Source organism: Bos mutus, chromosome 3 (genome assembly GCF_027580195.1).
Source record: "Bos mutus isolate GX-2022 chromosome 3, NWIPB_WYAK_1.1, whole genome shotgun sequence".
NCBI classification, from domain to species: domain Eukaryota; kingdom Metazoa; phylum Chordata; class Mammalia; order Artiodactyla; family Bovidae; genus Bos; species Bos mutus.
The window spans coordinates 55,352,208-55,423,939 of NC_091619.1; the positions used below are offsets into that span (position 1 = coordinate 55,352,208).

Genomic DNA, 71,732 nt, shown 5'->3' on the forward strand with positions numbered 1-71,732 from the left:
AAGTAATGGCTCTACTTTTTAATATGCTGTCTATGTTGGTCATAACTTTCCTTCCAAGGAGTAAGTGTCTTTTTATTTCATGGCTGCAATCACCATCTACAGTGATTTTGGAGCCCCCAAAAATAAAGTCTGATACTGTTTCCCATCTATTTCCCATGAAGTGATGGGACCAAATGCCGTGATCTTTGTTTTCTGAATGTTGAGCTTTAAGCCGACTTTTTCACTCTCCTGTTTCACTTTCATCAAGAGGCTCTTTAGTTCCTCTTCACTTTCTGCCATAAGGGTGGTGTCATCTGCATATCTGAGGCTACCGATATTTCTCCCAGCAATCTTGATTCCAGCTTGTGCTTCCTCCAGCCCAGCATTTCTCATGATGTACTCTGCATATAAGTTAAATAAGCAGGATGACAATATACAGCCTTGATGTACTCCTTTTCCTATTTGGAACCAGTCTGCTGTTCCATGTCCAGTTCTAACTGTTACTTCCTGACCTGCATACACATTTCTCAGGGGGCATCTCTTTCAGAATTTTCTACAGTTTATTGTGATCCACACAGTCAAAGGTTTTGGCATAGTCAATAAAGCAGAAATGGATGTTTTTCTGGAACTCTCTTGCTTTTTCTATGATCCAACGGATGTTGGCAATTTGATCTCTAGTTTCTCTGCCTTTTCTAAATCCAGCTTAAACATCTGGAAGTTCATGGTTCACATATTGTTGAAGCCTGGCTTGGAGAATTTTGAGCATTTCTTTGCTGATGTGTGAGAAGAGTGCAATTGTGCGGTAGTTTGAGCATTCTTTGGTATTGCCTTTCTTAGGGATTGGAATGAAGACTGACCTCTTCCAATTGAACACAAAAGAAGGAGTGCTCTACTCATGCAAGAGGGTGAGGCAGCCAAGAAAGTTTGTAGGGTGGGATTTTAAAAGAAAGACATGATCAGAAGGCAGAAAAAGGAGCCTGAGGATGGTAGAATTAGAAATGCAGAAGGATGAGGGACTATGGTGTTCCTGATGAACACCTAGAGATAAAATCATGTGAAATTTTGGGAAGACTGAAAGTCTGACAGATTAAAAGTGTGAGATCACTGGAATGGTACAATAAGAGATAGGGAAGTGGAGGCAAGAGCCCCATTGGCAGGCCTGGCACTGATCCCTTTGATAAATAATTTGGTGCTTTTGTGCTAGATGTCTTCCTGGCAAAAGTGATATATAGTTGCTGCCTTTGTGGCATGAGACTATTTTAAAGTTAGTTTAAGAGCTATTTTGGTTTTGTGCATTACTTTGGGGGCAACATGGTAGACATATTAGGGAGGGTAGAATGCAGATACAGAGTTTATTTTTGTGTATGGTGTTAAAGGATATTCTAATTTCATTTTTTACATGCAGATGTCTTGTTTTCTCAGCACCATTTATTAAACAGATAGATTGTATTTTTTCTATTAGATAGTTGTTGTTGTTGTTTTTCCAGAGCTTTTGGCCATTTTATTTTATTTTTGGGTTTATTTATTTTTACTTGAAGGACAATTGCTTACAGTTTTGAATTGGTTTCTACCAAACATTGGGCTTCCCTTGTTGCTCAGCTAATAAAGAATCTGCCTGAAATGCTGGAGACCTGGGTTTGATCCCTGGGTTGGGAAGATCCCCCGGAGAAGGGAAAGGCTACCCTTTCAACAGAAAATTGGATTAAAGATTTACACAGTTTCCCCCATAGTCAGTCTCTCCCATCAGGAAGCTTCCATAAGCCTCTTATTCTTATCCATCAGAGGGCAGACAGAATGAAAATCACAATCACAGAAAACTAATCAAACTGATCACACAGACCAAAACCTCGTCTAATTCAATGAAACTATAAGCCATGCTGTGTAGGGCCACTCAAGACAGATGGGTCATGATGGAGAGTTCTGACCAAGTGTGGTCCACTGGAGAAGGGAATGGCAAACCAGTCCATATTCTTGCCTTGAGAACCCCATGAACAGTATGAAGACACAAAAAGATATGACACTGAAAGATTAACTCCCCAGGTCGGTAGGTGCCCAATATGCTACTGGAGAAAAGTAGAGAAAAAAACCTCCAGAAAGAATGAAGACAGAGCCAAAGCAAAAACAACACCCAGTTGTGGATGTGACTGGTGATGGAAGTAAAGTTCAATGCTGTAAAGAACAATATTGCATAGGAACCTGGAATGTTAGGTCCATGAATTAAGGCAAATTGGAAGTGGTCAAACAGGAGATGGCAAGAGTGAACATCAACATTTTAGGAATCAGCGAACTAAAATGGACAGGAATGGGTGAATTTAATTCAGATGACCATTATATCCACTACTTTGGGCAAGAATCCCTTAGAAGAAATGGAGTAGCCCTCATAGTCAATGAAAGAGTCCAAAATGCAGTACTTGGGTGCAATTTCAAAAATGGTAGATGATCTCTGTTTGTTTCCAAGGCAAACCGTTCAATATCACAGTAATCCAAGTCTATGCCCCAACCAGTAATGTGAAGAAGGTGACGTTGAACAGCTCTATGAAGACCCAAAAGAGCTTCTAAAACTAACACCCAAAAAAGATATCCTTTTCATCTTAGGGAACTGGAATGCAAAGTAGGAAGTCAAGAAACACCTGGAGTAACAGGCAAGTATGGCTTTGGAGTACAAGATGAAGCAGGGCAAAGGCTAACAGAGTTTTGCCAAGAGATCAAACTGGTCATAGCAAACACCCTCTTCCTACAACACAAGAGACGACTGTACACATGGACATCACCCAGATGATCAATACCGAAATCAGAATGTTTATATTCTTTGCAGCTGAAGGTGGAGAGGCTCTATCAGCAAAAACAAGACTGGGAGCTGACTGTGGCTCAGATCATAAACTCCTTATTGAAAAATTCAGACTTAAATTGAAAGTAGGGAAAAACACTAGACCATTCAGGTATGACCTAAATCAAATCCCTTATGATTATACAGTGGAAATGACAAATAGATTCAAGGGACTAGATCTGATAGACAGAGTGCCTGAAGAACTATGGACACAGGTTTGTGACGTTTTGCAGGAGACAGTGATCAAGACCATCACCAAGAAAAAGAAGTGCCCAAAACCAAAATAGCTGTTTGAGGAGGCCTTACAAATCACTGTGAAAAGAAAAGAAGCAAAAGGCAAAGGAGAAAAGGAAAGATATACCCATCTGAATGCAGAGTTCCAAAGAATAGAAAGGAGAGATAAGGAAGCCTTCCTCATGATCAGTACATAGAAATGACTCTGATGCTGGGAAAGACTGAAGGCAGGAGAAGGGGATGACAGTGGAAGAGATGGTTGAATGGCATCACTGACTCGATGGACATGAGTTGGAACAAGCTCTGGGCTTTGATGGTGGACAGGGAAGCCTGGTGTGCTGCAGTCCATGGAGTTGCAAAGAGTCGGACATGACTGAGTAACTGAACTAAACTGAACTGAACTACCAAACATTAATCATCCAGAGGTTTACCCATATCCCCTCCCACTTGAACATCTGTCCCACCACACTCCTCTAGGTTGTTATCAAGCCCTAGTTTGAGTTCCCTGAGTCATACAGCAAATTCTTGTTGGTTATCCATTTTATATATGGTAATGTATGTTTTCATGTTCCTTTTTCATACCTCCCAACCTCTCCTTCTCCCTCAACCAGCCATGTCCATAATTCTGTTCTCTATGTGTGTGCCATTGGATAGTCTTAAGATGCCATCTTTGTTGTAGGTTAATTGACCATAGGTAGGTGAGTTTATCTCTGGGCTTTCTTTCCTGTTCCATTGACCTGTATTTCTGTTTTTGGTTAACACCATATACAAAAATAAACTCAAAATGAATTAAAGGGCCGCATGTAGAACTGGATGCTATAAATCTCTTAGAGGAAACACAGAAATAACACTCTTTGGCATAAATGGCAACAATTGATTTTAGGAGCAGTCTCCTCCTGTAATGGAAATAAAAATAGACAAATGAGACCTAATTAAACTCAAAAACTTTTGCACAGTGAAAGAACCATAAACAGATTGAAAAGAAATCCCACAGAAGGGGAGAAAATATTTGCAAATGATGAGACTGACAAGGGTTTAATCTGTAAAATTTACAAATGGATCATGAGGCTCAATACAAAAAAACACAAACAACCCAACTAAAAATACATAGAAGACCTATAGACATTTCTCCAAAGAAGACATAGAGATAGACAAGAGGCACATCTAAAGATTCTTAACATTGCTAATTATTAGAGAAATGCAAGTCAAAGGTAATATCAAATACATTGTCAAATATCAATAAGATATTACCTCACACCAATCAGAGTGCCCATCATCAAAAAATCTACAAACAATAAATTCTGGAGAGGGTGTTCACTTTTGGCGAAATGTGAATTGGTAAGCCACCATGGGGAATCTCCTATGGAGATTCCTTAAAAAACTAAAAATAGAGCTATCATATAATCTAGCAATCTACTCCTTAGAATATATCCAGAGAAAAAGATGGTTCAAAAGATTCCATGTACCCCAGGCTTCATTGTAGTGCTGTTTACAATAGCCAGGACATGGAAGTAACTTACCTACATGTCCCCTGAGAGATGAATGGATAAAGAAGATGTGATACATATGTACAATGGAATATTTCTCAGCCATTAAAAAGAGTGAAATAATGCCATTTACAGCAACACTGGTGGACCTAGAGAGTATCATCCTAAGTGTGGTAAGTACGAGAAAGATAAATATATGATACAGCTTATATGTGAAATCTGAAAATCTGATACAAATGAAATTACTTACAAAACAGAAACACACTCACAGAGTTAAAAAAAGGAATTTTTGATTACCGGGGGTAAGGATAAGTTGAGGAGAGAGATAGACTGGGAGTTTGGGATTGACATGCATACACTACTGTATGTAAAATAGAAAACCAACAAGGACACTGTAAAGCACAGGGAATTCTGCACAATATTCTATAATATTCTAAATGGGAAAAGAATTTGAAAAAGAATGAAAGTGAAAGTGAAGTCGCTCAGTCGTGTCTGACTCTTTGCGACCCCGTGGACTGTAGCCCACCAGGCTTCTCCATCCATGGGATTCTCCAGGCAAGAATACTGGAGTGGGTTACCATTTCTTTCTCCAGGGGATCTTCCCAACCCAGGGATCAAACCCGGGTCTCCCGCATTGGAGGCAGACGCTTTAACCTCTGAGCCACCAGGGAAGCCCAGCTGTATGTAGAATGTGCAACTGAATCATTTTTCTGTACACTTAAAACTAACACAATATTGCAAATCAGTTATGGTCCAGTACAAAATTAAATTAAAAAAGATACAGAGACAAGGTAGGGAGCATCTGTATCTAGGAGGTGATGATGGATGCTGAACTGAGGCAGCATCACTAACAGTGAGATGGGGAGAGACAAAGACGAGATGGGGAGATGTCTGTGACAGGACCTGTTAACTGATGGGAGGCAAAATGTGAGGAAATTGGCAGGTCAAGGTTTGGCTTCCTGGTCTCCAAGGTTTGGCTTCCTAGTCTCCAATATGAATGCCTGGGTGGTGAGATATTTCTTTCTCTGAGAAAAAGAAGTTCAGAAGGAGGTGTGGGTGAAGATAGTATTTAAGTTTTATGGAATTGTTTCATTGCCTTATAAAAATTGACAAACCTTTATCCAAAAAGCTGTCTAAACTATCCACATTTTAAGTGTTGTCTTAAAATGTGTGTTTGTGAGTATGTATGTATGTGTGACATTCATGGTGTGGAGCAAAGGTTGGAGATGGAATTGGCATTCAATAGCAGGATTTCCTCTGATGACCTTATCCCTTGACTTTAGATTCTCTGGAATCTGGAAAGCCCTGTTTTCCTTTCTAGGAAAAAAAGTTTGATTAAGGGTCCAATATATTTGAGAAACTGCTGTGTATGAATTTACATTTGGAGAAAAGCACGGGATTTTTGTTGCTACTTCCAAGTTCAATCAGATATTCAAATTGTGGAATGAGTGATGGCACTACTTGCATATCACAACATTCCTACTTTTCAGTTTCTCATATGCCTCTGTCACAATTTTGTGTAAATTCCCTCCCTTATTTCCTATACTGTGTGAGGACAGATAGCAGGACACATAGTGTTTAGCACTTTGCTTATATTCCCCTTGAGGTCAGACATACCACAAATTAATGTATGGGTCATCACATAGTTTATTAAAGAAAATAGAGCACTGGGATCATAATTCATATAGTTGTTTTGCCAAAAAATGTTACTTGAATTGAGGTATAATGGGCTATTGTAGTACTAAAGCTATAGGACCACTTAATGTTGCATTTACAATCTTTCACAAAGACTACACATTTTTCATGTGTCAGTCCTATGTGGTGAGCAAGGCCACCACACGACAACCCTGAGATTGTGCTTTGCTAAACTCCAGTGATGCCATTAATACATGCTTTAAATGGATCCCTTTGGAGTCATATATGTGATGGCCCTAGATAAGAATTGAGATTATAAGGAAACAGAAGACAGAAATAGAGGGAAATGGAGTCAGTCTAAGGGATGAAGCCATGCTCAGAAGTAGTGGGCAATGGTAGGAAGGCTCAATGGAAATGCAGACAAGGACTTGTCAGGAAATCCAGCATGGAAAATGACTGCAACTATGCCTGCAGAAGGGAGAATGGATGATGATGAGGCAAAAACAAATCTTATCTACAGCGGGGAAGGAAGTGGAAGACAGTAGGAGTCTGGTGTCCAAGAAACTGTCTGTATACCAATTTCTTTGTCACCATAATTTTGTGCAACAATATTGTTGACTGTGATCACTGTGAAATCAATTTATTGAGTGGTATTATCTCTTTACCATCTGAGCCATATCTCTCTGGTATATAAGCATGGAAGAATATTGTTCTTCCATGTCTATAATGAACTGTGCTCCAGAGTTCTCCTATCTGATTGGGTACCAATATCTCTTACTTACTCACAACACACTCCAATTCCACTGTGTGTGTGTGTGTGTGTGTGTGGTGTTAGTCGCTCAGTTGTGTCCAGCTCTTTGCAACCCCATGGACTATCGCCTGCCAGGCTCCTCTGTCCATGAAATTCTCCAGGCAAAAATGCTAGAGTAGGTAGCCATTCCCTTCTCTGGGGGATTTTCCTGACCCAGGGATTGAACCCCGGTCTCCCTCATTGCAGGCAGATTCTCTACTGTCTGAGCCATCAGGGAAGCCCAAATTCCATTAGTATTATCAATTTTGGCTCTCTTGTTTGGTTTGATGGTTAAATCCCAATCCTATTCATTTTAAGATATGCTTATACTTGAGTTGGATTTCCTGGTAGCTCAGACTGTAAAGAATCTGCCTGCAATGCAGGAGACCTGGGTTCGAGCCCTGTGTCAGTAAGATCCCCTGGAGAAGGGAAAGGCTACCCACTCCAGTATTCTTGCCTGGAGAATTCCATGGACAGAGGAGTCTGGCAGGCTACAGTCCATGGGGTCGCAAACAGTCAGACATGACTGAATGACTAGCACTTCATACTTGAATTGCAGCTTTCCTCTTTCTCTTCCTCTAATTCAAGCCAGACTTATGCCAATGACTTAAAGTAGGGGAGGATGGAGTATAATACCTCAGTCTCAATATCTTCTCCCTTTTCCTAGAGGTATTCTGCTTGGGTCTTGGTGAGGATGACTAGGAGAGGCCTCCTCATGAGCCTGTCCTACTATTGTGTAGTTTCAGATGTCACTCAGTAGTTTCTTTGATGGATCCTATAAAGCTCTTCTCTTTATACAGTTTCTTGACATGGGAGATCCCAAGTGAATTAAGCCTAGTCACAATCTACAATTCTACTCAATAAGAAACTCTATACTCCTTGATGTATCAAACATGCACAAAATACTTGATGCCTTCCACCTTCTCTCTCCTGTCCATTTCTTCCATGTCAGAGCATCAGGAACTCTGCCCTTCCAGAGGCTCAGCAATGTTGATGTTAGTGGATTACTCTCCTGACTTATGTGGCTTCCTGAGATTTACACTTCATTCAGGAGTGTCTTTTCAGAACACTGTACTTCTCCAGAAGAACAACCTCTTTCTCTCTTGCCTTATCTTCTTGTACCGGGCAGTGTTTAGAGTAGTAGAATTAGTGGGTGGTTGTCATGTTTGGCTTAGTACCTCTCACTTTCTGTAAGGAGATGTGGCTTGCAGTATTCTAAGCTTGTAAGCTGGTGTACATGATATTTTTTGTTCTCTGTTTTGGGCCTGTATAGTTGATTTTTGGAAACGATAACCTGATGGGCAGCAAATACTCCCTTGTTCTTGTAGTAAAGGTCATATTGAGTGCAAAACTTTGTGCTCCTAGAAATCTGGATATGAATGGAAGGTCAGTGGTGTGTATAGTGAGGATTTTACTTGCTTGTAGGCTTGATAAGTATCATGAGAGATACAGTTACTGAATGAAACCTCAGACCACTTTGAAAACTTATAATTATCTGTGTCTTGTGATTTGTTTAATATCTGTCTTTCTGTGAGACTCTAACTTCCATGAAGACTTAGGGTAGTATTTTCATTCACCATTCTACTCACAGCATTTAGCTGCAAAGTGTTGATAAAAGTAGGAATTTAATATCCTGGCTGACTGACTGATGGGCAATTTGCCCTCAATGCTGAGATACCTGAATTTAGGGTATGGCAGTACAAACCTTCTCAGCATGAGAGCTGCTATGAATTGAACACTAAGTATGTGCAGAAATGAGGCCAAGAACTGCCATTATCTTAAGATATATACAACACTTGCGGGAGACCTGGTTTTGATCTGTGGGTTGGGAAGATCCCTTGGAGAAGGGAACGGCTACTCACTCCAGTATTCTGGCCTGGAGAATTCCATGGACAGATGAGCCTGGCAGGCTATAGTGCATGGGGTTGCAAAGAGCTGGGCATGACTGAGCGACTTTCACTTTCTCTTTTCCAATGGTGGACATTAGTATTTTCACAGATTTTTACAGATGAGAAAATTAAAGCACAGTTTCTGTTGCTTCTATATCAATCTCTAATTACAAATAACTGTTTTAAAGTTTTATTTTTTATCAGTTCATTATGTAGAGAGAGTTTAAACTATAAAATAGCTCTGAAACATTTACAAAAAATTTACAATTGTACTACAGATTAAATCTCTTTGGACCACATATTACTTTTCCCAATTTCTACTCCTTTGCTCTGCTCTACTTCAGAATTAAAATCTTGAAAGAATTGTGTGCACACAGTTTCTGGATTTATTCACTTCCTGTTTTTCTTTAGCAAGAATTCTCTTATTATGGTCACTAATAACTGTATTGTTATATTCATTAGCCACATTTTAGCATTAATCAGAAATGCTTGACTGCTCCTTCCTACTTGAATCATTCTTATCTTTTCTTGATCTCACACACTTGAGTTTCTCATTTGTATTCATAAGCTCTTTCTGTTCCGCGCCCCCCGGCAATTTATGCTTTTCTATTCAGTATCAAAACTATTTGTGTCATTTGGAAATTGATAACATTTCTTAAATTGTTTATTACTGAGTAACAAGGTTTATTCTGAATTTGCAAAGAAGCAATACAAAAGGCTTACAGAATATGGACGTAAATAGATAAGTGGGCTCAGTACAACATACCTTCATGGTTCCTGGGAGTGGGCCAGAGGTTTTGCAGTCCATGAAGCTGCTTTGAAGGGAGTAATCTACCCGGTCACAGGGGCTCAGAGCTTCCTGTTTCCTTCAGTTTTCTTAAGGACACATTAAGGACAGGGTCCACTTACTACCACATAAGGAAATTCCTTGCTGTGCAACAGATCATCATTACATACTTCCCTGTTTGAATTTGCTTTGCTGAGGCAACTTGGAGAAAATAGAAGTACATTTCACAGAATCTGTATGGTTTGGGTAGAGTTGGTGACAAGAGACATTTGCTTGAAAGTTCAAAGATCTAAAAAGAGCTGCTATAACTATTTGAAGCTGAGGTGATAGGAGGCAATAAGAAAGATGGAAATGGGCTGGTGTCCTTACTCTTCCCTACTCCATGTCCAACTCCTCTTCTTTAGTGCTGGCTTTGCCAACCCATTATGATCCCAGACCCACAGTGAGATACTTGGCAAAAGTCTTACACGGGTGGTAGTGGAGCAGAGGCAAAGACTTCTATAGTAAACAGCAAACTTCTACAGTTCCCGGCCTTGCTTAACTTCCAACATCCAACACCAAGAGCTAATTCCAGTGTTTCAGGGAGGTTTGTTACTAGTATTTATATTAAGTTTTTTTTTTTTTTTTTCCGATTCTACAGTTCTTTGTTCAGTTCTTTGGTGTCCCAGTTAACCTCTATAATAAATTCTCAATTCCATAATGTTAATGGTGGTTCTGATACCCAGATGGAACACTGACTAATACTGTTATTGGTTGTTTCAGTAATTTAGATTTATGGACCAAACTAGTTGAAAACTTGGTGGCTAAAACAACTACCTATTTATCTCCTCCATTGCCGGGGTCCAGCCCCAGCAGGATCCAGGGGAACTCTCAGGATGAACGGCGTCAGTGAGAGAGATGACATGGGTCTTATAATGGACTGGGACCTGGTGGTCCAGGGTCAAAAATAAAAATAAAAAATAAAGAGAAAGAATAAGGGAGAGAGAAAGAGGCTGATATTCCTTGGTTTACACAGAAAGCCAATAAAGCCCCTGACACAGGACTTGCTCTGTTCACAGAGACCTCAGGTGCGCTCTCGGTGGGGTGAAGACGCAGAGTGCCTTCCTGATCGGGTCTTAGAAGCCTAGGCAAAAAAGTGAACTCAGAGGGCCTCTGTACTCCAGGGATACAGCCTGAAAAAAGGGAGAGAGAAAGAGAGAGAGAGAGAGAAAGAAAGACACGGAGATCAGAGCTCTGGTGAAGTGGGATCCGCAGCTTTATTTTCAAAAGGAACTTTTATACTCTGAGTTACACATTTCTCAAAGTAAAAGATACAGAGTCAGCTCAACATTCCATCAATTTTAACTTTATTGAAACCAGGACATTTTTCTGTAAATGTCCTGTACACCTTTTCATAAACAAAGGTCTTATGTTATGTCTGGCCCTGTGGCCTGTTAACATTCCATGACTCTTTTCTGATAAAGGTTGATCAGCCAGAAAACTTGTTTTCCCTTAAAGTGTTTTTTCTTTATTTCTCCCAGCCTCAGAAAGTACTAAATAAAGTTACATTCTCACGGAGCAGAAGTGCAGTGGGTCACAACAAAGAAAGAACTTATTAGCTCAAAGGTCTGATGTGGTTAATACCAAGGCTACTACTTGTTTTTCTTACATTCCAACTACATTAACTAATGCACTCCCATGTGCACAGTGGATAAGGGATATGGGAACTTGGCAGTAAGCGTTGGCCCAATAATGAAGCCCTTTATCAGTACTATTCTAATAATTTTTCATCCCTCAAAGGGCTCTATGCTCATTAGGACTTTTAGAATGCTTAGGCTTCCCGTGCCTTTCATGGTTGGGGAGTTGTGAGCAATTATGTGCGTTAGTTGCAAGGGTGTGGATAAACCTGCCAAGCAAGCTAAAATGCTAACAGAGGGGTTAGAATTGAAATATTCCTTTCAAGCCCAGGAGACTTATAACTAGAGCCCTAAGTTGATTTTTTTCAGAGAAAAGTGGTCGGGGATAGCCCCCTGTTAATGTCAGAAGAGTTGGTGAAAGGCACAATATAGTAAACAGTAGACAGACAGACTTTGGTTTCAGGGTAGATGCTCGAGCAGGTCCAAGGAGTCCCTTGAGTCCTGATCTGCCTTGCCTGTCAGGTCTCTTCCGCATGACCTTGTTATGGGTGGGATCTCCTGTGCTGGCTCCCGGCACTCCATAATTGTGTTGGCTTACTGGTCTTAAAGGGGAAGTTCTTTTGCTAGTTATGCTTGAAGTCTAATGACTGCAAATAGAATAATCTTGAGGTATGACTGGGAATCAGGGATAGTTAGGCCTCTTTCATTCTCTGTATAGTCTTGGAACCTCTGCAGTGATCTCTGTCACTATAACTGAATTTTGTAAATGACAGAGTTATCAAGAACACAAAAAATGTAGTGTCCATCATTTCTGCTGCTTTCTAATTTTTAAATAAGTCATTGGGACCATCCTATATCCTAATGTGGGAGGCAACTATATAAGGCTATGGACAATAGGAGCTGTGGCTCTTTGGAAAATCCTTTTGGAGACTAGCAACCATACTTTACTGTTAAATCTTTCAGCAGTCCCGACTCACTTCATAGTTCCTTTGAGCTGTGCTTTTCTGAGTTCCATTTTATGGTAGTGTCATCAGACACTATGGTTTGGGTCTCACCATTTACCCATGCTGTATTAGGTCACTCTGACCTGTAACATCAGCCAGCACCAAGTAGCATGCATTATAACATGGGAAAGTGGTTCTCTCAGTTCTGGCTGAGCAGCTGAGGTGGTAAATGGATACCATCTCTTGGTCCTACAAGCTTGGACCGACCTCTCCAGGTGGGTCGTTAGCCTGTGATACTGCCAACTGCCCATGTGTAGCGGCAGCAGCCAGTTTGATGGCTGCTGTGGTGGGTTTTCTCTTCAGGAATCCTGTAGTCATTTGAACCTTTGTGGTTGATAATGGGCTACTCTTCCCCACTTAGGGCTGTCTCTCTTCCTTTACTGGGGTAGCTTAGAATTTTTTCCTGTAGCTAAATTTCCTACCAGATGATGATGGCCCCAAGATTTCATTTCTATACCTGGTACATTTTATAAATAAACTATTAGATCATAACAATGCTATGGGAATGTAATGGAAATCCCATGTAGAGCCTTTATACTGCAGATTTTCTCACTAGGTTATCCTGTACCATAGTCAGGGCTAGCTTTGTGGGGTGAGACTTGTACATTTGCATGGTGTCTCATGCTTAGAAGGTCCAAGTACTTGGTTTAATGCTTTGCTGTTACCATCTTAAAATCCTTATAAATTATTGAGCAGCAGCTCTTCATTTTCATTTTTTTACTGAGTCTATACATTTTGTAGCTTATTCAGAATACAAAAATGGTAATCATTCTGTTGTTTTTCTGATTCTTACCAATTCATAATCAGTTACTGACGTAGTTCTGGAAATAGATCTAAATCAAAGCATGACCTGTAAGTGGAGAGCCTTCAACTAAGACCCATCAGAGCAAAGCTGTTGCCCCAGAGAATCAGGGAGAGTACTAACCAGGCTGGTAGGCTTTGTCTCCAGGGCTATTGGGTTGATAGGTTGGAAGGACATAGGGAAAGTCTGGCTGTTTTACATTATTTCTGTCCACTATTAGAGAATTTCAGGCTTTTATTCCCCTCCCGGTAAAAAGTCAGTTGTCTTACTCTAGCCCCTTTGGAGAAGAAAAAGGCAACTCACTCCAGTAATTTTGTCTGGAATAATCCTATGGACAGAGGAGCCTGGCAGACTACTATAGTCCATGGGGTTGCAAAGAGTCGGATATGACTGAGCAACCAACACTTCCACTTTCAACCCCTTTCCTACATTTCCTCCATGTTTACCTCTATGTATATAGCTTTCAGCAATGCTTGAGTAGGTGCCAGCCCACCAGAGGAATTAATTGTGCTAATAGACCTTCTATCTTAATAGCACAGTCCCCAAATGCCCTACTACACAGCTTATTTTCCAATGAATGCTATAAGAGTAAAACCAACATTTTCAGATATCAGGCATCCCCCCCTTATTTCCTTTCCTTTAGCTTCTTTAATACTATCTTCCATATCAATGAAGTACAGTAAACATGTCCTTATTTATATTGTATATATTGTTGGAGAAGACTCATGAGAGTCCCTTGGACTGCAAGGAGATCCAACCAGTCCATCCTAAAGGAAATCAGTCCTGAATATTCATTGGAAGGACTGATGCTGAGACTCCAGTACTTTGGCCACTGATGGGAAGGACTGATTCATTTGAAAAGACCCTGATGCTGGGAAAGATTGAAGGCAGGAGGAGAAGGGGACGACAGAGGATGAGATGGTTGAATGGCATCACCGATTGAATGGACCTGAGTTTGAGTAAAAGCCAGAAGTTGGTGATGGACAGGGAGGCCTGGTGTGCCGCAGTCCATGGGGTCGCAAAGAGCTGGACACAACTGAGCAACTGAACTGAACTGATACAAGTATATAATTAAAGACCTTCAGTGAATACAAAAAATCAGTTTATACCAAAAAATACTGAGAACAAATTCATTTCTCAAAAATATTGTTTATTTGCCTTCTTACATTTGCATTTTGACCACTCCAATAGACAGTTTTAACTTCTTGATGAAATTTGAATTTTATAGAGAACTTTTGTGTCAGATAATATGTAACCAGGTATGAATATGAAAAGATCTTTATAACCTTTTGGTAAATTAATAAATACAAATTGTTTAATTTAATATTGATTTACAATTTTTCAAATATCTCTTTATGTTTATATTTAATCAAAGGGTTCCTTGTAAAACTCTTAAAATTATTTTCACACATGATAAATTTAAAAATTCTGAAACATCCTTTAATTTTGTTGTTGATATATTCTTAAAACCCTGTTCTAGGTCTTCTAGGATTTCTTCTCTTGTTTACGATACAAATGGTGATGCTTAAAATCAGACTAACAATTACCACAGAGCCAACCACTAACAACACCAAGGCATAAATGCTGAGTCCGGACTTAGGGGGATTTTTATCAGGACTAGTATCTGGATGAATTTCATCAGGAATGTAATCTTCTTGAACAAACAAAGCTACTTGCACAATGTTGGATACTTTTGATGTCAAATTGCTTTTATCCACACTTTGAATGGCAATGAATATGTGGGTTTCATTTTCTTCTGAGATGTTTCCTGGTTTGAATGTGAAGGTTTCCTTGGAGTTGGCCTCTTTTGGTAACAGAGCAGTAGTGTTTACTTGCAGAGCATCATCAAAATTATCCCTTAGATCCAGGATGCTTTCACTTATTCTTATGATATACTCTTGAACTAAGAAAAAAAGTTATATGTAGTTTAGAAACTAGAGCATATTATATGAAATCTTTTTTCATTCTCCTCCAAAATGCTGTTAGTCATGCCAAAGTTATGCTCACATCCAGAGCCTTATTTATTTTTCCATAAAAGCTGAATTCTGATTTTTAAACTCTGCAAATGATACATGGCAGGTTATAATGTGCCACACGATGATTCATAACACGAGATTATAAAATTAATACTTTGTTGAGCTATTAATTGTAAATTATTTTCCTCTCACACACCCTTAGACACTTGCTTTTGCAACAAGCAACTTTCACTTAATCAACAAGTGCATGACACATAGTCCTTACCTTTTCCAACATCAAAATCATCTCCTGGTGCTGTCCATGTTAGATTGATCTCATCCTCATTTGATGTGGCTTCAAGATCTGTGATTTGACTTGGCGGGAAGAGGTCAAGGAATGAGGGAGACTGTGGAACATTGGAAACCACAAATGCACCTCCTGTTGCTACTCGGGTGAAACTCTCCACATTTGTCTGAGTGTCCTCATCATTTTCTGGTCTTGGTGGATTCCCTTCAATGTTGCCTGCATTACAAATTCCTGGTATTTAATGGACAAATCTACACTAATATTTTCAGAACTCAATGAATTGTATTTTTTTATCCTAAATTTCCCCCTCCTTTTTTTTTCCATATACACAGTTGCCTTTTATTAGTTTTGGTGACAAGATCATAAGGATTCAGTTGGTAGAAGAATTCTTGCTTTAGCATCCTGACCAGAGTATTGTAGGGTAGAACTGGATAATAAATTGCTTTGGAATTAAGACTGTCCTGAATGGGAATATTGTTATATAGTTAATATGTGCTTAAAAAATAGAGGAGTTGCTTTATTTCTTAAATTACCCTAAAGATGGGAATAAATCTGGGGGAATTTATACTGGTTCCCTTTCAGTCACTTGTGTCAGGTTTCACACTTCCTCCCTGTTGCAAGTGCTAACGAATAATATTCAGATTATATTGCAACAGAAAGCCCCTATAAGGGTGACATAAGGGACAAAACAAAGGAAAGCCAATTAAAATGGATTCTTAATATTTTTCATTGCTTTTCTCTACACATTTTTCCCTTTGACTAAATAAAAACTTTGCAAATAAAGGTATTTGTAATCAGATGGATAAATTCTACCATTGGTTTCTAGTTAAGTACATAACATATTAGCCTCTTTACTTCATCCTGAGCTGAAAATGGGGCAAATTTTTGTTGATATAGGTCATTTGCTCCAAACAAATGTAATAATGGCTGGCTTTCATAGAAATGTCTATACCAAAGACACTGTACCAAAGCTTAGGTTAATATGGAGGCAAACTGTCATATGACTGAGAATTCATTCCAGAAATGGGAGAAGCTATACTCTGAAGTTATAAAACATTTGTAGCCTTAATCATACCAACTCACAATTATTCAAGCCACCATTGACTTCAGATATTATGAAGTACTCACCATCTACTACCCAGCCTGGTATGTATGCAGCTCTATTCAGTGGATGCCTTAAGTTCCATGTGACAGCATTTTCTCCTCCATGAGCCCGTACTTTTAAGTTATATGGGCCATTTTCTTTATAAGTTGTAAAGTATCTAGAGTACACTCCATCATTCTTGAAAGAATCAGCACCTTGTTATGGAAGTGAAGGAATAAATTACTAATGTAAAGAAAAATAAAAACTTAAGTATTTTCTAAGTCAAGCATATGGGCTTTATAAGCATATTGCTTTTATTCATCTCCCTATTTTGTGATTGACCCCTTGGGGAATATTTCCATTTTGCTCTGCCAACCAGTATCTTGTGGGATGTATATCCTAGTGGTACTGTGTTTGTGTGTGTACATATGCATGCATACTAAGTCGCTTCAGTCCTGTCAGACTCTGCAACCCTGCAGACTGTAGCCCACCAATGTCCTCTGTCTGTGGGATTCTTCAGGCAAGAGTACTGGAGTGGGTTGTCATGCCCTCTTCCAGGAGATCTTCCTGACCCAGGAATCAAACCTGAGCCTCTTATGTCTCCTGCATTGGCAGGTGGCCTCTTTACCACTGGTGCCATCTGGGAAGCCCGAGTGTGTGTGTGTGTGTGTGTGTATGTGTGTGTGTGTATTATTTTTGTCGTGATTGTTGTTCAGTCACTAAGTTGTGTCTGACTTTTTGTGACCCCATGAACTGCAGCACGCCAAGCTTCCTTGTCCTTTGCTATCTCCCAGAGTTTGCTGAAATTCATGTCCATTGAGTCAATGGTGCTATCTAACTATTGGAGAAGACTCTTGAGAGTGCCTTGGACTGCAAGGAGATCCAACCAGTCCATTCTGAAGGAGATCAGCCCTGGGATTTCTTTGGAAGGAATGATGCTAAAGCTGAAACTCCAATACTTTGGCCACCTCATGCGAAGAGTTGACTCATTGGAAAAGACTCTGATGCTGGGAGGGATTGGGGGCAGGAGGAGAAGGGGACGACAGAGGATGAGATGGCTGGATGGCATCACTGACTCAATGGACGTGAGTCTGAGTGAACTCCCGGAGTTGGTGATGGACAGGGAGGCCTGGCGTGCTGTGATTCATGGGGTCGCAAAGAGTTGGACATGACTGAGTGACTGAACTGAACTGAACCGAACCATCTAATCCTCAGCCCTCTTCTCCTTTTGCCTTCAGTCTTTCCTAGCATCAGGGTCTTTTCCAATGAATCAGCTCTTTGCATCACGTGACCAAAGTATTAGAGCTTCAGCAACAGTCCTTCCAATGAATATCCAGTGTTTATTTCCTTTAGGATTGAATGGTTTAATATTCTCCCAAGAGTCTTCTCCAGCACCACAGTGCAAAAGCATCAATTCTTTGGCGCTCAGCCTTCTTTATGGTCCAACTTTTACATCTGTACATGACTACTGGAAAAACCATAGCTTTGACTATTCAGACCTTTGTCAGCAAAGTGATGTCTCTGCTTTTTAATATGCTATCTAGTTTTGTCATAGCTTTTCTTCCAAGAAGCAAGAGTCTTTTAATTTCATGGCTGCTATCACTGCAGTGATTTTGGAGACCAAGAAAATAAAATCTTTCACTGCTTCCATTTTTTCCCTTTCTATTTGTAATAATATATTATTACATAGACATAGACATACTGGTATATATACTCATATATACTGTTTGCAGCTCATGCTTTAAGCACAATTATGTTGTCTCTCTCTCTCCAAATCAAAGGATCCCCACTAAAGAAATATTATCTTTGCATAAGATTTAATTCTCATTGCTATAACCTACAAATTACGTATTATAACTTATCTTCAATGTCTAATTTTTCATTTTAATCGTAACCTCTTACACTATGATCGATTAATTTTCTGGTCTAACAGTGGAAAATCCCATCTGTTTTTAGAATAAACGTTTAGGAGAGCTCAGGAATACTGTATCATGAGGATATTTCTTCATATCACCAGTACTAGAGAGTTTTGTTAACTTGCAAACACATTTCTCAGGAGGGTTAAGACTCTGAGAGAGATTCTTAAAATGAAATCCTTAGACCAACAGCATCTGCGTTTCTCTGGATCATATAAGGAATGAAAGTTTTTCTGGTGTTCCCATTCTGTGTTATAAAACAAGCTCTTTAGGAGTTTCACTTCAGGAGTTAAAATTTGAGAACCCCTGCTCCAAGTCATTGTTAATTACCAATGCTTTCTTAGGTAAAGTCATTCTTAAGCACCTATGCTTTCTTAGGTAAAGGTGTCCCAAATTATTTGAGTTTTATTTGAGAAATTTTATTTCTCCTTGAGAAATGAAACAAGATACAGGAGTTTTAACGTAGCATGGAAGGGGTTGGGAGAAAGAGAGTCACGGGATAATTTAAGAAAATATTGTCATATTAGATAAAGGCATTGATAAACCAAAGACTTTTGCCTTCTAAACTTCTCACAGGGCCAACTCTAGTTGATGATAGGTTATAAGCTGGCTGATTTAACTACATTGAAAAGAAGCTAATTGAAAATTCTGACAACTTAGACGTTTACTGAGATAGTAATTTCTTTACTAAATGACCTCTCTAAAGAAGTGTTAGTTCCCAGAACAATTCAGAGTTGGGAAAAGGTTTTAAAGTACAGTACCACTCACCCATACAGACCAAGGAGATAGAGAGCAGTCAATACTCTATTTTGATACCTCCCAGTCAGATCTGGTATCTGATGATGACCCAGTAATGTCCCCTTCTCTCTGATGGCAGATCCAGCTTCCTTTGGTCTCAGTCCCTAAGATTATATGTGAACTTTTTATCCAGCTGTTGGGAATTTCTCACGGCTGGCATCCCCTCCCTGCCAGGGACCCAAATTGTACTGCTTCATTCCATACTACTACTTGTGTTTCACTGTCTCTGGCCAGACTTTCTTGGTTATATACCTCTAAGAAATACTTATTCAGAATTCTTGATGCTGTCCTCAATCTCAGCAATGATACTTTCCTATTTATTGGAAGACATTGGTTGTCTAAATGAAAGAAAGAACAGTAATGACAGTAAATAAAGTTCATTGAGTGCTCTACCATGTGTAAGACACTTGCAAATCACTTTGGAGTTGTTACCTGGATAGAATTTCACCCTGGTCCAGTTGTTCATCCATAATCTGCATCAATTTTCTGATGCCTGTCCCTCTGCCCCACACTTCCTCAGGGACTCATAACATATCCTAAGTTATGAACATTTAGACTTGTTCAGAGAAACCTGTGATTTACCTGCACCATTATCCAAAAGTTCCAAAACTTCTGTTTCTCCAAATTTCGATTCAATGAAAGCAGTCACGTTGGCTCCAAGAATGGGTAAATACCCTTGTAGAATTTCTGCATAAACAATCAGTGGGCTGGGATAGCTGTTTGTATCTTTATTCATTTTAGCATTCACTGTGATTGGAGGCACAGAAGAGTTTGCTGCCCGAGAATTTACTGTTATAGTCAATGTTTCTGAGCTTGCTTTTGCTTGAATATTGTAAGTCCACACACCCACCTAAAAATTCAATAAAATTGGAATAAGTATCCAACAGCAAGCTATTTTCTGTTTTTACACTAACTCTAAACTATTAAGTATGTTACTGAATAAACATTTAGAGTTTATAGAGCTTTAAGAGTTTTGAGGGTAAAGAGGTAAGAGTTGAGGTAGTTTGGAAAGAATATCCTATTATCATGCCTGGTATTCAAAGTTTATGAAATCTCCACTGATAAAAATAAGTTTTGGAAAGTTTGCCTTGATCTTGGACTTATCCTTAGACCTCAGAGTCTACAGACTCTATAACCTGGTGAAAAATGAAAGTGAAAGTCGCTCAGTCATGTCCAACTCTTTGCGACCCCATGGACAATAGTCCGTGGAATTCTCTAGGCCACAATATTGGAGTGGGTAGCCTTTCCCTTCTCTAGGGAATCTTCCCAACCCAGGGATCGAACCCAGGTCTCCTGCATTGCAGGCAGATTCTTTACCAGTTGAGCCACAAGAGAAGACTAAGAACATTGGAGTGGGTAGCCTATGCCTTCTCCAGCAGATCTTCCTGAGCCAGGAATCAAACTGGGGTCTCCTGCATTGTAGGCATATTCTTTACCAACTGAGTTATCAGGGAAGCTCCCCTATGATCTGGTATAAGAAATAGCTTTGTAGCTATCTACACAGCAAGCTGCACAGACTTACTACATTGTCCCCTCAAAGTTATCCTTAGCCATCTTAATTTTTTCCTTTCTCTTCCTTTCTTCTAATGCTTAACTTCTTTTTTTTTCCCCTCTGTCACCAAAATTTTCAGGACCATACAGTCATATCAAGTACATTCTACTTTATCTTAATTTTGAAATGATGTATTGGCATCCATATTTATGATATCAAATGATGTATTTTCACCTGTAAAATTTGCAAGGAGGTCTAAAAATTAATTGCTTACCTTTGTAGCTCCTTTAATACTGAGATAGGCCATTTTGGAAGCTGAATCCACTATGAAAGTCCCCATTGGTATTCCATTGGGATCAAAGAGGTAAATAGAGGGAAGTTGTTGGTTCCATGTGATGAGAAAGAACGTGTCCTTTCCCACAGTGCTATCAATTATTACAGTGCCATTCATCCAGTCATTACTGTTGAGTTTTAATCCCTTACTTTCAAGCTGTTTAAATATATAAAAAATTAATAACTGTAGAAGAGAGTAATTTTATGCTTTTCTTCTGTTTTACATATTTTAAAATTTCTGTCTTGAGAACAAACTTAAATATGGCATACCACTTTAGGCTTGCGATCTCTTTGAAAGCTAATTGGGATGACAGTTGTCAGTCAGAAAGTGTGGAAATATAGCTACTGAGGAGAGAACAGGGTATAATAAAAGCATTAGAGCAGGACAGTAGGATTTACAGCTGGAGATATGGCCCTGTTATTATTTTCCCAGCTGTCTTGGTGAGCACCTACACTAGGATTTAGCATTGAAGTGCTAAACTACCTCTGAGAAAATTAGTTCTGTGTGTGTATGTGTGTGTATTGCCCTCTGTTTACCATTTTTCTTGACTTAAAATAAAGTGCTCAGTCACTCAGTTGTTTCTGACTCTTTGTGACCCCATGGACTATAGCCCTACAGGCTCCTAGTCCATGGAATTCTCTGGATAAGAATACTGGAATGGATTGCCCTTTCCTCCTCCAGGGGATCTTCCCCACCCAGGGATCCACCCAGCATCTCCTAAATTGGCAGGCAGATTATTTACCACTGAGCCACCTGGTGATGATATAGAACTCAAAACTTGTAACAACCAGATGATTTTTCTTGGTTAGGTCTAAATCCAAACATTAACACTCAAGGACTAGGAACTCTGACCTGAAGAGATTGCTGGGAGGCATCGATGTTCTCTGATGCAAGGGCTGCAAAAGCATCAATAAGGCCGTTGTTCTGGCCTTCATCTGAAGCATAAATATATTTTCCTCCTAAAATATAAATACATTAACTAGGTTGCTTTTCAGAAAATAAGTGCTTTTCACATTTTAGTGATTAAGGCAATATCAGGGTAAACAAAACCATAGTTTCAGTATGTATTATAAAAATAAACCCAAATCAGATAGGTATAAAGATTATCTCTGAAATGTTACCTAAAAAATGTCATAACTGGGAGGTAAGCTACCTTTAAACTCCACTAATAGAAATCTTTCTGGTTTAAATGCATCAACTAACTAAAGAATGTGAAAGGAGATGTTATAATTTCATGAACTAAAGCTCACAGGATCACATAACCTTTAGGAGAATTATTCACTTTAATGATTATTTAAGATACAGTTCTAACCACATCAGCTTTCAAGTTTTCCTGCCAGAGTGGGTCAGAATCAGAAAGGTTAAGGAGATTTCATATTGAAGCAAAGAGATTTCATATTGAAGCATCCTGACAAAATTTGGCAATGAGCAGATAAAAAAATGATAAGCAATAGAGACAAGTTTAAAAACAATATTTTTGGAGGGATATTTAGGACAGAAATACTTTACAATGGCTATAAAATTACTTGGAAATGATGGGAGTTTGTACAATTAAGCATTAAAAAGCAAGTGTTTGTATGGTAACATTAGAGGTCAATTCAATACAATAATTGATTTTTATAATGTTATAAATTATGTATTCTCTACTATGTTTAAGAAGGCACTGAACACATGTAGTCCATTTTCTTCACATGTCTCTGTCTGTAAGATAGTAGTTATTTTACGTTTAATCTAGAAAACTTGTTATTACTATATTTATAGCCTGAGCTTCTGTTAAACCCACCCCTTAACTTCCAGTCTATTCTCTAGTCTCATGTATTTCTCACTATCCTTCAATGTGGCTTGCATTGTCACCCCAATATGCTTTATATTCTCTGTCATTCTTTTTTCTTCCAGAGAAAGCAAACAAATTGATAAACGTCTAGCTCCTCATCTCTCATGCCTTGTTTCCCTGACTTTATTCAAAGCTGAGAGAATCAATGACTCCATCTGCTCACATGGTGTTTGGCACCTATGTATGTCTCTTGTTATGGAGGAGTGTTATCTGACTATGCTTTTCTGATTAGCAGTGTTTTTTGTCTCTCGGGACTGTTGGCACCTTGAGATCATTTCTGGTTTAACTCTGATCCCGAGCTCCTGGCACAGCACCTGCAGAGTAGGAGCTTAAGAGAACTTGTTGAATTGTCAGCCTCTACATTTATATATTGCTATCAAAGGATGTATGTCATATTTTACCTGTTGCAATGCTCATCTCTTTGACTGCTTGAGCAGCATCTGGTCCAAGAGCAATAAAATGAATGATGGCTCCACTTTGTTTCACTTTCTCAATACAAGACTTTGCAGTGCTATCCTCCCCATCAGTCAGCAGCACTATTTCAGATCCATCTATTCGGAAGTCAGCGTTTCTAATTGCCTACAAATATAATCAGAGCATTATTACAGGTGATCTTAGGTCAACTAGGCCTGGGAGAGATTAGGATAAAAATGGACATAGAAAATAGTGTGCAGAAAAGAGGAGACAGCTTCATTTTTAAATCAAAGGATCTGTAATCACAACGCTAGGGGAATTTAAACAGGACTTTTTATTTTCTCTCCACCCACTGTAGGAAATGTTTGCTCAGATGAAGTTGTGTGGGAGTAGGGGTATGGAAAATCCTACTTGAGTACAATGACTATGATATCCCATTCTGTGGCACTCAGGAAAATCAGACACCAAGCATATAATGGCATTAAATATTTTTCTGCTTCTTTGGTTCTGTATGCAGCTAGATGCATTAAGAGTTCACCTCAACATTTTTAAAGAAGCTGTTGGTTCCAAATTAGGGTATCCTCAGTATGCTAATAAACAAAAGATATGGAAAGTTCTACACAGGTTAAAAATCTTGTTATATAATTTTTAATTAATCTCTAATAGTCACAAGCACATAACTAAGCATATTAATGGTGCTAAGAGAATATATGACTTACTGAGAATGTGTCCTATTTATGATTTGAACCATTTCCTATAAAGCTAAACAGTTTGAAACACAGAGTTTTGAATCTAGGCACCCATAAGAAAGGATAAAGAGAATTTATCTCAGGAAGGAAACTGTATTTCATCTTCTTTGACAGCTTTATTGGAAGTGGCTTCTTGATACATCATTTTGAGAAACCGAGTCCAGTCCAAGAGGAAAAAAAATGATAGGCTATCAGTGGCTTTCCTGAACTTGTAGTGGAGATGTGTATATGTTTACAAAGAAGGGTTTACAATGTAAAAAATCTTACTAATGCTGGTGTCAGGATACAATGTGACCAGTCTTGTTTCAATTTTTGCAGGTTTTGAGGCAAAGAATGACTGTTATATATAATTTTCAGTTCAGTCAGTTCAGTCGCTCAGTTGTGTCCGACTCTTTGTGATCCCATGGACTACAGCACACCAGGCTTCCCTGTCCATCACTAACTCTCGGAGCTTGCTCAATTCATGTCCATCGAGTCGGTGATATCATCCAACCATCTCATCCTCTGTAGACCACTTCTCTTCCCGCCTTCAATCTTTCCCAGCATCAGGGTCTTTTCAGTTCTTCACATCAGGTGGCCTAAGTGTTGGAGCTTCAGCGTCAGCATCAGTCCTTTCAATTAATATTCAGGACAGATTTCCTTTAGGATTGACTGGTTTCATCTTCTTGCAGTCCAAGGGACTTCAAAGCATCAATTCTTCAGTACTCAACTTTCTTTATAGTCCAACTCTCCCATCCATACATGACTACTGGAAAACCATAGCTTTGACTAGATGGACCTTCTTTGGGAAAGTAATGTTTCTGCTTTTTAATATGCTGTCTAGGTTGGTTATAGCTTTTCTTTCAAGGAGCAAGTGTCTTTTAATTTCATGGCTGTAGTCACCATCTGCAGTGATTTTCAGTTCAGTCAATTCAGTTCAGTCGCTCAGTCGTGTCCAACTCTTTGCGACCCCATGAATTCAGCACGCCAGGCCTCCCTATCCATCGCCATCTCCCGGAGTTCACTCAAACTGACATCCATCGAGTTGGTGATGCCGTCCAGCCATCTCATCCTCTGTCATCTCCTTCTTCTCCTGCCCCCAATCCCTCCCATCATCAGAGTCTTTTCCAATGAGCCAACTCTTCGCATGAGGTGGCCAAAGTACTGGAGTCTCAGCTTTAGCATCAATCCTTCCAAAGAACACCCAGGGCTGATCTCCTTTAGAATGGACTGGTTGGATCTCCTTGCAGTTCAAGGGACTCTCAAGAGTCTTCTCCAACACCACAGTTCAAAAGCATCAATTCTTCAGTGCTCAGCTTTCTTCACAGTCCAACTCGCAGTTATTTTGGAGCCCCCCCAAATAAAGTCTCTCACTGTTTCCATTGTTCCTCTATCTATTTGCCATGCAGCGATGGGACCAGATGCCATGATCTTAGTTTTCTGAATGTACTTTTTTAATATATGTGAAATATGGCTCAATGTATACTAGAACTAAATTAAAATTTAGGAAATGTTTTCATGCATTATAGCATTTATACAGCATCCCAATCACATCCCCCCCTACACATTTGGGAACAAATGAAGATTTAAAGATGAAGCAGGGTTCTCTGTCCTTCATGTCTCCCTTGTATTATTTTATTCACTGAACACTTGCAGTGTGTTATTCACTGTACTGACTGCTGGAGATTCAGCAGGAACTACATGGATTTTGTATTCATGGAAATAATTACATTTAAAGATATTTATTGGGAGTTGGGTGAGAGACTGAGGAAACATAGAGATGATTGGCAAAGGCAAAACTAATATAATCAATAAAGAGAAACTATAATATTAAACTGCTACCATTTACTGAAATTTGCTGTGAGTTAAATGTGTTTTACACATTTTGTAATTTAATCCAACTCCAAACTGTCAACCTGTCCCTAGATTACTACTCTACTACCAGTCTTAATCCTTACATTTTATTTGATACAGGGTAACCAGAGTCATCTTCCCAAAATATGAATTAATTATGTCTTTTGTGCTTAAAGCCCTTCTGTTGTGTTTAAAATACAAACCTCATCGTATTTTTTGAGGGTTTGAAGAATATAGCCATTTTCTACCTGGCAATTACATTTCATTCCCCCTACTTACCAAATCCCAGTGTCACTGGCTTCTATCATTTCTTAAATAATTCAGTTTTTGTTCACCTCATTCCCAAGGGACTTTGCCCTTTTCTTTCTACCTGAATGGCTGGCTCCTTCTCATCCTTCAAATCTTAGCTTAACCATCACCCTTCAGATAGATCCTCTCTTCTAAAGTAGGCTTTGTCCCTCTTTTCCCTCTTACTTAATCACATCACATTTATTTGGTCACTTCACAAGATTATCTCTACAACCTTCAGTTAAAAAAAATAATTGATAGATTTATCTGTATGTTATCTGTTCCCAATAAATTAACATGTGAGATTTGCTTCTTACATAAATACGTGTTAATAAATTAAAATATATTATGGTTACTCCCTACAATAAATATGTATTGAATAAATTAAACACGAACAACCCTACAGGCTAACATTCATACTCAATTTTATTGATGAGGTAATTAAAAGCTAGTGAGGTGAAGAATGCTTAGGGTAAGAAATCTGGTAAGTGATTATTGGAGTATGAACCCAGACTTCATGTTAGAAAACTATACTAAAATGCCATTAATTCATAAAACAGGAACATTTGATAGGAGCAAGGATTTTGAAGAATGAATAGAATTTTGGCATGCAAAGACAGAAAAGAAGCATTTTAGACAGGGGAATTACATGTATGGAGGCTGTTAGTACATAGGGGCTTGGAGAACAATGTGTGCAGTAAATTGGTTGACGCATAGAGTATTGGTAAGGGAGAACTGAAAAAAAAAGGCTGGCAAGAGAGGTGAGGGCAAGCTTATCATAGAATGAGAAGCTGTTAAATAACATCACACTGAGGAATTCAGACTTTATCTTATGGACTGTGAAGGGACATGTTTTCTATGCAGGAAAATGATGCAATTGATATTAATTTTGAGCTCAAGATGACCATTTGGATAAAAATAAGATTTGTAATAATAATTAGTATGAATTATATGTTTACTATGTAGTATAATGACTATTGTCCTAAGTACAAACGTATCATTTTCTTAAGTCTCATAATAATCCTATAAGTGAAGCATTCTTATTTTCCTATATTTTATACGTAAGGCATTGGAGACTAATTTCCAAGGAGGCTGATGACTGTGCCTAGATCACATGGCTAGTAAGTAGCATAGCCAGTACTCTGATGATGTCACAACTCATGTTATGACCAGTATTCCTTACCCTAAGTATGATTAACAGTTCTTGCTACATCTGGAACTGTGACAGATAAACATTAGTTTCCCTAACTGAATATAACAGAAGCTAAAATGAGGATTGCTCTGAAGGAGAATCATACCATATAACTTGCTTCATTGCTTAAAATTGGATGACTCTTGCTGCTCAAGCCCTCTTATTTAATTAACATTCCTTGAGCACTGACTGCTGCATGGTAATAAGACAAAGTCTCTGACCTCATTGGGCTTATACTCCAGTGAAACTGTAATAGTCATTTATTTACCCATTACTTTGCTCATCGATTTCTTTTAATGAAAAGATGGGCAAGTGAATTTCTCTATGTGATTAGTTCTCTACTTTTTAGAATTACTTATGTTAAAATTAGGGAGCAAGTATGAGGAGCATCACTTAACATAAAAATGTTCTAGTAATAAACAAAGTATATTTGAAGTATGGTTTTCACCTGAAATCCTGATTCAATTCCACTGCAGATGGAAGTTCCTCCACTAGCAGCTGTAGGTAAACTTTCCAAGAGCTTTCTTCGTTCACTGCTGCTTATGATTTGGATTAGATTACTTTTGATGGAGGCAGAACTGTCAAAGTGCACCATCCCCACCCAAGATCCATTTTCGACAGTCTGCAGCAGGAAATGTTGGGCCGCTTGGTTCATTCGATTTAGACGATTAGAAGCCTGAATAAAAACGGGTAATAAAAACAAGTAATTTTTGACCAGAAAGTAATAGAAGATCACATAAAATGAGTGAACAGACTTTGTTGTTAAAGGTTTTCTATCAATAGTAATTGATGTTATTTAAGAAAGCAAATTTTTTCAATTGATACAATTAAAAATACAGTTCTGTTTATTATGTAATACAAGGTGGTTTGATTGCTAAGTTGTGTCCGACTCTTTTGCAACTCCATGAACTGTAGCCTGCCAGGCTCTTCTGCCCATGGGATTCTCCAGGAAAGAATACTGTAGTGGTTTGCCATTTCCTTCTCGAGGGGATCTTCCTAACCCAGGGACTGAACCCGCATCTTTTGTATTGCAGGTGGTCTCCTGCATTACAGGTGGATTCTTTACCCACTGAGCCACCTGGGAAGCCTTATGTAATACATATGTATAGTATATTAAGGAACACAGGTTTTTAACTAGAGCTGATTCTTGGCTTCTAAGCACCTAAATTAGAGGTATAGAGGATGGTGGAGGTTGGGTTGGAATTGGGGGGTCTGCTTTATTGACTATGCCAAAGCCTTTGACTGTGTGGATCACAATAAACTGTGGAAAATTCTGAAAGAGATGGGAATACCAGACCACCTGATCTGCCTCTTGAGAAATCTGTATGCAGGTCAGGAAGCAACAGTTAGAACTGGACATGGAACAACAGACTGGTTCCAAATAGGAAAAGGAGTTCGTCAAGGCTGTATATTGTCACCCTGTTTATTTAATTTATATGCAGAGTACATCATGAGAAATGCTGGACTGGAAGAAGCACAAGCTGGAATCAAGATTGCTGGGAAAAATATCAATAACCTCAGATAGGCAGATGACACCACCCTATGGCAGAAAGTGAAGAGGAACTCAACAGCCTCTTGATGAAAGTGAAAGAGGAGAGTGAAAAAGTTGGCTTAAAGCTCAACATTCAGAAAACGAAGGTCATGGCATCCAGTCCCACCACTTCATGGGAATTAGATGGAGAAACAGTGGAAACAGTGTCAGACTTTATTTTTCTGGGCTCCAAAATCACTGCAGATGGTGACTGCAGCCATGAAATTAAAAGACGCTTGCTCCTTGGAAGGAAAGTTACGACCAACCTAGATAGCATATTCAAAAGCAGAGACATTACTTTGCCAACAAAGGTTCGTCTAGTCAAGGCTATGGTTTTTCCAGTGGTCATGTATGGATGTGAGAGTTGGACTGTGAAGAAGGCTGAGCACCAAAGAATTGATGCTTTTGAACTGTGGTGTTGGAGAAGACTCTTGAGAGTCCCTTGGACTGTAAGGAGATCCAACCAGTCCATTCTGAAGGAGATCAGCCCTGGGATTTCTTTGGAAGGAATGATGCTAAAGCTGAAACTCCAGTACTTTGGCCACCTCATGCGAAGAGTTGACTCATCGGAAAAGACTCTGATGCTGGGAGGGATTGGGGGCAGAAGGAGAAGGGGACGCCAGAGGATGAGATGGCTGGATGGCATCACTGACTCGACGGACATGAGTTTGAGTGAACTCTGGGAATTGGTGATGGACAGGGAGGCCTGGGGTGCTGCGATTCACGGGCTTGCAAACAGTTGGACATGACTGAGTGACTGATCTGATCAGATCTGACTCAAATGTTAGAGACTGCTTGAGTACTCCTGGGATCCTCTGTTCCAGTTGTATCAAGATGAAACTACTCCCCAGGTCCCATAATATCAATATCAAACCAGACCATCATGGACTCCAACTAGAGACTGAAATCTCTCCATTCCCTGGCCACCTGACTAACCAAAAGATGAAATTTACTCTAAATTTCACCTCGCCCGTTTCTGCTTCTACACCTAACCACATCCCACCACATTTCCACTAATGGATTAACCGTAATTGGTTCTCTGGTAACCCACTAGGATTCAAGTCCTTATTTTCTAGGTGAATACCCTAGGATGTACACCTTTTCATGCACTGGTCTTTTCCAGTCCCTCAATACCAATTGACCTGTGGCACCTGTTCCCAACACATGCCCAAGTTTCCCTCTGAACTGCTTAGAAACAAATCACAGTGAGGAACTTCTTCTATAATACATCTCCATCTTAGCGGGTTGTGTCGACCATTTTGCTTTACCTTTAAACTTGACTATGCCTGCACCCTGTCTAGGGAAAACTGCTCATCTTCTCTCCCAATTAAGAATCTCATCTCTCCCCAGGGACTCTTCCTAAAACATTGTTATGTGGTGAGGTCTAGCACTCTGATGTTCTTTCTGAAACCCTGTAGTACTGTGGATTATTTCAGCCAGCTGTATCATCCTCTGCCATTTCCACTAACTCATCAACCCCCATTTGTTGAATACATTATTCCTGATCTTCAGCATGCTTTATTCTGCCTCAGATGTGCCATCCTTTTGACACATTCCATCTGCTCATTTATAGTCCATTCATTTCAACAATTATTTATTGAATGCCTACATGTGATAAACCATATTCTAGACAAAAGGACACAAAGATGAGACAGACTACTTCAAGTCCTAGGAGACCTGGTTCCTAGATAAGATGGTTTCAAGTCCGAGAGGTATTCATAGAATAGTGGGAGAAAAATGTGTAATTTCAATATAATATATAGTAATAAGGGGAACCCTGATGACTCAACAGGTAAAGAATTTGCCTGAAATGCATGAGACACAGGAGACATGGGTTCAATCCCTGGATCAAGAAGATCCCCTGGAGGAGAAAATGGCACCCCAGTATTCTTGCCTGGAAAAGCCCATGGACAGAGGAGCCTACAGTTCATGGGGTCACAAAGAGTTGGACATGACTGAGTGACTAAACACACACCCAGGTCACTGTGAAAGAACTACAGAAATGCCCTTAGCCCATCCTGGAAAACCAGCCCATGTCCTGGACAAAGTGGATACCTACGCCAAATATTGAAATATAATTAAGTATTAATTCATGATGGGGAAGAGAGTGAAATCTTTCTTTATTCATCTATGAACTTTTCAAGGATATGGATCTCTATTCCTAAAGCCTAGTACAAGCCTAGTACCATTCTCTTAATGTGGTAGAAGGAATGAATGACTGAATCTGGCCATCTCTTCTTGATAGTGATGCTTTTTGTCTATGTATTTGAGCATAAGGAGGTCATTCCTATAGAGAGTATAAATAAGAGAAACATGTTAAGAATCCTCCTGGTTGATCTTGTTCCTTGATTTGGAATGTAGTTTGGAAGCTCTGAATTCACTCTTTCTTCATGCCTGTCAAGTATTTTCAATAGATAAAGGGAGTAAGATTAGGAAATAATTACACATTTCAATCTCCAGTTCTGATCCTGCAACAAAAGCTTTACTAAAGACTTAAAAGTTCTCCTCAATAAACTCTCCATTTTCTGGGAAAGAAAATTCTTGGATTAGGTCCTTCTAACTCTTATTACCATCCTTCTTTCATTATAATGTTCATTGCCCCTCTTGAGGTCAAGATCACAGGAGGTGACAGTACTTAGGCCACCATGCATTTTAGAAGAACCCAGGTGCAGGTAGCAGTCAGAATCTTCTTAGACATTCAATCACTGCCCTGTCCCTACTTCCAGGAAAAATGGGCCCGTGAACTCACCGCCATGCTTCCAGACTTATCGAGAACTAAGCACACAATTCTTTCACTGAACTTTAGCAAGGAGAAGACAGGTGGAGGGGGTGGTGCCAACATAGCCGTTGTGTTTTTAAAATCCTCAGAGTTGCTGATCACCTCCCATGTGCTTCTATAATTGCACATTTTGTTTTGTAGAGTCGGAGCTTCTTGGTTATGGCTTTTTTCATTACAGAATTCAGTGACCTAAAAGGTTAATATTATAAAATGAAAAAAAAATTGTATGGGGTGCATTTAAAAACTCACCAACAGATCTGAAAACATTAAAAACCTTTTCTTTAAAAATGCTTATTGAATGAAATATGATTTAAGGGAGGAAACGTCTTAGTAAGGCAGATTTTCAATAATAATAGGTAACACTACTTGAGTGCTTACTGTCTGCCAGTCAATGTTAAAGAATTCAATAAAAATACATGTAATCCCTCAGGTCACCTGCATAGATAATTTATAAACATGATAGCAAGTCCTTTGATTATAAATGTATCAACACAAACTGAAGTAATGATTGGTTGGTATACTTACAGAATCAATACCTTGCATAAACATTATGGATGTCTTTTCAGTTTGATCTTTATCAGGGAAGAATTGACAATTTTTTTCATACAGTTTTGTCTTGGAATCAATTCTGCATTCCCTATTTGTTACACAGCTACCTCCTTCACACATATACACTCTATTCAAGCCAGTGATACTCGTGGAACACCTGAAAATATGTGACAGTTAGTCTTTGAGCCAGTCTAATCATTAAAATTTTTATAAAATATTAAGTGGTCTTCTTGTCAAGGTTGTTAATAATGGTCTTTATCAAGATTTTTATTCTTATTTGTATACCACACACATCCTATTTTGACAGCAAAGTTTAAGTGTTCCCACCAGGTAGCTTATTTGTTTTACAAGAAATTTTTGAGGGAAATTTGAAGTAGAATCTCCTGTCTATGCAAAGGGTGAGTCCACTGGAATTAAATCTTCTGTTGTCCCACTTATACTAGTGACTGTAGGCTCCCCTTTTCCAAACATCTCTCCCAGTAACCTTGTGATGGTAAATACATTGCAGGAATCTGGAAAAGGCATCTCGTGAAATCATTTACTCTTGGTACCACTTTAGCCTAAGACTTTTTGTGTATTCCTCACTCAAAGAAATTTTCTTCAAAAGAATGAAATGTTGCATAGCTACAAGTGTTTGGATTATTCAAGGAGCATTTTTATGCAAAGTGAAATGTGGCTAGAAGGAAAGACTGGGGTTCTGCCAAGGCCAGTAAACAATAGTAGAGGAATTTTAGACATGTATCTCATTGCATGGAATTTGCAGCAGGTGACAGTGATTGCACCAAATATGTTGTAATGTTAGTGTAGCTTATCTTTTCAATGTGTTCCAGTCCAAATTAAAGAAACAGAGACTAGATTTTAGTCAGTAATTTTGTAAGTCTTCTAAATATGTCTATGCCTCTATTGCCCCAAACTCAGTAAACTTAATAGCGTTACCTATGTTAACAACTTATAACTCAGTTGGTAAAGAATCCGCCTGCAATGCAGGAAACCCTGGTTCAATTCCTGGATTGGGAAGATCCACTGGAGAAGGGATAGCCTACCCACTATAGTCTTCTTGGGCTTCCCCTGTGGCTCAGCTGATAAAGAATCCGCCTGCAATGCGGGAGATCTGGGTTAGGTCCCTGGGTCGGAAAGATCCCCTGGAGAAGGGAAAGGCTACCCACTCCAGTATTCTGGACTGGAGAATTCCATGGACAAGTCAGACATGACTGAGCAACTTTCACTTTCACATGTTAACAACCATGATGAATATTCTGTAGCAGAGACTAGGCTTTTAGGAGAGTATGACCTAAACAAAGAGCTTCCCAGGTGGCACTAGTGGTAAAGAACCCACCTGCCAAAGCAGGAGACATAAGAGACATGGATTCGATCCCTGGATTGGGATGATCCCCTAGAGAAAGAAGGGCACAACACATTCCAGCATTCTTCCCTGGAGAATCCCATGGACAGAGGAGCCTGGCAAGCCACCGTCCATAGTTTGGCAAAGGGTCAGACACGACTGAAGTGACTTAGCATGCATGCATAATCTAAACAAATGTTATCAAAATAATAATCTTTGAAATATGCATCCTAAAGCTTGGTGCTCTGGTGCTGAGGAAGAATCGTCACTGAAATTTGTGAAAATTTCAAATTTCATTTGAAATTTCACATTTTTTAATAAGTCCCCATCCCCAGCAGGGCATCTAAGATTGATTAAGCAGCTGGCATCCAATTTTACATTTAGTACCCCACATATTCTGTTCTCTTGATCTCATAATCAGGAGGATTATCTATGTTAAGTGTGATGCTTCACAGGTATTGTAACATAAACCTTATTAATCTCAAGAAATTTCTCCTTGGCTCTTTGAAGCTGGTTGATTTCCTACTCAGCTGGCATTCTCCACTACTTGTTTTTTTCATTCTTTTGTAGTGTAAATAATTTTTACCTCCTAGAACATAGTACAATCCTTCACATAGAGCATTTACTTAGCACAAATGAGTTCTGGCAGCTATGGTAGAGAGGTATAAAAATAAATCAACTTGACTGCCAGATGCTCTTGAATCTATGTGTATTTTAAATGGACAAGCAGTTTCTTTCAGGTACATTTTCTTAAAAAACCAAAAAGCTCTGTTTTGTGATATGGCATTCATTACCTGTGTTGGGACAAAAATGAAAGAAAGGTTTTTAAAGGAATCAGTCTAAGGAAAATAAGTTACTGCCAGCAGTAATTTAAAAATGTAAATAGTCATGCCTTGTTGCTTCAATTTTCCTTGACTTTGCTCTGTAGAAAGGCTCATCATCATTGTACTCATCAAATACTCCCCAGCGGAGATGGGCCCACTCATGAACAAGCAGTCTACCTGTAGGAAAATATTTCAAATCCATGATTATATTTTAAGTGACATAACTTGTCCCTCATATTTTAATAAAAAATTTTAAATCCAGAATATTTAAATAGTTGCTAGCATTTGTATTTTGTTTATAAAACACATATTATATTACATTTCATTGGATTAATTATATCATTTCAGCATATTATTTTTTATTCCACATCTGTTAAGTCAACAAACCATTTACTATGTATATGCTAAGGGCAGAACAGTTTGAACTCTGAGTTTTGGTTCTTAGGGGTCAAAAAGTCTTAGATATTACCGTGGTTTTTTAGTCCTACAAAAGTTACTTCTACCACAGAATAAACATATATAAAACACGTCTATGGTATTGAAATTTCATGAAGGTGCAACTTTCAACTGCATAATTGCATATAAAACTGCGTAATTTAAAAATGTCTACATATGCTTGTTAAGGGTTGATAATGAAAAAAAGGTTGAAAAACACTGCTGTAGACAAAATATAATTTGAGGATGTCTAAAAGGCAACGCCAAAGAATGCTCAAACTACCGCATAATTGCACTCATCTCACACATCAGCAAAGTAATGCTCAAAATTCTCTAAGCCAGGCTTCAGCAATATGTGAAGCATGAACTTCCGGATGTTCAAGCTGGTTTTAGAAAAGGCAGAGGAACCAGAGATCAAATTGCCAACATCTGCTGGATCATGGAAAAAGCAAGAGAGTTCCAGAAAAACATCTATTTCTGCTTTATTGACTATGCCAAAGCCTTTGACTGTGTGGATCACATTAAACTGTTGAAAATTCTGAAAGAGATGGGAATACCAGACCACCTCACCTGCCTCTTGAGAAATTTGTATGCAGGCCAGGAAGCAACAGTTAGAACTGGACATGGAACAACAGACTGGTTCCAAATGGGAAAAGGAGTACGTAAGGCTGTGTATTGTCACCCTGTTTATTTAACTTATATGCAGAGTACATCATGAGAAACGATGGACAGGAAGAAACACAAGCTGGAATCAAGATTGCCGGGAGAAATATCAATAACCTCAGATATGCAGATGACACCACCCTTATGGCAGAATGTGAAGAGGAACTAAAAAGCCTCTTGATGAAGGTGAAAGTGGACAGTGAATAAGTTGCCTTAAAGCTCAACATTCAGAAAACTAAGATCATGGCATCCGGTCCCATCATTTCATGGGAAATAGATGGGGAAACAGTGGAAACAGTGTCAGACTTTATTTTGGGGGGCTCCAAAATCACTGCAGATGGTGACTGCAGCCATGAAACTAAAAGACACTTACTCCTTGGAAGGAAAGTTATGACCAACCTAGATAACATATTAAAAAGCAGAGACATTACTTTGCCAGCAAAGGTCCATCTAGTCAAGGCTATGGTTTTTCAGTAGTCATGTATGGATATGAGAGTTGGACTATAAAGAAAGCTGAGCGCTGAAGAATTGATGCTTTTGAACTGTGGTGTTGGAGAAGACTCTTAAGAGTCCCTTGGACTGCAAGGAGATCCAACCAGTCCATCCTAAAGGAGATCAGTCCTGGGTGTTCATTGGAAGGACTGATGTTGAAGCTGAAACTCCAATATTTTGGCCACCTGATGCAAAGAACTGACTGATTTGTAAAGACCCTGATGCTGGGAAATATTGAAGGCAGGAGGAGAAGGGGACGACAGAGGATGAGATGGTTGGATGGCATCATTGACTCAATTGACATGAATTTGAATAAACCAGGAGTTGGTGATGGACAGGGAGGCCTGGCGTGCTGCAGTCCATGGGGTCGCAAAGAATCGGACATGACCGAGTGACTGAACTGAACTGAATGAGGTGATTAATTTACAGTACTTAGCACATATAAGCATTAATTAAATGAAACCAATTATTTTTAATTATATATATTCAGCACTGTCCTAGATACTAAGAAATACAGATATGAGTAAGATAGAGTCCTTGAGTAGGATAATGTTCTAGAGAGTGAGTCAGAACTAAACTTTTTTTCCCTAAGAGTTTCAGGATTAATAGAAGCATAAAGGTTAAATCCAAGCTTGAAATGCACAAAGAAAAATAAGTACATTTTTGTTTTAGCAATATTAGGAAAAACTTTAGTGGAAATTGAAATGGAGAAGTAGAATTTGAAAATGTAGTCTGGTCCACTATAATATGTGTTTCTCCAACTATAATGACCTCATGAGACATGAAAATAGGGGGAAAATACCACCATTATGAAGAAGTCATGTTTCTTCTTTAAACCTTTGCTAATCATATGTGTTCCTCGTACCAGCAGTGTCAGCATCACTTGGGAGCTGACAAGACACATAGAATGTTGTGCCTACTCTAGACCTAATGACTCAGAATTTGGTTATTATTAATAACAAGACCCCTAAATTACTACTCTACACATTAAAGTTTAAAAACACTGTTTTTAGGTTTCTTAGCCAAATGGTGCTAATGAGTGAGCATGAATTATTTATATTCTTCAGCGTGGGAAGAAAAAGGTCTCATATCGACTGTGATAGAAATATGGTGAATTTTAAGAAAATTCATATCTGCCTGCATCTGTGGTTCCTTTTTTAGGAACAGTCCACGTCAGATTGACTTTCTTTTCAGCTCATGGCTGGTTGCCTGGCTCCCATGGTTTCCTCAATTTATTGAAAGATTAGAATTCAGGTACTCTGACCACACATGTGCTATGGTGTGCTGTTCTTAGTGGCTCAGTTGTATCTGACTCTTTGTGACCCCATGGACTGTAGCCTGCCAGGCTCCTCTGTCCATGGGGATTCTCCAGACAAGAATACTGGAGTGAGTTGCCATGTCCTCCTCCAGGGGATCTTCCCAACCCAGGGACTGAACCCAGGTCTCCCACATTGCAGGTGGATTCTTTACTGTCTGAATCACCAGGGAACCCCAAGAATACTGGAGTGGGTAGCCTATCCCTTCTCCAGGGCACCACATATACAAAAGGGTAATTATGTGAGGCGATGATATGTTAATTAGCTCAACCATGGTAATCATTTTACTATGTATGTGAAATCATTGTGTTATACATCTTAATTGTATATAATTGTTATTAAAAGCAGTTCCTCTGACTTAGAATTCCATTCCTATCTCAATTATTGGCTCAGCTCCTACTAGCCCTGTTCTTACTCCAATAGTATTTCACTGTGTGTGTGTGTGTGTGTGTGTGTGTGTGTGTGTGTGTACTTCTAATGTCTGCTTTGGAGGCAGCTTCCAGACACACTGAACTGCTGCTTGAGGGTCCAAAAACTCTTTCCAGGGAACTATTGTTTTGCTGTTATCATTTTTATTACAAATTGCATAGATTTTGAAGAGTTTCTTCATCTTATTTCCTCCCAAAGCCCTGTTGTTTTTAAGGCATTGTTTTCCAGAACTTGAGTTTTCCCACAAACATATGTATCACTTTATGGGAGAAATATTTGTCTAAGAAAGAGGGGGAAACTCAGTTATGGGATGGGGCAAGCTGAGGAGTGTGGGAAAAGAATAAGAGCTCCAGTGGGGGCATTATTTTTAAAAACTGAAGAAAATCTTCCTCTTCTAAGACAGGTGGAGATGGAAGGAGATGTACATGGACATGAGTTTGGAAGTAGAAAGGTAGAAGGTAGGGGTTTCTACTTTCTCAATCAAGGCATTCATTAACTTATAAGGTGGAAAAGATTGGTTATTGGTCTTAAGAAAAGTGATAGATATTTAGAACAACTGTTAGGGGGAATGAGCGAGATGAGAGGAAGCAAGTCCAATCATTGTTGAGTAGATTTGAGAGCTTCAGTGACCTTGTGAAACGTGTTTTTAAAAACAGTACCAATTAATTTTATAATTTTCTGTCAAAATCTTGGAAACATACTACAGGAGTCAAAAGAAACTGCCTAGAAATTCAGTATGGAGAAATGGCAAGTTGAATACAACATAAGGATAAAAGTGGTAAGGGAGTTGTGCTATTTACACTAGTAGGTGGCATGACTGACTTTGCTGGACACGCCAAGTAGAAAAGAAACTGTATCTAGACAGGCACCAGGGACTAAGGGTGCCAAGCACAACAAGCATGGTCAGACCAAATTAAGGGGGAGAGGCAAGGCTGGGATGGGGTGGATGGGCTTTAGGACAGAGGTGGAGAACAAGTCCAGAAAATGTTGAGGACAAGGATTGACTTGTTTGACAGATAAAAGACTAAATAATGTTCATTGAAGGGGCAGTGCAAGAGGAAAAGGTGGTTCTGGGGAGTGTGAATTTAACAAGTGTTTTATTGATTAGTGAGGAGTTGGACACTGCTTTGACAGTGATTTTCATTTTCATCTGAAATATAATGTGCTTTAGTTCATTTCAAACAGTGATCTTAACGCTTAGATTGAACTAGAGGAAATTGTCATTTTCATAGGTAAAAATGATCACTTATAAACAAGTTCATCTGGTTCAAAGAATGGGTTGAATAATAATATCAGCAGCTACCAGCCTATTAGTGTTTTCTCTTGGCCAGGAACTGTCATCTTGGCCCTTTTGATTTTGCCTTGCATCTGCCTTTCATGGAGGTGGCATGTGATTAATATCCAGCAATGGAGAACTGAAAAATTAAAATCTAAAATGTGTTCCTAAAGCAAAAAATTTGTCATGGCTGTCCCATATTCAAATTTCTGTAGAAACCATACTGAGTACACTTAACAAGAATTAACTAGTTTAATGTTTCCAACAATTCTATAAGGCAGGAGCAGCTCCTCTATTCATCATTTTTAAAGGAAATAAGTACAGAAAGTCTTGGTCATTTGTCCAAGGTCACACACAGAGGAGTGACCTTGGAGTTGGGATTTAAGCCTACGAGGCTTGTATACTGAACATGGATATAAATCTACATGTTGGAATCATTGCAAAATATTTGTTTTAACCAAAATTCTTACCTGATGGTCCAAATTCATTTTGCTTATTTCCAAGTACAAAGTCAGGAGTGAAATGAATATATTCTCCTTTTTCTTCACAGGCTGTGAATTGCTTAGTATATGGTTCATCCCTACCTGGGAGTGTAGGTGGAGCAACTCTAACATCAGCCTGAGAATGTTTAAAAAGGTGTTTAAAAGATCAGAATAGAAATTATAACATTTGTCTGAAAAATTCTGAAATTATTAATTAACATCAAATTTGAGAAGCAGCAGAGAAAATATTTTTAAGAAACGCCTTTTGATTCTTACATGTTTGTAGCTTTCATGTTTTGGCCTCTTGTATTGAGTGATGCTCTTCCAGTTCTCTGGAATTAATATTGATACATTTTTGAAAAAAAATCTCTTTTCCGTAGCTTCAAACAGGTAAGTAGATGCATCAATCACCATGTTCTGTTATTATAGGAAAAAAAGAGAAGTTAGGCTGGCCAAGGGACAGTAGACTAAATGAACAGGCATGCATCACAGGCATTTCTCACCTTTAGTCATTAAAAAAAAAAGCAACTGACTGGTGAGTAGGGTTTCTGATTCAAAAATCAAAATCTGTCATCGTCAGTTCAAAATTATGACTTAATTTGCACATTTAACAGCTTTCAGTCTTCTATAATCCTACATCAAAAGGCAAATACTTATGTTTACATTATGAGGAATTGATTAATATGATAAAGGGCATGGACTTTGGAAGCAGCTAGACTTGGTTTTAATGCCAGCTTAAGCCTCTTGCTATTAAAATTTGACTGGTTTATGTGACTGCTTTGAATCTCAGCCTTCTTATTTATTTACTATACTCTTAAAACATATCTTTAAGGATGACATAAACATGAAATGAGTTATAAATAAGTATTCTACACAAGGTAGTCATAAAACTCATTGATATCATCACTATTATAATTACTAGTAAGGAACAGCCTTACCTGATGCAAATTGAGAAAAACAGTTTATATGGATGGGTCATAGAAGTTTTCACTACCTCCCAGAAGAGGCAGTTGGGTTGGGAGCACAGGGAGTGGAGGAATGGAAAAGTTCATAGGAGAGGCAGAGCTTTTTTAGGCAGAGCTTCTAGCTCTGCCATCAAGGTGAAAATAATATATATTATATTATTCGTATCCTTATATTATTAGTATCCCAAACCCAAAAATGTTAGGATTAATAAGATAAATAGTTCCTCAAAAGAGCTTATTATCTAGTGGAGGAAATAGATGGTTGAAAGGTTCTTTGGTGATTTATTCTACATGATCAAATCCACTGAAAAATTGAGGAATACTGGGTTCTGGATGATGATGTTACCCTATTCATGTTGCTGGCAAACAGCACAGTCTACAGTATTTTTTATTTGAAAATATATCCTCCTTTTCAATTCTTTCTGACCTAAGACCAGAATATAACTCTTCTTCAGAAATTCCAAGGATTTCTTCCTTTTTCTCTGGAAGATGGTCTAGTGTGCTCTTAGTGTACTGAAGAGATCATTAAAGTGATTAGGCTTACTTAGAGCAGGGATCAGCCAGAAGCCAGAGTACAGAACTGAAGACCAGAGGACTGGCTGGTGGTGTGACAAGGTCTTTATAGAGCTCCCAAAGTAGGTTGGAGGTTACTTTTCAATTGATTATAATTATATTTTTCCAAGTATTCAAGCAAAAACCCATGAAGTTTCTGACTTCTACTTTCCCTCAACCCTTCTCTATCCCACACATCTAAACCATCAGCAAATTTCTCCATAATACTCTCAGAAAATGTCCAGGATCACAGCACATTAATGATCTCTCCCACAATATCTCCATTCCTATTCACCATCACTTTTCATCTGCTGCAGCTTCCTACTAATGTCCCTTGACACCTCTATGCTCACAACTTATACGGGATGGGTGATAAGTGGAAGCCCTGTAGAGAGTATCCTCAACGCTGCCATCAGAGTGATCTCAGAATAAGCAAGCTAGAGCACACCCGACCTCTGCTCAGATCCTTCTGTGGATTTCATCTCACTCGAAATAAAAGCCCAAATCTTTCCAGTGGTCTGGGCCCTGCGACCTCTCCAACTTCAGCTCTCCTCAGTCTTCTTCCTGCTCATTCATAGTTGTTTCCTTGGTCACATCAAACATGCTGTCACCTCCATGCCACTGCAACTGCTGTCCCCTCCCCAGATTTTCAATGAGTCTTCCCTCACAAATCTCAGGCCTCTGCCCAGATATCACATCTAGTGAGACATTTTCTGACCACCCTGCATGAAACAGTAACCCACATTCTCTCCCTACCCCAGCTCTACAAAGACTGCCTGTCTCCCTTTGCTGATTTATTTTACTACATAGCAACTTACTACTACAGACTTGTTTATATTGATTTTTTATTATTATCTGTATCATCTGAAGAGAGTATATACTGAAAGAGATCAGGAGCTTTAAGAAAATTCACTACTTTCTCACCTGGAATACCATAAGCAAGCATTTAATAAATCATTGTTTAAAGAACAGACAAGTCCAATCGCTAATTTACAGATAGGAAAGAGAGGAGGATCACATGTGCTGATGACCAGCAAGCAAACTGGGTTCTGAGCCAGGAATCAGTCAGAAGCTAGGGTACAGAAAACTGAAGATCCAGAGGACCGGCTAGGAGTTTGGAAGAGGACTTCAGAGATCTCCTAAATTAGACTGAAGATTACTTCATCACTGGCCTAAAGCAGATGAAATAATTTTCTACCTAAGTATGTTCCCTAAGAATGTCTCTCCTCTCTCTTTGTTTTGGATCTTAATTTAGATCTCAATCAGTTGTTTTCTGCTTAAAGTGATGACTCTCTCTGTCCCTTTGAGTGTATCTGGCATATAGTAAATTGAATTGCAGTACAGTTTGGGAAAATAAGATCACTGCATACAGTTTAGTGGGCTGCGAATTGTACAAGTCCATGGGATTCAGTTTATTTTGTAGTCTTGTAATGCTATATAGCTGTCTTGGGTAGTGGTGTGTTTATAAAGTCATGGAGGGATTTCAAATACCCTATATCAGGTGACTTTGATACCTTGGGGCCTGCTGGGGTGGCTAATAATGGTTCTCAGAGGCTTCCATGCAGAATTTTATAATATTCCATCTAAATTCCTTCTCAGAATTCCTATAATATCCTAGTTTGATCAAAGAAGATTAAGATATTAATGTTTCAAAAAAAAAAGTACTCTTAAACCCAGAAGACACATGAATAAAAGGAATAAGGAAAAGTTGACAATTGAAACTCAGGTCATAAATTATGAATCAATTCAACATATCTTACTATGGTCAGATAGTATCCCAAGAATAAGAGTCTGTTCACTGTTCACCCTTTACAAAAAGAGTGATTTTTGTTATCTTGTATAAAGTGGATCTCAAATCCAGATCTATCAGCCTTCAAAACCCATGTGCAGGATCTCAGCTCTGATTGTACTATTTAACTTGACCTTGGGAAAATTATTTCCTTTTCCAAATCCCAGTTTTCCCTTCTATATAGTGTGGATGAGAGTATTTCACAAGGTTGTCTGAAAATATCAACGTAAGGACTTTGTAGAAGACTCAGAGAATGCCAGAAAACATTCTTCTAATCTAGGAATGTCTGCTAAACATTGAACTTTTACATTCAATAGAGAACCATTTTAACAAATGTTTTGCCCCTACAAACAATTCTTCCAAATGCTGTTTCCTGAGCTTCAGTTAGTTTTGATATTGATCAACTAGATACTAAAAAGCTATCATTCACAATCAATTATAGTAACTGCTACTCAAGCCTGTGTTCATCAGTAAATTAATCTTTGTATTTTCCTGGAATTAAAAATGTACCAGTAAGTAAATACTGCTGTGCTTAAGATTATACAGAATGAATGATAAATGGCAGCCACAATATCACCTGCTCACGATTCAGGTCAAGCTCATCAGCTTCTGATGGATAAAAACACCCATGGGGAAAGCAGAAAGTGAGAATTTAAGGAAACAATAGTTAAGGAGTTAAATATAAGGAGTTAGTAAATGTTGAGGTGAGGGACAGGGAGAATTAATTTACATGGCTGTAACACCAGTCTCTCTATTACATGGAACGTTAAAGTTGGATGAAACAATAGATATAAGAGTCTTTGGTTCAGTCCTGGAAACTTTCTCTTGTCTACCCACTCTTCCGAGTGAACTCAGTCACTCTCATGGCTTGAAATCTCATCTACACACTGATGACTCCCAAGTTTTTATCTCTCCCTAGATTTCCTCCTTGAATTCAGATTCATATCACCATCCATATGGATATCTAATGGGTTTCCCAGGTGGCTCTAGTGGTAAAGAACCCATCTGTCAATACAGGAGACATAAAAGACTCAGGTTAGATCCCTGGGTGGGGAAGACCCATAGAGAAACAAATGGCAAAAGCATCTCAAATTCAAAATTTTGCAAACTAACTTCTGATCTCCCAGCCACGAAATTTTCTCCACTTAAGTCTTTCCCTTCTCAATCAATAATAATACCACCCTTCCAAGTGGTATTGAAGTCTTCTGTGACTTTTATTTTTCCCTCTTCCCTTCCCCTACCCCACACATCTAAATCATTAGCAAACTTGTCTATGATAAGCTCATGGCAAAGAACACGTTCAGGATCACACCACATTAATGATGTCTACCACAATATCCCCGTTCATAGTCACTGTCATTTCTCACTCCCAGCAGCTCCGTACACAGTGTCCCTCAATACTTCTGTGTTCTAACAGAGCTTATACAAGATGAATGACATGGGAAAACCCTCTACAGTGTTTCCTCAACACTGCAGACAGAATGACTCCAGAACAAGCACAAGCGAGCACACCTCTCCTCGTCCACGGATTCTGATTTCTCTCAGAGTGAAAGTCCAGATCTTTCCAATGGCCTGGGCCCTGCTACCTCTCCACCTGCAGCTCTCCCCCGCTCTTCCTCCTGCTCATTCCCAGTTGTTTCCTTGGTCACATCAAGCATACTGTCATCTCCATGCTGCTGCACCTAGTGTCCACTCCCAAGGTTTTCAGTGGGCTCTCCCCTCACTCATCTCAGGTCTCCACCCAGACGTTACATCTAGTGAGACATTCCCTGACTACCCTGCATGAAACAGTAACCTGCATTCTCCCCTTACCCTAGCCCCACCATCACTGCCTATCCCCTCTGCCAGTTTATTTTACTGCATAGCAACTTACTACCATGAACCTGCTGTACATTGACATGTTTTTATTATCTGTATCATCTGAAGAAAATATATACTTCATGAGATCAAGAGTTTTTAAAAAATCCACTGCGCTCTCTCCTGTCATGCCATAGCAAGCATTCAGTAAATCATTATTTAAAGAACATACAAGTCTAGTTGCTAACTTACAGATGGAGAAACGGAGGATGAGGGAGGCCCCATGCCATGTCTTTGATCTTATGGTGGGACAGGGTAGAACCTTGTCTGGAACCTTCAATTTCCACTGCCTATTCCAGCGTTATTTTATTTTCTTTTTTTACTGCACCTTGGTGCTTTTAAACTTCCTGGAGTACTGAGAAGTTTCTGTTGTAGTTATTAACTACTATATATATATTTTTTTCTCATCAATTCAAACAGAAGAAATCCCATTACTTTCTTACCTGTATCTTTTCAATTAGTGTTTCATCTTCTGGCACAGCGGGGTCTATAGCAATGATAATGCCCTCGTAGCCATTGTTATTCAGCCGAACAAGGGAAGTATTGGACCCCTGCAGCAGGTATAGCATTAAGAGGAAGACAAAACTTCTGAATAACCCCATTGTTCTTCTTGAGTTGGTCCAGGCCCCAGTGTTGTTCAAGGGGCATTTCTTTCACCTTTAATCCCTCCACATATATATACACATACTCCTGAACATTATCAATGTTGGCTAGTTACGGGACTTTGACTGTATAAAGGTCAAAGTTACATATTTTTAGAAAATACTTGACTTCAGATTACACAATTGTTTTATTGTATGTTACTGTAAAATGACCTGAATCATAGATGAGTTCAGAACTTTTTATAAAATACATTGCACATATTCCTTTTGGGACATATTTTCTATGCTTTCTAATTCTGGCTAATTTCCTCAGTATAGACATATACTTTGTATTTTCTGAAGAGTGCAATGTGAAAATAAATAAAATTTCATCATGATATTATTAGAAACAAAAATGCTAATTTTGTTAATCAGTTTTACAGTGATTTAACTATTATTTAGATTATTTACTAACAGTAAAAATAAGAGAATGTTGATTACTAAATGTAAATAATGTCAAATTAGGTAAGATGGCTTTGAAAATTAAATTAAGTATTTTAAAGACTGATAAGTTAAGGGAAATTTAATAAAGTTATTAGAGTAAATTTTTTAAAACCCTATCCAGTAAAGAATGAATAGAATTTGTTTTTAATCAGTTATATAAAAAAAAAGAATGGTATGTGTTGGTTATTATTGAGACAGAGTGAATCATCTTAACAGTTAATATTTATTCAGTACTTACCAGGGCAGAGATTCTTTCACTTACTCCTTACTGCAACTCTGTAACATAAGTATGAATATTATTTTCATTTTATACTTGGGGAAACCGAGGCACACACTTTTAGTACCTTGCCAAGATCACATAGCTAGTGAATGGCAAAGTCAGTATTTGAACCCAATATGCTTACTCCAGAGTTTTATCATACTCCACAATAAGGCAATATTGTCTTATAAGGCAAATAATATAATAAGTTTTTTTAATGGAAAAAGGGGGTCAGGATAGGAATTATAATGATGAGTTAAGTATATCTAGTCCTAAAGAAAAGGAACCAGGACTCATCAGAAATCCAGAAGAGAACTAAAAATAAAATAATAAAAAATATCTTTAAATTAAGAGCTTAAGTAGGAGGATACCTGTGTCACATTCTGAACAAGCAAAAGATTTTTATCAAGATAGAAGTTTTATCATATGTGTTCAGATTCTGACCTCTTAGGTAGCATCTCACACCCTCCTTCCATTCATTCAGGAATATTATGGAATAACTTTACATTCATAGAATTAATATTTTATGCAAGATACAGGGTGGAGCTGCTATATTAGCCACTGCAGGTGAATTGTGATTACCTGGAGGGATTAGACTGCTGCTGCTAAGTCGCTTCAGTCGTGTCCGACTCTGCGAGACCCCATAGATGGCAGCCCACCAGGCTCCGCAGTCCCTGGGATTCTCCAGGCAAGAACACTGGAGTGGGATGCCATTTCCTTCTCCAATGCAGGAGAGTGAAAAGAGAAAGGGAAGTCGCTCAGTTGTGTCCGACTCTTCCCTACCCCATTGACTGCAGCCTACCAGGCTCCTCCATCCACGGGATTTTCCAGCCAAGAGTACTGGAGTGGGATGCCATTGCCTTGACAAATATATACTAGGCAGTCTTTCTTGGTTTCCTCACTGACCTCACTTCCTACTTCCCCCTGCCTCTCCCTGAACTCCAGCTTAGGGGCTTCAAGCACACTGAGCAAGGTCTCATCCCATAGAATGCTCAAGAAATTGTTTTTAACTGATGGACTGACTGGACTAGTGAAGGACTACCATTTTAACCCCAAATAAAAACATATCACGGTGCATAAACAGAAACTTGTTTGAGGTCTCTGAAATGTTGGAGAAACATGGGAGCTCAAATCTTCCCTAACGTTTGGGGGATATATAGGTTATTTTCAGGAGAGGCCCTTGCTCCCTCAATAAAATCAGGAAACTCTTGGCTAGAATGTTGGAAAAGAGATCCTTCATCTTTGCCAGAGGTGTTAGGAAAAGCTCCCTTCAAGTACTAGATACATGATGCCCCATGAAAATAGACAAATATTTATCACATTCTCCTTTTACTTGTTCCTGGAAGCCCAGAAAGGAGTGATGCTTTGTAGAGCTTGAAAAGGGACCACCATGGAAAGGAAGATGATTGTATGCCCTGACTTATTTTTCCATATATTTCCTTTGCTGAATTTCTAATGCTAGTTGTAAAGAGGGAATGATAATTGTAAAGACGGTATCTCAGAGCTATCCCCTTCTATAACTAGTCCGCCTCTTCCAGATTCCTAGTTGGTTGGTCCAGCTTCAAAGGTCTCCATCAACTCAACCTCATGTGGGCCTTAGGGGCAGAGACTGGCTGGTCAAAAATCAGAAAAGGGTCTAAATAAATAAATAAATGGGTCTAAATCAAATCATGCTTAGGGAAAGAGGCTAACTTACAGGGCACTTCGAAGGGTTGGATTTCCTTGTCTATTACTGAACCAAGGAGCTTAGAAAAAATTTAGTTGTTACCCAACATAACAAAGAGTTGGACACAACTTAGCCACTGAGCAACAACAACAACAGATCAAAACTTATGATTTCACAGCTATTACTGTTACAGTGATACCAAGTACTGTTTGTTTTTTTTTTTTTAAGTGAGTTGATTTAAAGCTATATTAAGAAAATAGTAGAATGGGTACATGAACATGGTAACAAAGAGTCTGGCATGACTAAGTGACTTCACTTTTCACTTTCAGGTTGATATATGCAATATTAAAAATTGTTAAAAATTTTCAAATATAGTTACTATGAATTGTTTTTATATAATACTTTTATTATGCATGAAAAACCTTATTCAGCTTCAAAATACAGGGTTTTATTAAGTTTAGTTTTCACATGATAACCCAAAGAGAAAATTGTTGGTAGAATTTGATTAATAATAGATTCCAATGGGTAACAGTATCTATTATATAGTATCAACGTTTGAGTGAGCATTTAGAAAACTTACATTTACTGTGTTAATAATTCCCTATTCTATTCTCTTTCTGTCCCAAGTAGGCATTTTATTGGCTGCCATAAATCATGGTGAATTCACATTTGAATGAGTAACACTGTTTTCCAAGAGCCATAAAGCAAGCAAACAAACATGTTTCTCCTTGCTATTTTACATTTATCAAAAATAGCAGAAGTCTCTTACACTCTTCAAGGGGGAATCAATATGCCAAGTTAAGAAAATGAGACATTAATTTTATGTTCTTTTTTTCTTTTTAACATTCCATCCCAGATTCTCCTCTTTTTTGGGAATTTAGGTGAGTAACACTGAATTCTCCAGGGAGAGTCAGATTTCTGATTGCCATAGTCACACAGGATCTCTTGTCAAGGGATTTTTAAATCATGAGTCAGTCACACGGTACGACAGTAACAGCCAGTTTCTTTCCTTATGAAAAGAGGATTTGGATTGGCATTATTGAGGCAGGAATACAGTCTATGATTTCACTTTTGATTTCCTTGAAGGAATGATGTTTGTAATATCTTCATTTTCAAAAAATGAAAAGAGTTTCTTTCTGAATTGTAAAACTGAGTTACTCCCCCTTAAGAAATTTCCTGAAGGTAATGAGTTCTCCACTAATAACACAGAATTTAGGGTATAAATAGGTTGGAATTCCTCCTTTGATATTGTTTCTTCCTCCTCCTTTTGTGGATCTTCCTATCCGCACTGTGTATATTCTGTTCTAGATTACTTGTGCTAAGCACACATTGGTCAGAATCCTTTCCTGCCTTCTAGAGCCAGGTCTGGAAATCAATCTCTCTTTCTCTACCACTAGCACACAATTTATGAGAGGTTGTGGTTCCCTCCATACCTAATTAGATAAGTACCTGCTTTTCAAACTACGTTTTGGAGATAGTAGAGGGAGTATGTTTCTGAGTTCTAGACCTGGAGAGAAGCATTAGAAATCCCAACTGTTTCTTCAGGTCAGATCATATTTCTTAGTCCAGGTTTGCCATTGATCTAGCCAATATTTTGATTTTCTAACTCCTACACCCGTTTCCAAATTAGTTCCAACTTCTGAAAAGGAAATGGCTGGGGGTTTTGTGTATGTATCTGTGATTTAAAAGCCCAAAGTATTAGTTAAATAGGAAACAGTATAAAATCAAATATTTATAGTTTCTTGGAACATCCCACCAGTAAGGGTTTCCTATTGGCCCTTCTTCCTACTTAGTGACCAGCTTTCCCCTTTCTTTTCTCATTCTCTGCTTATTCTCACTTATTCCTTTCACGACTGTTAAATTCCTGGAACTGCAAATACTTTTCTCTTTTTTACAAAGTAGTACTTTAGCTCTCTCCTGCTGCTGCTCTGAAACTTGCACATTTAAGCCTGTTAAAGATGAATGAGTGAGTGATAGTCACTCACTCAGTCATGTCCGACTCTTTGCAACCCAATGGACTGTAGCTTGCTAGGCTCCTCTGTCCATGGGATTCTCCAGGTAAGAATACTGGAGTGGGTTGCCATGTAAGAGCTATATAGTCTTATGTAAACAAAACGAAGTCTACTTTCCAACAGGTCCTTCGTGTGGGGATAGACAGCCAGAAAGTGAAAGTGAAGCTGCTCAGTCCTGTCCAACTCTTTTCAACACCATGGACTGTAGCTTGCCAGGCTCCTCTGTCCATGGAATTTTCCAGGCAAGAGTACTGGAGTGGTTTGCCAGTTCCTTCTCCAGGGGATCTTCCTGACCCAGCGATCGAACCCTCTCCCACATTTCAGGCAGACGCTTTACCATCTGAGTTACCGGGGAAGCCCTTAGACAGTCAGAGGTGGTTTCATTTTCTCTCATTGTTAGAGGAACTAGACCTTGTTCAACTAGCCTCTATAGTGCTAGCCATATGTTATAAAACCCTATTTTCAAAGATTTTAAATTTCATAATCAAGCAGTTAGGCAGCCTTCTTACCAAATCCTTAGTCACCAGATTTTCTGGCTCCAGTTCCTCTTGCACACCAGTTGTCTCACGTACAATGTCATCTTTCCCTTCTCTAATTCTTCAAGAGAATATCGTTACCTTCAGATTGGCACAAGGCTTGACTTGCTATTTAGAATATATCAGAATCTGGTCAATTTACAGTTTCAATTTTATCTTTTAATACCACCAGTAATAAATATTTCTCTCGCATACTTTGTGAAAAATCACCTTTACTTTCCACTCTGGTATCCTTGACCACATTCATTTTTCTAATTATTCAATATCTAGCTTAAATTCTGCTTCCTATGAAGGTTTCCCTGACCAATACCTCCTGTCATTTCCCTTCTCTGAATTTCTGTACCCTTTGATTAATAACACGGTTTTCTACACAGAGAATCCTCTCAATTTCAGGATTTAGGGGTTGAGGTTTTGAATAGCTTCATAATACAATTTTAGTGCTGGAAGACCTGAGACCTGAGAGACCATCTAGTTCAACCACTGATATTATGGATGACAACACATGTCCTAGGAAGATTAGTGACTTAGTAGCAAAGCTCCAACCAGAACATCTGACTTTTGCCCAGTGTGACCTCTTCTCATGGCTTCCTGCTCCCAGCACTGAGCCAGTGCCTCCTTATTCCCCCTGGCTGCTGCTGCTATCGCTATTTGTTATACCAGCTGTACCCTGAACTCAAGGTACCTGTTTCTTTTTAGGAGTTGTAAGCCACAGAAATTTTGTAACATATGATTCCTAAGTTAAATAATTTCTCATTGTGAAATCAGAATTGGAAGAGCCACAAGGAGAAAAAAAAAAATCCTTTGAGTAAAATTGCTTTAAATAGAAAGTTTGTCCAAAGAATTTTATGCCAGGAGCAAGTACTCACAGATTCATCTATTCATAGTGATCTCTGTAATCCATTCTTTTATATATATGGGATCCTGTAAGGATCAGGGAGAACTAATATTTATTGAGCATCCATGTCAGATACTCTTATTGTTACTTTACATTAACTCATTTAGTTTTCATAATCACTAACTTTAAATTTTTATTTTTTTAAAAAATATGTTGTAGTATAGTTGATTTAAAATGTTGTGTTAGTTTCTGCTGTATAGCAAATTGAGTCATGAGACAGGCATCCTATTATCTTCCTCCTCCTACACATGGTGAAACAGAGACCAGAGATGTTAAGTAAATTTTCTGAATAATAAGCCCATAGAAGGAAGAACATGGGATTTGAACTTATATCTCTTGTCTCTACATCATGTTATGGGTAGCTATATTTTGCCTGTTTGGTTACACATTGGACTATGGTGGTGGACACTGTTAGTGCTCTGCCCCATCTCCTCTTGCCTTTTTACTGTTCCTGTATACCTCTTCTCTCTGTGTCAGGGGACTTTTCTCTCAGTGGCTCACACTGGTAACTCTTCTCTGGAGGACGGTCCTCAGGCTATGGGAGCTGCTTAATCTGTTTATGCAGAGAGCCAGTGGTAGGGTCCATCCTCTCAGGTGGTCCTTAGCCAGTGACTGACAAGCGCAGGGGATGTGAAATCTTAGCGCCTTTGCTTCAAGTTGGGACAAGTTCTAAGATGTAACTTAGATATTAGAGTTCCCTGTGGAAACAACCTTAAAAAATCTCCACAGGACTGTAACCAACATCCTACTTGACTTAATCTTTCCTTGTTTTGTTTTCTTTCCACCTTTGCCATTGTTTTCTTTGAGAACTTCCTTAATAAATTGCTTGTATGTAAAGTCTTGTCTCAGGGTTTAATTTTGGTGAATCCATTCTAAGATAGAGTATCATGTCTTAATTTCTCAAATATTATTTATTAAGCACTTCCTATATGCCAAGCACTATGTGATATTCTTTAAATCTATTAACTCATTGAATCCTCACAAGAACCCCATGAGTAGATACCATTTCTCATTTTACAAATGAGAAAGCTGAGCCTTAATATCGTCCTCAAGGTCACGCAGCCAGTAGGTTGTCAGAACCAAGCTGAAACCCTGGTCTGATTCCCAAGGCATATTCATAACCCCTATGTTGTACTCCTCAAGGATACATAATTTCCCCTGGTAAGGAAGCCAACGCATAGTCAGCCCCTCCATCTGTGGGAGAATACAAAAACAAATGATACAAATTCTAGTGTAAAACACAAATTATCATATATTTTATAGTTTTCTTCTCCTAATCCAGAAGATCTACATTTCTGTGACTGGGGAGAGAGAGAAATCTTATCCGGGCAAAACATATTATATGACACTTCATATAGTCTTTAGACTAGTGCCTTGAATATTTGTGGAGTATTTGCTTTCTGATAAGCTCAGAAGATAAAAAAAAGTGCTTACTCTTAAGTAATCTACAATTCATCCTAGAGATAAAGTTAGGGAATGACTCATGAGTCATAAAGAATGGACAGGATTTTAGTGTTTTATTTTATCTCATTTTAATTTAATTGTACTTTATTATTTTACAATGGAAGACAAATACCAGAACTGTGTTTGAAATAGAGGCCAGGATCACAGAGGTAGAAAATGGCCTGTATCTGTGATTCTTATTAGAAATCTAATACAAAGACCTAGCTAGACCTCATTTACTTGCTCTGGTGGAAAGAATAGTAGTGCTTTCCTCTGATTGATAGATTTTCTTCAAAAGGACTCAGAATTACTTTATACTTAGAATATTCACTTTCAAGCAGTTATCACTTATATTCATAGCTATATAAAAGTGGGACTCTGAGGTTTCAAATGTTTCTGATATGGAGATGTGAACTTGAACATATTAATGGCCATGCTAGGTAAAGGAGAGTGATTTCCAAATCAAAGGAGAGTGATTTCCAACCTGTGGATTAAGACTCCAAGGGGACTCAAGTTTAATGAGATGGGTATTCAAATCCATATGCATATATATTCCTTTTCCAAGCTATAGATACTAGAGCTCTTATCTTGTGGGGCAGCCATAAGCAAAGCAGTTAAGAATATAAGGGTTTGGAACTGTATTGTTCAAGTTTAAACCCTAGCTTTACCATTATGTGAATGAATTTGGTTAAACTCCTTGATCCTTCTGTACCTCAATTTCTCAATATATTTTTTTAACTATTCCAAAATTATTTACATGTAAAATAAAACGTAAGAAAGGTAGGAAATTTGTAACAAGTAATGAAAAAGACAAAATCAGTTGGCCCTGAATGATTTTATTTTACCTCATTATAACTTTGTACAATAATTTACTAGTTCAGAGACGCAATCTCTGTCCTAACAGAACCCCTTGTCTTTACACTAATTCCTCCCAATGTATTCTGCACACAGTCTTTCTCAATAAAACATGATCATATCCGCCTGCAGTTGTTGTTTTTTTCTATCATCATTTCCCCATTGGCTATAGGTTAAAGTCCAAGATCTTTGGCATTTTATTCAAAGCCTTCCTCTGTGACTTAGCTACTTTTTCATTACCTTCTTAGTCCTCAATTTCTTGCCCTCTCGTCTTCCAGCTTAGAATACACAGAAATGTTTACATTTTCTCCTTTATACTCCTATAGTTATGCGACACTGTATCACATCACCTGAAATTGCTTTGTCTCCTTAACTAAATCGTAAACCTCTGGAACAGCAGGAACCGTGTAGTTCCAGACTAAAGCACAGTGACTATTATACAGTACAAATTGTGCTCAATGAATAAATGAATTCAAGTCAACAAATATTATGTGCTAGGTTTTAGACATTGTTAGAGCAATAGTTAAGAAACAAAAATTTAGTAAGTAGGTTCTTGTACAAAGGTTACAATGAATTTTTTTTAAGCTCTAAAAAGATTATGTTCTGAAGTGTTAATTATATTATATGAGTATTTTAAACAGGACTCTATGGTTGCATGTGATAGAAAACCAACTCACATAAGTTAGTTAAATCTATTTATATGTTTGTTCGTTTGAAAGATATTGGGTACATCTCAAATAGCACTACGAAGGAGTAGCCCGAAGAGAACTCAAAACCAGCCCCATTGTACATTATCCAGGAACCAATACAGAATTAGTTTTGCTGACAACTTTGTATACCTAGGTCAGATTCTGAAAATATCTGGGGGATGATTTCCTAAAGTCTGAGATGGTCCCAAGGTGAAAAAATCCTGGTTGGCCAATGCATTAGGCTGCTATATAGGCTGTTCTGGAAGAACTAGGCTCAGTTCATCTGATATTCTGTGATACTACTTGATATGGGTGTCTGAAAGCCTTGAGTATCTGGCATCAATCAGGAATATATACTGTCATCGAACTTCCCAGATAACCAGAGCCTAATTCATTTAGTTTGAAAACGGCTGGTGCACTGGGACGGCCCAGAGGGATGGTATGGGGAGGGAGGAGGGAGGAGGGTTCGGGATGGGGAACACATGTATACCTGTGGCGGATTCATTTTGATATTTGGCAAAACTAATACAATTATGTAAAGTTTAAAAATAAAATAAAATTGGAAGAATAAAAAAAATAAATAAATAAATAAAAAAAAAAAAAAAAAAAAAAAGAAAACTTAATTTTAACTCTTTTCAGGCCTTTCTTTCTAAAAGAGAATATATTGAATAGAATATATTGAAGATAACTTGGGTAATGTAATGGGGCACAAGAATGAGTGCAGGTCTCCAGGAGTCTTTAATGAATGTCTTCCAGTGGACACCAGGTTCATATATTCCAGTCTTTATCCACAGGACAAATTTTTATTGAGGCACACAAATACTTCCACAGAAGGGAAGTGCCAGATTTAAAATTTTTTTAGAAATCAATTTCAGATAAATTAATATGGTAATCTGTTATGGGAAAAGAGAGAGAAGAAAGCCCATTTGCTGTGTGTGTGCTTAGTTGCTCAGTCATGTCTGACTCTGCCACCCCATGGACTATAGCCCACCAGGCTCCTCTGTCCATGGGGATTCTTCAGGCAAGAATACTGGAGTGGGTTGCCATGCCCTCCTCCAGGGGATCTTCCCAACTCAGGGTTCGAACCCACCCCACACTGCAAGCGGATTCTTTACCGTCTGAGCCACCAGGGATAGAAGAAAGCTCATTTGCTTTTCCTCTTTGAGTGTGTTTGAGCTTACCTTTCTGTGACATCTCCTATGTCATATCAGAATTAGTTTAGTTGCACACTCAGGACCATCATTCTGTAGATCAACTTTGGGTACCACTCTGGAGACCAATACAAGGTTCTTGGAAATTTGCTAATCTCTGTAGAACTGTGTGTGCAGTGGCCAGAAGTGAAAATGCTGCTAAGATGTTGTCCATATACAGCAGAACTGTATGTTCTCCATTTTCCTCATTTCATATATATATGTTTTCAATTTTGTAAACCTTTAAAAAATAGACATATTATGAGCATTCTACCAAAAGACTGTTTTGGAAAGAGAATGAAGATGACGACGTAGCTGATGAGATAACGAATATTGACTTAGTGATTCTTCTGTGTTGGACCCTGTTCTAACCACTCATCTTATACTCATTCAGTTAATCTTCACATCAGTCCTATGATGTTTTCATTTTATACCACATATAAAAAAGCTTTAGTACAGAGAGATAACTTGGCCAATGTTTGGTTACTAGTCAGAGGATATGTATTTTTAAAGCATTTTTATATCAATATTTCATTAACCAAAATGAATAAAATTTCATCACATGAATACAATAACATTTACAATTACATTGATATTATTTCCAATTTCGGTATCTTTCAGAGAATGCTGCTGTGAATAACTTTGTTGGTGAGTTTATTTATTTCATTATGATAGATACTGTTTGTAAACTAATGTGTCAAGTGGAGATTTTTATGGCTTTTGACATTGCCAATTGCTTTCTAGAAAATCAGTGCCTATTTATAGTTCATGAAATGGTATATCAGTGTATACATGTCATTACACTTTACAAATAATATGTATATATAAATACTATATATGTATATTTAATTTGGTAACAATTATTTTATTATTTTTGTCGTTGCTAAGCAATGGGGTTGCTCACAGCACTTCTCTAACCTCATTCTCAGATGAGGAAATTGAGTGAACCTAGTACTTAGGAGCTTCTGTTCTTGGTTACCTTTGTCACTGTTTATTAATCAGGACTGCTGATTCACTACCAGGTATGCATATCTGATACCTGTTTCCACATAGATACTATACTATCTCATAACAAAATAGAAAGCTAACTAGACAACTAGGTCATGCTATATTAGCAAATTTGATCCACATACTGCTGCTGCTGCTGCTGCTAAGTCACTTCAGTCGTGTCCAACTCTGTGTGACCCCATAGACAGCAGCCCACCAGGCTCCCCCATCTCTGGGATTCTCCAGGCAAGAACACTGGAGTGGGTTGCCATTGCCTTCTCCACATACTATCCATTATTAAAACAGAAAAACTAAAACAAACAAGGAAGCTAGGCAATAAACTCTGTACATTGATAGCAAATTTGACTGATGCTCAATTCTGAAGTTAATAGCCATGTTGAGAATAGTACCTCCTAACAATTTTGTGAGTCATCAGGATTTTCCCCTTATTTCCTGGTTCCTAGCCTTACTGTCAGTGTAGATAAGGAAAGTATATAGGAAATTGAATTAAATACAAAGTGTTTCCTGAATATGAAACCTTGCCTACATGATGAAAAATACTAGATCTAAAGTGGAAACTTAAAAAAATTTTTTTCTGAAAAGTAAAAAGGAAAAATAGTTAATGTAGGATTTTAATTATGCCTGATAAATGAAAATGCTATTAACATTCCCTGTACTGTTATTCTAAAAATATTTATTGACCACCTTGTCTGGGTCAGTTGGCTTAGTTCTACCTGTCTGCAAGTAGACTTCACTAATATAGGGATGGATATGTTTGTGTGTGTGTGTGTGTGTGTGTGTGTATATATATATATATAGAGAGAGAATGGCTATCAATGTCTACAAACAGTAAATACTGGAGAAAGTATGGAGAAGAAGAAACCCTATTACACTGTTGATGGGAATGTAAATTGGTACAGTCACTATGGAGAATAGTATGCAGGTTCCTTAAGAAACTAAAAATAGCCTTACCATATGATCCTGCAGTCCCACTGCTGTGCATATATCTGGAGGAAAGCATAATTCAAAAAGATACTTGCACCTCAATGCTCATAGCAGCGCTGTTTACAATAGCCAAGACATGGAAGTCACATAAATGTCCATTGAGAAAAGACTGAATAAAGAAGATACAGTGTATATATGCAATGGGGGTGGGTGCAGGAGGGCCAAGAGGAGCTACTCCACGTTCAAGGTCAGGAGGGGCAGCCATGAGGAGATACCCCTCATCCAAGGTAAGGAGCAGCGGCTGTGCTTTGCTGGAGCAACCGTGAAGAGATACCCCATGTCCAAGGTAAGAGAAACCCAAGTAAGACGGTAGGTGTTGCAAGACGGCATCAGAGGGCAGACACACTGAAACCATACTCACAGAACACTAGTCAATCTGATCATGTGGACCACAGACTGTCTAACTCAATGAAACTAAGCCATGCCATGTGGGGACACCCAAAATGGGCAGGTCATGGTGAAGAGGTGTGACAGAAAGTGTTCCACTGGAGAAGGGAATGGCAAACCACTTCGTATTCTTGCCTGGAGATCCCCATGAACAGTATGAAAAAGCAAAATGATAAGATACTGAAGGAGGAACTCCCCAGGCCGGTAGGTGCCCAACATGCTACTGGAGATCAATGGAGAAATAACTGCAGAAAAAATGAAGGGATGGAGCCAAAGCAAAAACAATACCCAGTTGTGGATGTGACTGGTGATAGAAGCAAGGTCCAATGATATAAAAAGCAATATTGCAAAGGAACCTGGAATGTTAGGTCCATGAATCAAGGCAAGTTGGAAGTGGTCAAACAGGAGATGGCAAGAGTGAACGTCGACATTCTAGGAATCAGCGAACTCAAATGGACTGGAATGGGTGAATTTAACTCAGATGACCATTATAACTACTACTGTGGGAAGGAATCCCTTAGAAGAAATGGAGTAGCCATCATGGTCAACAAAAGAGTCCGAAATGCAGTACTTGCATGAAATCTCAAAAACAACAGAATGATCTCTGTTCATTTCCAAGGCAAACCATTCAATATCACGGTAATCCAAGCCTATGCCCCAACCAGTAATGCTGAAGAAGCTAAAGTTGAATGGTTCTATAAAGACCTACAAGGCCTTCTAGAACTAACACCCAAAAAAGATGTCCTTTTCATTAAAGGGGACTGGAATGCAAAAGTAGGAAGTCAAGAAACACCTGGCTGCTGCTGCTGCTGCTAAGTCACTCAGTCGTGTCCGACTCTTAGTGACTCCATGGACTGCAGCCCACCAGGCTCCTCCACCCATGGAATTTTCCAGGCAAGAGTACTGGAGTGGGGTGCCATTGCCTTCTCTGAGAAACACCTGGGGTAACAGGCAAATTTGGCCTTGGAATATGGAATGAAGCAGGGCAAAGGCTAATAGAGTTTTGCCAAGAGATCAAACTGGTCATAGCAAACACCCTCTTCCAACAACACAAGAGAAGACTCTACACATGGACATCATCAGATGGTCAACACCGAAATCAAATTGATAATATTCTTTGCAGCCAAAGATGGACAAGCTCTATACAGTCAACAAAAAGAAGACCAGGAGCTGACTGTGGCTCAGATCATGAACTCCTTATTGCCAAATTCAGACTTAAATTGAAGAAAGTAGGGAAAACCACTAGACCATTCAAGTATGACCTAAATCAATTCCCTTATGACTATACAGTGGAAGTGAGAAATAGATTTAAGGGGCTAGATCTGATAGAGTGCCTGATGAACTCTGGATGGATGTTCATCATTGTACAGGAGACAGGGATCAAGACCACCCCCAAGAAAAAGAAATGCAAAAAAGCAAAATGGCTGTCTGGGGAGGCCTTACAAATAACTGTGAAAAGAAGAGAAGCAAAAAGCAAAAGAGAAAAGGAAAGATATAAGCATCTGAATGCAGAGTTCCAAAGAATAGCAAGGACAGATAAGAAAGCCTTCCTCAGCAATCAATGCAAAGAAATAGAGGAAAACAATAGAATAGGAAAGACAAGAGATCTCTTCAAGAAAATTAGAGATACCAAGGGAACATTTCATGCAAAGATGGGTTCGACAAAGGACAGAAATGGTATGGACCTAACAGAAGCAGAAGATATTAAGAAGAGGTGGCAAGAATACACAGAAGAACTATACAAAAAAGATCTTCACGACCAAGATAATCACAATGGTGTGATCACTCACCTAGAAATCCTGGAATGTGAAGTCAAGTGGACCTTAGAAAGCATCACGAACAAAGCTAGTGGAGGTGATGGAATTTCAGTTGAGCTATTTCAAATCCTAAAAAATGATGCTGTGAAAGTGCTGCACTCAATATGTCAGCAAATTTTGGAAACTCAGCAGTGGCCACAGGACTGGAAAAGGTCAGTTTTCATTCCAATCCCAAAGAAAGGCAATGCCAAAGAATGCTCAAACTACCGTACAATTGCACTCATCTCACATGCTAGTAAAGTGATGTTCAAAATTCTCCATGCCAGGCTTCAGCAATACATGAACCATGAACTTTCAGATGTTCAAGCTGTTTTTAGAAAAGGCAGAGGAACCAGAGATCAAATTGCCAACATCCGCTGGATCATGGAAAAAGCAAGAGAGTTCCAGAAAAACATCCATTTCTGCTTTATTGACTATGCCAAAGCCTTTGACTGTGTGGCTCACAATAAACTGTAGAAAATTCTGAAAGAGATGGGAATACCAGACCACCTGATCTGCCTCTTGAGAAATGTGTATGCAGGTCAGGAAGCAACAGTTAGAACTGGACATGGAACAACAGACTGGTTCCAAATAGGAAAAGGAATACGTCAAGGCTATATATTGTCACCCTGTTTATTTAACTTCTATGCAGAGTACATCATGAGAAATGTTGGGCTGGAAAAATCACAAGCTGGAACCAAGATTGCTGGGAGAAATATCAATAACCTCAGATACACAGATGACACCACCCTTATGGCAGAAAGTGAAGAGGAACTAAAAAGCCTCTTGATGAAAGTAAAGGAGGAGAGTGAAGAAGTTAGCTTAAAGCTCAACATTCAGAAAATGAAGATCATGGCATCTGGTTCCATCACTTCATGGGAAATAGATGGGGAAACAGTGCAAACAGTGTCAGACTTTATTTTTTGGGCTCCAAAATCATTACAGATGGTGACTGCAGCCATGAAATTAAAAGACGCTTACTCCTTGGAAGGAAAGTTATGACCAGCCTAGACAGCGTATTCAGAAGCAGAGAGATTACTTTGCCAACAAAGGTCCATTTAGTCAAAGCTATGGTTTTTCCAGTGGTCATGTATGTGAGAGTTGGACTGTGAAGAAAGCTGAGCACTGAAGAATTGATGCTTTTGGATTGTGGTGTTGGAGAAAACTCTTGAGAGTCCCTTGGACTGCAAGGAGTTCCAACCAATCCATTCTGAAGATCAGTCCTGGGTGTTCATTGAAAGGACTGATGCTGAAGGTGAAACTCCAGGACTTTGGCCACCTCATGTGAAGAGTTGACTCATTGGAAAAGACTCTGATGCTGGGAGGGATTGGGGGCAGGAGGAGAAGGGGATGACAGAGGATGAGATGGCTGGATGGCATCACTGACTCGATGGACATGAGTTTGAGTAAACTCCGGGAGTTAGAGATGGACAGGGAGGCCTGGCATGCTGTGATTCATGGGGTCACAAAGAGTCAGACATGACTGAGCAACTGAACTGAACTGGAATATTACTCAGCCATAAAAAAGAATAAAATAATGCCATTTGGATGGATCTAGAGATTATCATATTAAGTGAAACAAATGAGACAAAGATAAGTATCATATGATATCGCTTTTGTGTGGAATCTAAAAAAATTATTTAAATGAACTCACTTACAAATCCAAAATAGACTCACAGACATAGCTAATTTACGGTTAGCAAAGGAGAGGAGGTATATTAGGAATTTAAAATTAACATATACACACTAATATATGAAAAATAGAAACAACGAACCTGCTGTATTCAATACAATGAGCTATTTCAATATCTTGTAATAACCTGTTACAGAAAAGTTGGCTTAAAGCTCCACAGTCAGAAAATTAAGATCATGGCATCCAGTCCCATCACTTCATGGCTAATAGATGGAGAAAGAGTGGAAACAGTGGCTGACTTTATTTTTTTGGGCTCCAAAATCACTGTAGATGGTGATTGCAGCGATGAAATTAAAAGACACTCCTTGGAAGGAAAGTTATGACCAACCTAGATAGCATATTGAAAAGCAGGGACATTACTTTGCCAAGAAAGGTCCACCTAGTCAAGGCTATGGTTTTTCCAGTAGTCATGTATGGATGTGAGAGTTGGAGTATAAAGAAAGCTGAGCACCAAAGAATTGATGCTTTTGAACTGTGGTGTTGGAGAAGACTCTTGAGAGTCCCTTGGACTGCAAGGAGATCCAACCAGTCTATCCTAAAGGAGATCAGTCCTGGGTGTTCATTGGAAGGACTGATGCTAAAGCTTAAACTCCAGTACTTTGGCCACCTGATGCAAAGAGCTGACTCATTTGAAAAGACTCTGATGCTGGGAGTGTTTGGAGCAGGAGGAGAAGGGGACAACAGAGGATGAGATGGTTGGATGGCATCACCGATTCAATGGACATGAGTTTGGGTGAACTCCGGGAGTTGGTGATGGACAGGGAAGCCTGGTGTGATACAGTTCATGGGGTCACAGAGTTGGACATGACTCAGGACATGTCTGAGTCATGACTGAGGAAAGAATCTGAAAAACAATGCATATATATTTGTGTGCTGTGTGTGTGTGTGTGTGTGTGTGTGTGTGTATTGTTTAAATATTGTTTTGGCCAGAAAGTTTTTTCAGTTAGTGAATATGTTGTTCAATACAGTTCTTGGTGAAAATGGAAAATGGGTCTTTTATTTTTATTTAAAACCAAACTTTTTAGCCAGCCCATTATATATGTGTGTATATATACATATATCAGATCAGATCAGTCGCTCAGTCGTGTCCGACTCTTTGCGACCCCATGAATCACAGCACGCCAGGCCTCCCTGTCCATCACCAACTCCCAGAGTTCACTCAGACTCATGTCCATTGAGTCAGTGATGCCATCCAGCCATCTCATCCTCTGTCGTCCCCTTCTCTTCCTGCCCCCAATCCCTCCCAGCATCAGAGTCTTTTCCAATGAGTCAACTCTTCGCATGAGGTGGCCAAAGTACTGGAGTTTCAGCTTTAGCATCATTCCTTCCAAAGAAATCCCAGGGCTGATCTCCTTCAGAATGGACTGGTTGGATCTCCTTGCAGTCCAAGGGACTCTCAAGAGTCTTCTCCAACACCACAGTTCAAAAGCATCAATTCTTTGGCGCTCAGCCTTCTTTACAGTCCGACTCTCACATCCATACATGACCACTGGAAAAACCATAGCCTTGACTAGACGGACCTTTGTTGGCAAAGTAATGTCTCTGCTTTTGAATATGCTATCTAGGTTGGTCATAACTTTCCTTCCAAGGAGTAAATGTCTTTTAATTTCACGGCTGCAGTCACCATCTGTAGTGATTTTGGAACCCAGAAAAATAAAGTCTGACACTGTTTGCACTGTTTCCCCATCTATTTCCCATGAAGTGATGGGACCGGATGCCATGATCTTCATTTTCTGAATGTTGAGCTTTAAGCCTACTTTTACTCTCCACTTTCACTTTCATCAAGAGGCTTTTGAGTTCCTCTTCACTTTCTGCCATAAGGGTGGTGTCATCTGCATATCTGAGGTTATTGATATTTCTCCCGGCAATCTTGATTCCAGCTTGTGTTTCTTCCAGTCCAGCGTTTCTCATGATGTGCTCTGCATATAAGTTAAATAAGCAGAGTGACAATATACAGCCTTGACGTACTCCTTTTCCTATTTGGAACCAGTCTGTTGTTCCATGTCCAGTTCTAACTGTTGCTTCCTGACCTGCATACAAATTTCTCAAGAGGCAGATCAGGTGGTCTGGTATTCCCATCTCTTTCAGAATTTTCCACAGTTTATTGTGATCCACACAGTCAAAGGCTTTGGCATAGTCAATAAAGCAGAAATAGATGCTTTTCTGGAGCTTTCTTGTTTTCCATGATCCAGCGGATGTTGGCAATTTAATCTCTGGTTCCTCTGCCTTTTCTAAAACCAGCTTGAACATCAGGAAGTTCACGCTTCACATATTGCTGAAGCCTGGCTTGGAGAATTTTGAGCATTACTTTACTAGCGTGTGAGATGAGTGCAATTGTACGGTAGTTTGAGCATTCTTTGGCATTGCCTTTCTTTAGGTTGGAATATATATAATTGATCCACTTTGCTATACACCCAAAATTAATACACCATAAATTAACCATGCTTCAATAAAAGGCCACACTATATTAATATAGTCAGTTTGAATATTAATAAACTTTATATTTTCCCTATTTTATGATCAAAAAACACAGGAAACAAACAAACAGTTCTGGGTTCAAACTGCTGACTCTATCTCTAATCAACTGTGTGACCTTACTAAACTTGTTGGAACTTCTTTACCTCAGTTTTCTAATTTGTAAATGTGAATAATAATATTACCAAACTCAAGGGGTTTCTGTGAAATAAAAATGGGCTAATATAGCAGAAGCTCTCAGAGCAGTACCTGATACCTAGTAAGTGTTATCCCTGGTAGCCTAGTCAGTAAAGAATTTGTCTACAATGCAGGAGACTTGGGTTTGATCCCTGGGTAGGAAGATACCCTGGAGAAGGGAATGCCAACAGACTCCAGTATTCTTGCCTGGAGAATTCCATGGACAGAGGAGCCTGATAGGTTACAGTCCAAGGGGTCACAAAGAGTTAGACACCACTGGCGACTTTATCACACACACACAAATATATGTTAGCTATTCTTTTTGTTAGTATTATATAATAATCATTTTTCTTGTTATGCTTATTATTCTATGTATTCTAATTATTACTACTAAGAAAAATTGCTTGCATCTTCTCTTTTCATCAAGCTAATGTTTTATGAATAGTGTTATTATAAATGCAGTTATGTTTCTAGAATCAGCCTGCCGAAGAACTCACCCAGAAATGCTTCTTGGCCATGGGAGAAAGAATACCTGAAAATCTGAGGCTTGTACACTATTGGCCCAGTTTATGCAACTGGTCTTCTTTTTCAGGCGGAAATGCAGTAAATTTATTTAAGAGATTAATGTCCAGTACTTTGGCCACCTCATGTGAAGAGTTGACTTGTTGGAAAAGACTCTGATGCTGGGAGGGATTGGGGGCAGGAGGAGAAGGGGACGACAGAGGATGAGATGGCTGGATGGCATTACTGACTCGATGGACGTGAGTCTGAGTGAACTCCAGGAGTTGGTGATGGACAGGGAGGCCTGGCGTGCTGCAATTCATGGGGTCACAAAGAGTCGGACACGACTGAGCGACTGATCTGATCTGATGGCTTAAATATTACTTAAATCACTTACCAACTGAGACTAAAGGCAGATTCCTGAACTCTTAAGCCCTAGTTGCCTGTCTGTACCAACTTTGATATGACATCCTTTCTCTTTAGAGGTCCCTGCACTTGCCGTTTGCTGGCTGTGCCTCCCCCAGGCTAGCTTCATGGGTGTGAGACTTGTGTAGTCATCACATATGGCCCTGGATTCAGAAAAGTCATACACTTGACTCAATGCTCTGCTGTAGTTGTCCTAAAATTCTTAGTCATTTTTTCCTTTGAACTTATTTTTTATAAGTAGAGTCTGATGGAAAGATGTATGTGTGCCCACCATTTCTTGCCACTTCCTTTACATATAGCATTCATGAGATCCATGAGCACAAATTCAGGTGAGCTCACAAAGTGTTGGATTTCAGTGAGACTCAAAGTGAATACAGGATAAACATATTTTATCTAAGTAGTTCGATTCAGTTCAGTCGTTCAGTCGTGTCTGACTCTTTGCGACCCCATGAATCACAGCACGCCAGGCCTCCATCACCAACTCCCGGATTTCACTCAGACTCACGTCCATCGAGTCAGTGATGCCATCCAGCCATCTCATCCTCTGTCGTCCCCTTCTCTTCCTGCCCCCAATCCCTCCCAGCATCAGAGTCTTTTCCAATGAGTCAACTCTTCGCATGAGGTGGCCAAAGTACTGGAGTTTCAGCTTTAGCATCATTCCTTCCAAAGAAATCCCAGGGCTGATCTCCTTCAGAATGGACTGGTTGGATCTCCTTGCAGTCCAAGGGACTCTCAAGAGTCTTCTCCAACACCACAGTTCAAAAGCATCAATTCTTCAGTGCTCAGCCTTCTTCACAGTCCAACTCTCACATCCATACATGACCACAGGAAAAAACATAGCCTTGATTAGACGGACCTTTGTTGGCAAAGTAATGTCTCTGCTTTTGAATATGCTATCTAGGTTGGTCATAACTTTCCTCCCAAGGAGTAAGCATCTTTTAATTTCATGGCTGCAGTCACCATCTGCAGTGATTTTGGAGCCCAGAAAAATAAAGTCTGACACTGTTTCCACTGTTTTATCTAAGTAGACAGTGCCCTAACAGCCTGGAAAGGCTGTGCTTTCAGTTTAATCCAGAACTTTGAATGCAGAAGAAAGGCAATGACACTCCAAGAAACACAAGCAACGAAGAAACTATCATATCTTTTCTTATTCATGTTATTTCCCTTTGTTGCTTCTTAGTCACTCAGTCGTGTCCAACTCTTTGTGACCCCATGGACTATAGCCACCAGGCTCCTCTGTCCATGGCATTCTCCAGGCAAGAATACTGGAGTGGATTGCCATTTCCTTCTCCATTTTCCTTTGTTAGTCAACTACTTATATTGATAATGATGATATAGAAGGAAAAGGAAAAATAGAACATCCCATAGTTCCTTTCCTTTCAGTCCTTCCTTACTCACCAGTGAGCCAAAGGTGGAGAGTGTCTGGCAGGCAGGATGTGAAGTAAAAACACTTAAAAGTTAGTTTTGTGCACTGTTCTCAGTATTTTGGCAAGAATGAAATACATATGCATGGATGAGTTATAAAATATGAGTTGTATATTCTACATACAAGTTAAATGTTCTCATATGTGCATTTAAAACTAGCATTGCAGGATGTAAAGATGAATAGTAAATGTCACATGAATACTTTATAATTGTAATTTTTCAAATTTAGAACAACTTTAAATTACAAATAAAATTACCATGACAAGTAAAGAAAGGCTATGGAAAAAAGAAAAAAGCTTTATATTTTAGTAGCTTTAATAATATTACTTTTTACTTCTGCTTAAACAAGGGATCCTGCATTTTCATTTTGTACTTGGTTCTCTAAATTATGTAGCTGGTCCATCCTATGGTGTAAGGAGTCCACAAGGCCAAGAGATTGTGCCCATCCAGTGAGTGGCCCCCTCCCCTTCTTCTAGAACACACTACACATGCCTGGACCTGAAATCTCCTGATAAATAACTGATCCTGCTTCCACAGTCTGCGTTGGCTAGAACTAACTGGGGTGCCAGGGTCAGGTCTCCCCAAGACAGGTTGCATCAAATCAGGGTGTGTGCATTTCTAGGCTTGAGAGTACAAAGGACAGCTATTGAATTGATGTGTTGTGTGGGTTGAGGGAGGCCACACATATGTACATGAGGTCCCTCAAGTGAGGATTGGAGTTGGGGACAGTAAGAAGAAAAATGGGGGCCCCATGGCCCGTCTGTTCTTGAGCAGCCATGTATCAGCATGACATTGAGAACGGTCTAATAATTGCAAATTTGAATCTGGGCTTTCAAGTCATTTTGAAAGTGTTGTCTAGGCAGGAGATAAACACATTTAATAGCTTGTTAGCCTGATTTATATATGTTGATCTCCACTTTTAATTTTGCCTCAGGCCTCTTAAATATTAGGGGAGGTTCTGGATGTGAATATGTAAAGCACTTAGTGCCTGAAACTTAGTAAAAGCCCAGTGTGTGCTCGGCCGCTTTAATCATGTCCGACTCTTCACAACTCTATGGGCTGTAGCCCACCAGGCTCCTCTGTCCATGGTATTCTTCAGGCGAGAATACTGCAGTGGGTTGCCATGCCCTTCTCCAGGGGATCTTCTGGTTCTAGGAATTGAATTCCTGTCTTGTGCATTGGCAGGCAAGTTCTTTGCCACTAGCACCACAATGATGTTCTAAGGTAGCACCGTTCTCTTCTTGGACAAGGCCCTGCTTACCCCCGCCTGCCCTACACCTCTACCTCTTCTTTAACCCCTGGTGGGAAGAGTGATAGTGACAGTGGTGGTATTCTGCTTTCCAATCCCCAGATACTAAGGCCTTGCTCTAAATAGACTGATTGCCTGGATCCCTAAAGTGCTGCCTTGGGTCCCACAGCCATGCCCTGTGAGTCAGATTAGCTGAGGTTCAGTGACTGCCAGAATTATGCATGAGCTTGGTGTGCCCTCTGCAATTTGAATTGTGCTGTTCATTCTGCAGTTCCTCATATGCTTTTTGTCTTTTTTCCTAATGACTTTGGAATTACTTTAATATTTAGGACAATATTTATCTCTATGATAGTTAAAATACACTAAGAAGAACCTTTTAATGTTTCCCTTTTAGCACTGTATGCGCGGAACTAGGTAAAATTTTGATTTTTCTCAATTATGATAATTGTGCATTTCTTAGGCTTTCTAATTAAATGAATTTCCCGTTCTAATTATTAAGTTCTTTCCTGGATTGTCATCTTTGTTTCTGTGACATTTTCCTATAAGCCTCGTTGAACTCTGTTTTGTTAATTAGTCTTTATTTGTTTTAATGAATCATTCTAACAAACACACTTTGGAAAGCTTGTTCTTTGGAAACATTTTGGCATTTCTTCAAAAGTCTAAACTGTAAAATTGTTGAGGCAGGTGGAATCCATTGAGGCCATATGTCAGGTAGTTTTTTTAAGTACAATTTTTAAAAACATAGTGTTTATATTCCCTGTCTCTAATTCTCTTGCTGGCATTGATCTCAAAAACTATCAATGAGCAAATGAAAAGAAATAGGTCCCAACATGTAAAATGTAGTAATATTAGCAGAAACAGAAATTTGATTAGGATTATTTTTTTTCCTTTTCTTTTGTTGGTTTTCCCTCTTTATTTTATACTTATAACCAGACATTACGAAAGTGGAAGCATCGCTCCCTCTGTCAGATACTACGTGTGGATTAGTTACCAAACCATGGATTCTTGAAAGAGATGTTTTCCCTAAAGTAGTGCCAATACACTGTGTATGTTAATTGTCTACTTGCTTGTTTACATGCTGACTGGCTGTAAAATTCTTGAGAATAAAAACCATACCTGGGTTGCTTATCCATTTATACTTGTCCTCTAACAGAGTGATTCAGATACAGTGTAGGTACTTTAAAATATATGTCAAGTGGATAAATGAATGCTTCAGGCACATAATATGCTTAATATTGTCTAGATTGTGGCCTTGAAAGTATTAGGTCAAACCATATGGAATTGCAATATTCTCCCTTTTTTATTTATGATCCAATCCAATAGTTTGGTAACATCAGTGGAGATGGGGTAAAGATCAAAGAATTTTGAAGCTAAGATATTGATTGACTATTTCATACAGATTCTGATACCAGGCAGAATGATTTTAAAGGGTAAGGGAGCAAGAGTATCTTGGGTGAGATTGGTAGATAACAGCGAAAATAAGGGATAAATGATGGCATAGATCAATGGTGAAGGATGGAGACTTAAAAATGATACCATAGGAGTAATGACCTAGTTCAGAAGTTGCAGAGGGGAGTGCAGAAAGTACTTCTCTCAGCCAAACCCTGATACTTGGATATTGGGAGAAGTTGCAGCCTCTTCTAGAAAAAAGGAAGTCTTCCAATAAGGGTTTAGGCTCAGTTAAGTGAAGGAGGGAGAGGAAGCAAGATAAAACCATGGTTCTAGATGAGAAAGTCTAGGTAGAACACAGCTTTTATTTGAAAATCCAAGGTGACCAATGCCTAGAATATATTTATCAGATTTACCCACCCACTTAATTGACCTATCAGAAACTAAAAACAAAACTAAGATCATTGTGGGGTTATGATGGCATAAAGCAAGATTTTGTTTTTGTTGGTTTGTTTTTTTAATCACATATGACAATCCAGATCCATTTTGCAATGATCTGCTTTATAATCCAGAGTACATAAGAATGTTTTTTTCTGCTGTTCTCTACTTTGTCTTAGCTACATGCTGACATTTACCTCCTTTCCCTGAAGTAACATCATACATTTCTATGCAGTTCCTCAATGTATCCCAAGGTACATCCCATTAAATTCACCCAAATGGGAAACTGCAGTCTCAATGAGTGACATCCTAGAAATTCTCCAGGCTAAACCCATGGCAGCCATATTTTATGGGGCTGAATTGGGGCCTCAGACCCACCCATTTGTCCATATGGGGCAGGTCCTCTAGCCAAGTGTGTGCCCTAGTTTTTTTTTTAATTAATTTATTTAAGGCTAATTAAATAGCCTAATTACTAATTACTTTATGATATTGTGGTGGGTTTTGCCATATATTAACATGAATCAGCCATGGGTGTACATGTGTCCCACCATCCTGAACCCCCCTCCTGCCTCCCTCCCTACCCCATCCCTCTGGGTCGTCCCAGAGCACCAGCTTTGGGTGCCCTGCTTCATGCATTGCATTTGCATTGGTCATCTATTTTACATATGGTAATATACATGTTTCAATGCTATTCTCTCATATCATCCCACCCTCGCCTTCTCCCACATAGTCCAAAAGTCTGTTCTTTATATCTGTGTCTTTTTTGCTATCTTGAATATAGGGTCATTGTTACCATCTTTCTAAATTCCATATATATGTGTTAACATACTGTATTGGTATTTCTCTTTCTGGCTTCACTCTGTATAATAGGCTCCAGTTTCATCCGCCTCATTAGAACTGACTCAAATGTGTTCTTTTTTATAGCTGAGTAATATTCCATTGTGTATATGTGCCACAACCTCCTTATCCATTCATCTGCTGATCACAGAAATGCAAATCAAAACCACAATGAGGTACAATCTCATGTTGGTCAGAATGGCTGCCATCAAAAAGTCTACAAACAATAAATGCTGGAGAGGGTGTGGCAAAAAGGGGACCCTCTTACACTGTCGGTAGGAATGCAAAGTAGTACAGCCACTATGGAGAGCAGTGTGGAGATTCCTTAAAAAAACTGGAAATAGGCTGACATACAACCCAGCAATCCCACTGCTGGGTGTACACACCGAGGAAACCAGAATTTAAAGAGACACATGTACCCCCATGTTCATTGCAGCACTGTTTATAATAGCGAGGATGTGGAAGCAACCTAGTTTGGTTTCATAACTTTCAGAAAAAGACTACAGTCTGATCTTCTGTCTAGTTGGTTGGGAAAGTACCTGGATGTGTACTCAACAAACGGTACTGAATTTTAGAACTGAACAGTAATGAATTTTAGGATATCACAATATTTCTAGCCTCTGAACTCTCTGCTATTCTAATTCTGAAAGAGATGGGAATACCAGACCACCTGATCTGCCTCTTGAGAAATCTGTATGCAGGTCAGGAAGCAACAGTTAGAACTGGACATGGAACAACAGACTGGTTCCAAATAGGAAAAGCAGTACATCAAGGCTGTATATTGTCACCCTGCTTATTTAACTTCTATGCAGAGTACATCATGAGAAACGCTGGGCTGGAAGAAGCACAAGCTGGAACTAAGATTGCCGGGAGAAATATCAATAACCTCAGATATGCCGATGACACCACCCTTATGGCAGAAAGTGAGGAGGAACTAAAAAGCCTCTTGATGAAGGTGAAAGAGGAGAGTGAAAAAGTTGGCTTAAAACTCAACATTCAGAAAACGAAGATCATGGCATCTGGTCCCATCACTTCATGGGAAATAGATGGGGAAACAGTGGAAACAGTGTCAGACTTTATTTTTCTGGGCTCCAAATCACTGCAGATGGTGACTGCAGCATGAAATTAAAAGACGCTTACTCCTTGGAAGGAAAGTTATGACCAACCTAGATAGCATATTCAAAAGCAGAGACATTACTTTGCCAACAAAGGTTTGTCTAGTCAAGGTATGGTTTTTCCAGTGGTCATGTATGGATGTGAGAGTTGGACTGTGAAGAAGGCTGAGCACCGAAGAATTGATGCTTTTGAACTGTGGTGTTGGAGAAGACTCTTGAGAGTCCCTTGGACTGCAAGGAGATCCAACCAGTCCATTCTGAAGGAGATCAGCCCTGGGATTTCTTTGGAAGGAATGATGCTAAAGCTGAAACTCCAGTACTTTGGCCACCTCATGCGAAGAGTTGACTCATTGGAAAAGACTCTGATGCTGGGAGGGATTGGGGGCAGAAGGAGAAGGGGACGATAGAGGATGAGACGATTGGATGGCATCACTGACTCAATGGATGTGAGTCTCAGTGAACTCTGGGAGTTGATGATGGACAGGGAGGCTTGGCGTGCTGCGATTCATGGGGTCACAAAAAGTCGGACACGACTGAGCGACTGAACTGAACTGAACTGATACATAAGAAAAACTAGTCTTTCTTAGACTAAAGGACATACAATCCATTCATTTCAGATTTTGTCTTTGGAGCAAACCCAAGAACTATTTGCTAGTTTTGCATTGCTTGGGCCCC

The 71,732-nt window shown here is 39.0% G+C and overlaps 1 protein-coding gene across 1 annotated transcript; it reads right to left on the reverse strand.

Annotated features, from left to right (window-relative positions):
- Positions 1-14,513: 14,513 nt before the first annotated feature.
- On the reverse strand, positions 14,514-45,129 carry CLCA4 (chloride channel accessory 4). Its single transcript, XM_005888431.3, has 14 exons — positions 44,971-45,129; positions 39,641-39,781; positions 39,353-39,500; positions 34,340-34,448; positions 32,082-32,262; positions 31,527-31,745; positions 27,695-27,922; positions 23,172-23,349; positions 21,789-21,895; positions 20,877-21,092; positions 19,693-19,960; positions 16,441-16,611; positions 15,292-15,528; positions 14,514-14,953 (listed from the first exon to the last, which is right to left on the reverse strand). The coding sequence occupies exons 1-14, from the start codon at positions 45,127-45,129 to the stop codon at positions 14,514-14,516; spliced, it is 2,802 nt and encodes a 933-aa protein (XP_005888493.2).
- Between the last annotated feature and the right edge of the window lie 26,603 nt (positions 45,130-71,732).

Bases quoted from the DNA above. Each gene is read 5' to 3' on its own strand.
- CLCA4 (XM_005888431.3), bottom strand. From the start codon at position 45,129: ATGGGGTTATTCAGAAGTTTTGTCTTCCTCTTAATGCTATACCTGCTG. The intron at 16,612-19,692 runs GTAAATCACAGG...TTCCATAACAAG, and splicing joins ACTTTTGGATAATGGTGCAG to GTGCTGATTCTTTCAAGAAT. The intron at 14,954-15,291 runs GTAAGGACTATG...TTTTTTTCTTAG, and splicing joins TGATTTTGATGTTGGAAAAG to TTCAAGAGTATATCATAAGA.